The 71,334-nt window shown below is 45.9% G+C and overlaps 1 protein-coding gene, 1 long non-coding RNA gene and 1 pseudogene across 3 annotated transcripts; all 3 read left to right on the plus strand.

The window, feature by feature from the left end:
• Positions 1–26,831: 26,831 nt before the first annotated feature.
• Positions 26,832–42,371, plus strand: ANXA2R (annexin A2 receptor; the record flags this gene model as incomplete). Its single annotated transcript, XM_082723380.1, is given in 17 exon segments — positions 26,832–27,413; positions 27,509–27,719; positions 39,008–39,141; positions 39,143–39,163; positions 39,782–39,905; positions 39,908–40,048; positions 40,051–40,148; positions 40,150–40,162; positions 40,165–40,245; positions 40,248–40,333; positions 41,196–41,313; positions 41,316–41,468; positions 41,471–41,507; positions 41,509–41,623; positions 41,626–41,676; positions 41,680–41,782; positions 41,785–42,371. Coding segments are annotated over 17 exon segments (2,655 nt in total).
• Positions 42,372–45,675: 3,304 nt separating this feature from the next.
• On the plus strand, positions 45,676–49,283 carry LOC309861874. Its single transcript, XR_014310264.1, has 3 exons — positions 45,676–45,805; positions 47,608–47,685; positions 48,051–49,283. It is a non-coding gene; the product is annotated as an uncharacterized lncRNA (long non-coding RNA).
• A 4,676-nt stretch (positions 49,284–53,959) lies between these two features.
• Positions 53,960–54,356, plus strand: LOC309861367 (large ribosomal subunit protein eL39 pseudogene; annotated as a pseudogene). Its single transcript has one exon. The product of its transcript is annotated as a large ribosomal subunit protein eL39 pseudogene (transcript).
• Positions 54,357–71,334: the final 16,978 nt, after the last annotated feature.

The raw sequence follows: 71,334 nt of genomic DNA on the forward strand, positions 1-71,334 counted from the left end.
CTACTAAAATCCGTGTACTTTTCTGAGTGGTGGGGTGATAGGAATGTCTTACACAGAGCTCCTGAATCCCTTCGAACTTCCTAGGTGATAGGAGCTTCTTTTATTCTAAAAAGGCAACAATTCATGGGTTCCTGGATGGGAGTCTTGTTACCAGAAAGTTCAAGCCATGATTAGAACTTAGAGCCCCACCCCATATCCTCCAGGGAAGGGATAGAGTATGGGGGACTGATTTAATAATCAATCATGAATATGTGATGAAGTGTCCATGAAAATCCTTAAACCCAGGTATCAGTGAGCTTCTGGGTTGTAGAACCCAAGCACAGGTCCTGAGGTTGGCAACTCAGAACAGCTCTCTGCCCCTTCTCCATATCTTGCCCTATACATCCATTGCATTTGTTTGGTCCTGAGTTGTATTCCTTAAAATAAACCAGTATTTTAATAAAATGCTTTACTGAGTTATGTGAGCTGTTCTTGTAAATTATTGAACTCAAGGTTGGATGGTGAAAACCCTAAATTATAACTGGTCACTCAGAAGTATGGAAGATCAGGACTTGAGACTGACATTTAAAGTGAGGGTAGTTTAGGGGCACCTGGGTGGCTCAGTTGGTTAAGCACCTGCATTCGGCTCAGGTCATGATCCCAGAGTCCTGGAATCAAGCCCCATATCAGGCTTCCTGCTCGGTGGAGAGCCTGGTTTTCCTCTCCAGCTCTCCTGTGCTTGTGTTCCCTTTCTTGCTATCTCTTTCTCATAAACAAATAAAATCTTTAAAAAAAAAAAAAGTAGGGGCAGTTTAGTGAGACTGAGCCTTTAATTTGTGAGATCTGATGTCTACTGCAAGCATAGACTGTTAAAACTGAATTGAATTGTGTGACAGTGTCCTGAGAATTTGAGAATTGCTTGGTGTGGAAAACCCACACATCTGGTGTCAGAAGTGTTTTGAGTAGAATAAAACAAATAGATTTGTTTTTCTTTTATTTGTATGACTTGCTGCAATGAAAGAAGTTATTGTTTTTATTGTTCTAATGTTAGCAGGATTACCTGGGGAGGACTGATTTTCATCTTGGGAAATTTGCTTATTTACACAAAAATATAGACTCGTAGAAGACTGCATAAAACCGGATAGCTGGGCAGCTATTCAATCCTTGGCCTCATCTCTAGGAACAACAACATGGAAGTTGTGATGGGAGAAACAGATTCTCATTTGGAGCAGGTTTAGAATTCACCACCTCTTGAGATTGAACCCCAGCTGCCCTGTAGAGGACTCAATAGCAGAGCATGTGGGTCTGGGAGAGCCCGGGTGGCTCAGTGCCTTGAGTCCTGTTGCCAGAGTCCTGAGATCCCGGCTCCTTGCTCAGCAGGGAGCCTGCTTCTCCCCCTGCTTATGCTCTCTCTCCCTTTCTATCTCTCTTTGACAAGGAAATAAATAGAAATCTTAAAAGAAAGAAAAAAAGAACAAGCTGGCCTGACTTTTCCATTAGGCAAAATGCTTAGAGCCCCACAATACTTTCATGGGCCCACGAATGTTTTAATTTCTCTTATTCCTTTTTAAATTTAAAAAAGATTTTGTTTATTTATTTGAGAGTGTGGAAGCACAGGAGAGAGAGTGAAGCAGGTTCCCCACTGAGCAGGGAGCCTAATGTGGGGCTCCATCCCTGGACCCTGGGATCCAGATTTGAGCCAAAGGCTCTCCAACTGAGCTACCCAGTGGCCCGTGTTTTAATGTCTTTAAACCAGAAGAAAAAAAATTAAATTTTAGGTCAAAGAAAATGTATAATATTTAACATTAATATATTTTCTTAAAACCAACGCACACATACATGTTTTCTGTTTTATGGGTCAGGGCGCCCAGGAAGGTAAAAGTGTGCCTAGTGTTCACAAAGATCACAATACTGTCGCGGGAGGGGCGGGGACGCTGTTCCAACGACTGGGGCAGGAAACCGCTGCAACTCCTGATTGGGGGCACACTTGGGGCCGGAAGCTTTGGTGTGAGTCAGCCGGGGCGCCGACAGCCAGGGAGGCAACTGCCCCAGCACCTGAGCCCGCGCCTGGCCGAGCGCTTCCACGCCGCGTCTGCCTAGTGCTCCCCAACATTACTTCCCTGAATTCTTCTATCGAGGTTTATTTAACTCTCCAGTTTTAAGTCACTTTCATTTGTTCCATGACAATGTCCCAAGGTCATCTATAAAATTCAGTGGCTAGAAGTTGCATTGGTGTTGAGGCATTATTTCGTAATGGCATTTTACTGTACACCAAAGCTTTTCTCCTACGTTCTGCAGAGGTGGTTGATTCCGAGGTGGACAGCTGAGGCGAAAGGAGGGTCCCTCCGAGCGAGGGGTGGGTGTGAGGGCAGCAGCGCTGGCAGTTACCGCAGACTTGGGACCAGGGTGGGGGTGGCGCTCTCCGGATCTAGGCGACCCCAGAGCCGCCAGGTCAGCGGGGCGTGAAGGAGGGCTGCGCGCGGGTGGGGGCGCGGACCCAGTCGCGGGGCGAATGTCTGCATCCTCCCAACCAGTGTCTAGGCTCCTGCATTCTGTGGGGGTCTCCAGTCAGGCCCGTGGTCCACGCGGACTCGGGAGGCTGACCCCGAGGAGGAACCTGTGAGCGCCGGGCGGAGCAGTCACCAAGGGGCCAATTGCGGAGCAGCAGATTTGGGGAACAAGGAGAAAAGTCTGCCTTCCTTCAGGATGCGCAGCTTTCCTTCGTCGCAGTAGACAGCTCCAGAATTTCTGGGATGGGGCGGGAGCGGCATGATTCTCCTGGGAAACTTTTTTTTTTTTTAAGATTTTATTTATTTGACAGACAGAGATCAAAATAGGCAGAGAGGCAGGCAGAGGAGGAGGAGGAAGCAGGCTCCCTGCTGAGCGGAGAGCCAGACGCGGGTCTCGATCTTAGGAGCCTGAGATCTTGACCTGGGCGGATGGCAGAGGCCCAACCCACTGAGCCACCCAGGCGCCTCTCCTGGGAATCTTTTTTTTTTTTTTTTTAAGGTTTTATTTATTTATTTGACAGACAGAGATCACTAGCAGGCAGAGAGGCAGGCAGAGAGAGGGAAGCAGGCTCCCTGCTGAGCAGAGAGCCCGATGCGGGGCTCGATCCCAGTACCCTGAGATCACGACCTGAGCCAAAGGCAGAGGCTTAACACACTGAGCCACCCAGGCGCCCCTCCTGGGACTCTAGAACGTTCCACTGTATTTGGGTAACTCTTCACACTCAGGCTCACAAAACGTCAGGTCTATTAGGGAGAAAGAGAAGGAGATGGAGAGGGAGGGAGAGAGAGAGGAGGAAAGGAAAGGAAAGAAAGAATGGGACAGGCTTTGGGAGGAGGGTGGTAAGAGACTAAACTGGGAGCGCTCGGTGAGCGAGGAGGCGTGGCTGGGCAGTAAGCCCCGCCCCCACCCCGGTCCGCTGTTGGGGCTGGTTTCCTGCCCACTTCAAGGAGTGTGGCGGGCTCTCTCCTGCATTCCTTCTGAGAGTCACCCGTGTTTTTCATTGCTCCGCTCTTCTTCCTTTCTCACGTTAACTTCTGCTCACCCGAACATCGCCGGCGGTGTGACACCCCTGCACCCGGTAGGGATCCTCGTAAGGAGAAGGGAAGTCGAAAAATTGCTTCCGTTTTCATGCCATTGATTTGAGCCAAAAGCGGGAGAAAAGTCATTCAGCATCTTTTCCACAACAGTTTCTGAATGTGCCGGCGCCTGTGGGCGGCTTGGAGTGGGGCAGTGGGGCTAGTTAGGCCGGAATGCCTCGCACCTAAAGCCTTATTAGTTGCAGCGAAGGCTGCCCCCGTCCTCAATAATTTTCTCATCTTTCCTTCTATAGCATATTTTCCCGAGCTATGGTGATGGATCGAGTAAAATAAATAAGCATGGTTCACCTGAATGCTAATAGGAAAATAAGTCTTCTACTAATATATGTTAATACAGATGCATTAAAATGTTGTGTAAAAATGTGGATATATATTAGTATATATAAAGAAAAGATGTATTTTCAGGGCGCCTGGGTGGCTCGGTCGGTTAAACTTCTGAGTCTCGGTTTGGCTCAGGTTATGATCTCAGGGTGGAGAGATCCAGCCCCTGGTTGGATTCTTCTCAGTGCGGAGTTTCCTGGAGATTCTGCCTCCCTTCACCCCTCCCCCTGCTGTCTCTCTCCTCTCGCTCAAATAAATAAAATCTTAAAAAAAGAAAATATGTATTTTCAGATGAAATAGAGAAATCAAACTGTAAGGGTTGTCTTGAACATTATCTTTAAGTTTTTAAGAAATTTCTATGAAGTTTTGCACAAAATTTGCATTAATTTTAAAACCAAAATCTCACCAGATTCCTTGTTATTATTTGATCTAGGCTTCCATTTTTAAAAAAAAGATTTTATTTATTTATTTGAGAGAGAGAGAGAGCCGGGGGAGGGTGAGATGAACAAACAGACTCTCCTCTGGGGCTTGTTCCCAGGACTTTGAGATCGTGACCTGAGCTGGTCAGATTCTTTTTTTTTTTTTTTAAAGATTTTATTTATTTATTTGACAGAGAGAAATCTCAAGTAGATGGAGAGGCAGGCAGAGAGATTGAGAGAGAGGGAAGCAGGCTCTCCGCTGAGCAGAGAGCCCCAAGCGGGACTCGATCCCAGAACTCTGAGATCATGACCTGAGCCGAAGGCAGCGGCTCAACCCACTGAGCCACCCAGGCGCCCCAGTGGTCAGATTCTTAATGGACTGAGCCACCCAGATGCCCCAAGCTTGTAGTTTCTCCCCTTATGTACATGAGGGACCCATCTGCACCCATATAAATTTTTGATTCTTGTTCTGAGCTTCTTGATATAGTACCTTTAGAATTCATTTCCATACACGTTCCCTGCCAATACAAATTATCTACCTATTGCAATTGTTTTGGTATAGGAGCAATAAATCCAAATTTAGACTTTACAGTTGTCCCTTTGGGTCATTCTAGCATCTGCATCCAGTTATGGGTTTGGGATGTTTGTGGTTATAACTTGAGGGGGATGGACATTCTTCAAGCTAATTTTCACAGGTGAGATCTCAGTATCTTTAATTAAGAAAGGGCTAGCCTCCTCAAACAGAGGGGTTCTTTCTTTAAAGGAAGCTCAGAGAGGTGTAGAGATTCAAGGTTCTTGTATTTACAAAGATCCACTGGAATTAACCCATTTGAATCCATAGAGTTTTATTACTTGCTGATCAGCGCCGCCCCACTCCTTGCACATGAGAGGTGTGGTGAAGATGTGAGTTCACCTTATATTTTAATTCTGCCTCTAAAAGGATCAAAGTTGGGGTCTGATTTTTGGCTCTCACATCACTGTATTTGTAAGAAATAAGGCTTCTTTTAGGGGCATCACTGAAATTTTTGGTTCAAAAAATTTAAATCCGTGAGTCTTTCACTTTGTTTTTGTAAATCCTGCAATTCAGTGGAGGTAGCCATCACAGCCTACAGTGCCCATCAATATGGTCAGTAGAGGGCGCCTGGGTGGCTCAGTTGGTTGGACGACTGCCTCAGGTCATGATCCTGGAGTCCTGGGATGGAGTCCCACATCAGGCTCCCAGCTCCATGGGAAGTCTGCTTCTCCCTCTGACCTTCTCCTTGCTCATGTTCTCTCTCACTGTCTTTCTCTCAAATAAATAAATAAAATCTTTTAAAATTAAAAAAAAAAAAGGTCAGTAGAGACATTTAGATATCCCGTATTTTGACTTCAGTAGATTCTTCACTACAGACAATAAAAAGTTATTACCTGTCAACCGTGTTTCGGTACAAATGAAGCAATCATCGTGTTCAAGTTTAGCAAATTTATCAGCACTCATCATCTAGGGCTATGCTTATATTTAGTTCTGAAAACCAATTCTAAATTCTCATTTTTATTTTTTAAAGATTTTATTTATGTATTTGACAGAGAGAGAAATATTGAGAGGGGGAACACAAGCACAGGGAAGCTGGAGAGGGAGAAGCAGGCTCCCCCATCGAGCAGGGAGCCCTGGATGGGGCTCCACCCTAGGACGCTGGGATCATGACCTGAGCCAAAGGCAGATGCTTAATGGCTGAGCCACTCAGGCACCCTAAATTCTTGTGTGTGTGTGTGTGTGTGTGTGTGTGTAAAGATTTTTTAAAAGATTTTATTTATTTATTTGTCATAGAGCATAAGCAGGCAGATTGGCAGGCAGAAGCAGAGAAAGAAGCAGGCTCCCTGCTGGACAAGGAGCCTGATGCAGAACTTGATCCCAGGACCCTGGGATCATGATCTGAGCTGAAGGCAGCGGCTTCACCCAGGTGTCCCTAAATTCTTGTTTTTGAGTTGTTTTCTGAAACTGCTCCCGGTCACAGTTACTCTCCCAGTCAAGTTCAGTCAGGAAAGGAGGAAGTAGCTAATGGTGTGTGAGCCTCATTAACTGGGCTCCTCTTATACTGCCAAAGCCATAAGTGGCGTGACTTCTTTCTGCCTTGGCTCCAGGCAAGGGTGCCTTCCATTGACAAAGACTAACTGCAGCTTTATTGGCAAGGAAAATTTGGAAATGCCGTTTTCAGATGTCTTGACCTTACTATTCAAGGGAGAAGATGGGTTAATTGTGGCTGAGTACAGAAGTACCCAAGCCACACTGTATAACAAAAATCTGATGAGTCTTAAAAGATCACACTTAAGAAATGCAATGCATTATTACTGTAGTGAATACAGGATTACAGTATTTTAAACATCTTATTAGATGTTGCTAATCTAGAGGTGCTGATGTCCTCTGAGTGATCACAATTTAAAAGTTGGGACATTGGGGCACCTGGGTTGCTCAGTCGTTAAGCGCCTGCCTTTTGCCCAGGTTCTGAAAGGACAATCACTAATGACAGAATTGACATAATCACATAAAACAGGATAGGGGGTCTGAAAAAAAAAATCACTCGAAACTGTGGCATTGACTCAATGCTTTTACCCAATAGGTATGAAAAGCATCGCAAATTTGAAGTCTTCCTTTGATTCAAGTAATCTAATGTAGACAAAAATAGAAAAAATGCAATTTGAAGTAAGGCGTGGGACTTTCCTTTTCCCACCTCTACCTAATTACTTATTTACTCACCTACCTGATATGCATGCATGAAGACCTATCCTTTCCATTCAGCTCCAGCATAAGCCATGTTTGTCATCTCCTAAGCATCTAACGCTCAGCATCACCTGTCTAAACCAGGCAATCCTCTCTGATGCCCTAAAAATGTGGTTTGTCTACGTGTGCCTGACAAGCTGAGGGGTTTTCTTTCTTTCTTTTAAAAAATTTTTGAAAAGATTTTATTTATTTATTTAAGAGATAGAGGGAGAGAGAGTGAGAAAGCATGAGTGAGGAGAGGGACAGAGGAGGAGGGACAAGCAGACTCCCGAGTGGCCAGGGCAGGAGTGAGGGGGTGTTGGGGAACGGGGCGCGGGGGGGGGGGGGGGGGCGGGTTGGGTGCTCAATCCCAGGATCCCAGCACGACCTCAGCTGAAGGCAGACGCTTAACCCACTGAGCCACCCAGGAGCTTCTAAGGGTTTTCTACAGTGACTGTGAAGAGCCAGGAACTGGACCGCTTTCCAAAGACCTTCCTTTTTTTCCCCCTGCCCCTCCCTTAATCCAATCACCGAAAGAACTCAAATTTTCAACAGCTCCTCGTAGAATGGTGCGATTTTCCCCTAGTCGTATGATGAGATTTTCTCCTTAATCGTATCAGACTCTGAAGCAATTTGCAAGCAAATACGGCTCGACCTTACGTACTTCGGTCGTCTGTCCCCACCTCCCAGACCCCCCAGAGCAGTATAAAAGGCGCGCTCCGCGCCGACTCCATCATTTGCGTCTAATGCACTGGCCGCGCGTCCCGGCCTGCTCCGGAGACAGAGCGATGGAGCCAGCCCTGCCTGCGCCGGCCGAGCTGTCTTGCTGGTGGGCACCGCCGGAGCCCCACATGCCACCCGGCCTGAACCGAGAACAGGCCTGGGCCTGGGCGCTGGACAACTTCCCCGCGCTGAGCCGCCGCTCCTGCCACCACGCCCACTGCTGCTGGGACGAGAACGACTGGGGGTGCGGGTCGCTGCGCCACGCTTGCCCCGAGCACGGAGCTGGTCCCCCAGGCGAGAGGGGCCAGAAACGCCATCGAGACGCAGGTGACCAGGCTGAAACCGCGATGGAGCTACGGTCACCGCAACAGGAGGCAGATGCGACCGACGGCGCTGCCCGCTGGGGCCTGAACCAGCTCCGAGATGCCTGCGGAGATGCACCGACCCGCGGCCAGATCGCCCCCAGGAGCCCGGGCCGCCCTCGGAAGCTGCTGAAAACCGGAGCTTAAAACAGCGTGGAACCTGGCAGGAAAGGAATTCCAGCCGCCAGCACCCCTTCAGTCGATCCCCTGGAAGGAGCCAAGAGACACACCAACCCCCAGCACCCCTTCAGCCAATGCCCTGGAAGGAGCCTGCGACACCCTTTGGGGGCTTTCATTGTCTGTATGGACTTCTTCGACTAAGGCCGCCATCCACGTCCGCTCCCCCACCTCCCCACCCCGCGCTGGCCCCAACCGAGTTGAGCCTTGAGGTCTTTATGAGGAATTGGCACAATTCTCATTCTAATCTCACATGACACGATTAAAGCCTTTTTTCCTTATTCTCAGCCTGTGGATTTGATTTTGGGTGGGTGGTGTCAGGACGGGAGGGGTATTGGTGTGTTTGGGGCTGAAAGGCTTGCTGTGACCCAGGCCAAAGCTCATTAAAATCAAAGAAATGGCGACGCTTGAGTGGCTCAGTGGGTTAAAGCCTCTGCCTTCTGCTCAGGTCATGATCCCAGGGTCCTGGGATGGAGCCCCACATCTGGCTCCCTGCTCAAGTGGGGAGCCTGCTTCCTCTTCTCTCTCTGCCTGCCTCCTCCCTGCCTACTTGTGATCTCTGTCTGTCAAATTAAAAAAAAAAAAATGTAATGACTCTCAGATACCCATTTTGGACATGAATGTGAAATACTCTTTGGAAAGGCAATCTGGCAATATTATAGGAGACGTTCAATGCGAGCATTCTTTTGGCCCAGAATTTCTTTTCCTTACAAGCAAGAAATTCTCACTCAAAAACAAGTGTGCTTTTCAGTAAAAAAAAAGATTGGGGAAAAGAATCATGGTATATCTGTACAATCCCAAACTATGCGGCCCTTAGAAAACAAAATGGAAGGCATGATTTTGAAAAGCTGTCCTGGAGGCTGATTATGCTATATGGGAACTCTTGAACACTGGGAAGGCAGTGACCATGGCAATAGGGCTGAGAGGGTGTAGGTCCAACCAAGGTGGGGAGGGAAGCACTGAGGCAGTGACTTTCCAGACACTAGAGACCAGTAGAATGTTTTTTTTTTTGTTTTTTTGTTTTTTTTTTTTTAAAGATTTTATTTATTTATTTGACAGAGAGAAATCACAAGCAGACTGAGAGGCAGGCAGAGAGAGAGAGGGAAGCAGTCCCCCTGCTGAGCAGAGAGCCCGATGCGGGACTTGATCCCAGGACCCTGAGATCATGACCTGAGCCGAAGGCAGCGGCTTAATCCACTGAGCCACCCAGGCGCCCCGAGACCAGTAGAATGTTGATTGCAAGTAACATCGTGATTTTAGACAGCATAAATTGAAGATCCCCAAAGAAATCACCTTCTTTGTCAGCAGTTTCTATCTAGGGGAGTTAAAAGGAACTGGCGCCATGTTTTGTGCAGTTTCCAGGGACAGGCAGGTGATCTTGAGTGCTGCTCAGTGGGTCTTTGCCTGAGTAGTAGGCTTCCCGCTGGGAACCTCCACTCTTGTAAATTCTAGGCCCCCAGGCAATTCCTCTCTCTACAAGTATCCTCTCACTGTTTAGGCCGGGATGGGTTTGTCCCTGCTATCTGGCACAGCAAAGCTGTGGAATTTAAATAAATAAATTATTTTATTTTAAAATATGTAAAATATTTTAAATATTTACAAATTTTGAAAATATATTTTTTAAAGATTCCATTTATTCATTCATTTATTTGGCAGACAGAGACCACAAGCAGGCAGAGAGGCAGGCAGAGAGAGAGAGAGAGGAGCAGGAGGAAGCAGGCTCCCCGCAGAGCAGAGAGCCCTATGTGGGGCTCGATCCCAGCACCCTCTAACCATGACCCGAGACTAAGGCATAGGCCTTAACCCACTGAGCAACCCAGGCGCCCCCATATTTTGAATATTTTGAATATTTTAAATTAAAAGCTGAAGCCAGCTTTTGGGGGTCACTGCTGAAGTAGCTTCCATAATCACTTGCCAGTTGAGGCAGCTCCTGCTCTCAGCACCCACTACCTAGGGACCTGGAGTCCATTTGCAGAGATGCTTTATGTTTCTGTTTGCGAGAATTCCCATCCTGTTTTCTAAATAACACTCTACCTGGTCCTGTCCCGTGCTTTAATAAAACCACCTTTTTGGCCCCCCCAAAATTATGTATATATTTTATCTCATGTTTCTCTAGATTTGATGTTGCAGTAAAGAGTGCAGGCTCATCTCTCTGCATTTGTCACTGGATGAGGACTCCTTGGAAGCTACATTATTTTCCTGTTATAAGAAATGTCCATCATTTTAATCTTCCTTTCTTGAAAAATAAAAACGTTAAATAAATAGACTGCATGGGCACCCATTAGCTCACCCTCTGTGTGCCCGAACAGTCACCCTCATAGAAGATTGCTGTCGTGTGCTCATACCAACAAAAGGGTTCCTCTCTTTCAGGATGCTTTTCCTGGACTACCCCTTCTTTATTCCCACCGAGTGTGAGCATCATTACACGACATTGAAATCAAACAGCTGTGTCGGTTTTTACAAAAGGATTGCAGGAAATAACAATATAAATGGTAGAAAATTAAACTAAATATTTAAAAAAAAATCATTGCTGAAAGTACCCTATGATCCTCTAAAGAAAATGAACCCCTTTAGAAGTAGTCTACTGAAGGCACCTGGATGGCTCAGTGGGTTAAGCCTCTGCCTTCAGCTCAGGTCATGTTCTCAGGGTCCTGGGATCGAGTTCCGCATCAGGCTCTCTGCTTGGCAGGGAGCCTGATTCCTCCTCTCTCTCTCTCTCTCTCTCTGCCTGCCTCTCTGCCTACTTGTGATCTCTGTCTGTCAAATAAATAAATAAAATCTTAAAAAAAAAAAGTAGTCTTCTGATAGGGCACAAAAAGGGTTCAAATTAGAATCAGAACATTTACTGATTCTGTGCAATAACTAGTGCTAAGCAGATACCCCGCCACTCCCCCTTCTTCAGGAAGGTGGGCCCACCGCTGTCATCAACTTGCACACTGCACCATGTGTGAGAGACACTACTGTGGTTTTTTCCTTAAGGAGCCTGCGTTTTATCAGACTGGTTTCTCAAAAGCAAAAAGATTAGGAATAAGGAGACAATCAACACACAAGGCTACCTCATTCTAAGACTAGAACCCCAAACCCTAGAAAAAGGAACCCTCTTGCCCTACAGGACTCTCTCTCTCCCCAAGCAAGTCCAGTCCCTGCCTATACACATTCTTGTCATTAACCACTCTCACAAATCTGCATTCTTTCATGCTACCTTTTTTCCTTAACAATAGGTCAACACTTATTTTTGGTATAGATGGACAAGAAAAAGGGGCTTATTTTGTTCTAAAACCCACCTGCATTTATGGCACATCAATGTCAGTGATCATTTGTGAAGTCTATAAAACATTCCTTCTGCCTTCTCTTCTTGAAATCCCCTCATTCTTGTCTTGAGAAAATAACTACCTAGATAATTTTATTTATTTCCTTAACACAGAGAGAGAAGGAGGGGGGGGCACACAGAGGGAGAAGCAGGCTCCCTGCAGATCAAGGAGCCTGATGCAGACACCTAGAGCCCAAGGGAGAGGCTTAAGGCCTGGGACTCCCAGGCATCCCTGTCCCACTCTTATACTCAGCCCAGCGGAGCGTCTTAAACATCTTTATCCCATGCCCTGAGTTAGTTGCAAAGATCCCATATTAGTCCAATGAATCCCTTCATCTTAGCGCTGCTGGCTCCCCTGACCACAGCTTCCTACCCCGCTGCTTCTTCTGTTGTCCATACTTTGCTCTTCTTTCATTTTTCCTTATATCTCCCTACAACTGCCAACTCAAACTCTCTCCCGCTTTTTCTCTCTCCCCCTCTTTAGGTGTTGACTGTCCTCTTTTTATTTTCTCCTACTTATTTCCCATTTTACCTCTGCCATTGTCTTTTTTCCTCAGTTCATGTAAAAGGACAGGCCTGGGATGGGGGATTTATCTCAAACATTAGAAATTTTCTTTCCTAGCATGAAATCAACCACTATAGGGAATAAGGGTTAGCTGTATCCTCATGGTTTCTTTCCTGTGACTCTGTTCTCCCCCTAAAACGTGAGTTCTGCAAGAGCAGGAGCCCTTTCTTCAACTCTGCAGGTGCCTCACCAATACAGCACCTCATTCATGGCTGGTGAGCCAAAGATGCTTGTTAAGCTCTTTGAATTAAACTGACTTTGTTATACTGAAGATAAACTTTTGATCTAGGAAATGTAGGCATGGATGCACTGACACATATGCCAACAGAAGGGCTGGTTTTTTCCCAGCAGAAGGGCCATGAGAATCATTCGATGTAAAGTTACCTAAAAGTGTCAGGCATGTAGAATTTTTTAAATAAAAGAGTAACCTTCCAAATAGCTTGTCTTGACCTAGCCTCCTCTACTTAAAGTTTCTTTTAAACCCATCTTTAGGGGTACCTGGGTGGCTCAGTGGGTTAAAGCCTCTGCCTCTGGCTCAGGTCATGATCTCAGTGTCCTGGGATCCACCCGCATTGGGCTCTCTGCTCAGCAGGGAGCCTGCTTCCTCCTCTCTCTCTCTGCCTGCCTCTCTGCCTACTTGTGATTTCTGTCTGTCAAATAAATAAATAAAATCTTAAAAAAATAATAAACCCATCTTTAGGGGCACCTGGGTAGTAGCTCAGTCGCTTAAATCTCTGCCTTCAATTCAGGTCATGATCCCAGGGCCTGACATCTAGGCCCCCGTCAGGATCGCTGCTCCCCGGAAAGCCTGCTTCTCCCTCTTTCTGCCCCTCTCCCCGCTCATGCTCTCTCTCTCCCTCTAATAATAAATAAAATCTTAAACAAACAAACAAACAAACAAAAAAACCCAAACCCAGACTCTAATCTCATCCGTCAACAAAGTTCAACTTCAGCAGAAGCAGCAGCAGGGGATTTTGATTGACTTTTGCGTTAACTTCATCAGCCTCATCTTCAGAAGCCTACTTGCAAAAAGTCACCACCCAGCCTAATACCCTCTCAGTGGGCGGGGCCTGGGAGCCCCGGGGAGTACAAATAGGCGGACAGGGAATCCCTGAGACATTCCGTGGGCTCAGCGGTGGCGAAGCGATGGAGCAGAGCCCCGCGATGGAGCAGAGCCTCCCGCGCTGCGTGCGGCAGGCCTGGGATTCGGCGGAGCACATGCCGGGACCCCGCACGCTGCCAGCCTTGAGCCCGGAGGACTGCGGACCGTGGCCCCTGCCTCTCTACCCTAAGCTCGGACAACTCTCTGGGGACGACGAGGACTTCAACCAGGAGCTGCTTTGTAAACCCTGCGGGCTGCTCAGCCCACACTGCCCGAGACACCGACCCAGAAGCAGATCACTCGGTAGCAAGGAGCGGAACCTCCAGCCCCGATCTCAAAGCCCCACGACCCGCTCGCCCGAGGAGCCTGGAGGGAGAGCCCCGCGCCGGCCGCAGCCGTTTCCCTGGGCGCCGCCGGGGCTGCCAGAGGACTCTTCGGAGCGTCGCCTTCCTACAGTCCAGAGGAGCCGCCCTCGCCTTTCAAACGCTGCGTGGATTAAGTCCCACCCGCTGTGGCCTGGCCATCGCTGCCGCCGCCGCCCGCCCGGAGCACCAGGAGCCCCCGAGATTCCTCTGCGAGCATTCAGTCCGTTAGAACGGATCAGTGCGAATTTGGCCTTCATAAACGTCGGGAGATTTCCTCTTTGCTTTCATAATACAATTTCACGAAAATACTCAAATCCTTATTTCTGACTTTTGTTCCTGGTTGGCTGTTGGGGAAGGACCAGGCGCGGGAGCGGGAGAGGCCTGTGCTGGTCCCCCCGCGGGAACCCTCCGTCGCCTGGTTTGCCGTGCACGGGGCGGGTCCTGGGGTCTCCCGTGCGTACACGGATGCCCAGGCGACTGGGACGTGGCAGGCTGTCAGACTCCCTCGCTCGCTGGACTTCAATCATGAATATGTGATGAAGTGTCCAGGAAAATCCTTAAACCCAGGTATCAGTGAGCTTCTGGGTTGTAGAACCCAACCACATGTCCAGAGGTTGGCAACTCAGAACAGCTCTCTGCCCCTTCTCCATATCTTGCCCTATACATCCATTGCATTTGTTTGGTCCTGAGTTGTATTCCTTAAAATAAACCAGTATTTTAATAAAATGCTTTACTGAGTTATGTGAGCTGTTCTTGTAAATTATTGAACTCAAGGTTGGATGGTGAAAACCCTAAATTATAACTGGTCACTCAGAAGTATGGAAGATCAGGACTTGAGACTGACATTTAAAGTGAGGGTAGTTTAGGGGCACCTGGGTGGCTCAGTTGGTTAAGCACCTGCATTCGGCTCAGGTCATGATCCCAGAGTCCTGGAATCAAGCCCCATATCAGGCTTCCTGCTCGGTGGAGAGCCTGGTTTTCCTCTCCAGCTCTCCTGTGCTTGTGTTCCCTTTCTTGCTATCTCTTTCTCATAAACAAATAAAATATTAAAAAAAAAAAGTAGGGGCAGTTTAGTGAGACTGAGCCTTTAATTTGTGAGATCTGATGTCTACTGCAAGCATAGACTGTTAAAACTGAATTGAATTGTGTGACAGTGTCCTGAGAATTTGAGAATTGCTTGGTGTGGAAAACCCACACATCTGGTGTCAGAAGTGTTTTGAGTAGAATAAAACAAATAGATTTGTTTTTCTTTTATTTGTATGACTTGCTGCAATGAAAGAAGTTGTTGTTTTTATTGTTCTAATGTTAGCAGGATTACCTGGGGAGGACTGATTTTCATCTTGGGAAATTTGCTTATTTACACAAAAATATAGACTCGTAGAAGACTGCATAAAACCGGATAGCTGGGCAGCTATTCAATCCTTGGCCTCATCTCTAGGAACAACAACATGGAAGTTGTGATGGGAGAAACAGATTCTCATTTGGAGCAGGTTTAGAATTCACCACCTCTTGAGATTGAACCCCAGCTGCCCTGTAGAGGACTCAATAGCAGAGCATGTGGGTCTGGGAGAGCCCGGGTGGCTCAGTGCCTTGAGTCCTGTTGCCAGAGTCCTGAGATCCGGGCTCCTTGCTCAGCAGGGAGCCTGCTTCTCCCCCTGCTTATGCTCTCTCTCCCTTTCTATCTCTCTTTGACAAGGAAATAAATAGAAATCTTAAAAGAAAGAAAAAAAGAACAAGCTGGCCTGACTTTTCCATTAGGCAAAATGCTTAGAGCCCCACAATACTTTCATGGGCCCACGAATGTTTTAATTTCTCTTATTCCTTTTTAAATTTAAAAAAGATTTTATTTATTTATTTGAGAGTGTGGAAGCACAGGAGAGAGAGTGAAGCAGGTTCCCCACTGAGCAGGGAGCCTAATGTGGGGCTCCATCCCTGGACCCTGGGATCCAGATTTGAGCCAAAGGCTCACCAACTGAGCTACCCAGTGGCCCGTGTTTTAATGTCTTTAAACCAGAAGAAAAAAAAATTAAATTTTAGGTCAAAGAAAATGTATAATATTTAACATTAATATATTTTCTTAAAACCAACGCACACATACATGTTTTCTGTTTTATGGGTCAGGGCGCCCAGGAAGGTAAAAGTGTGCCTAGTGTTCACAAAGATCACAATACTGTCGCGGGAGGGGCGAAGACGCTGTTCCAACGACTGGGGCAGGAAACCGCTGCAACTCCTGATTGGGGGCACACTTGGGGCCGGAAGCTTTGGTGTGAGTCAGCCGGGGCGCCGACAGCCAGGGAGGCAACTGCCCCAGCACCTGAGCCCGCGCCTGGCGGAAAGCTTCCACGCCGCGTCTGCCTAGTGCTCCCCAACATTACTTCCCTGAATTCTTCTATCGAGGTTTATTTAACTCTCCAGTTTTAAGTCACTTTCATTTGTTCCATGACAATGTCCCAAGGTCATCTATAAAATTCAGTGGCTAGAAGTTGCATTGGTGTTGAGGCATTATTTCGTAATGGCATTTTACTGTAGACCAAAGCTTTTCTCCTACGTTCTGCAGAGGTGGTTGATTCCGAGTTGGACAGCTGAGGCGAAAGGAGGGTCCCTCCGAGCGAGGGGTGGGTGTGAGGGCAGCAGCGCTGGCAGTTACCGCAGACTTGGGACCAGGGTGGGGGTGGCGCTCTCCGGATCTAGGCGACCCCAGAGCCGCCAGGTCAGCGGTGCGTGAAGGAAGGCTGCGCGCGGGTGGGAGCGCGGACCCATTCGCGGGGCGAATGTCTGCATCCTCCCAACCAGTGTCTAGGCTCCTGCATTCTGTGGGGGTCTCCAGTCAGGCCCGTGGTCCACGCGGACTCGGGAGGCTGACCCCGAGGAGGAACCTGTGAGCGCCGGGCGGAGCGGTCACCAAGGGGCCAATTGCGGAGCAGCAGATTTGGGGGACAAGGAGAAAAGTCTGCCTTCCTTCAGGATGCGCAGCTTTCCTTCGTCGCAGTAGACAGCTCCAGAATTTCTGGGATGGGGCGGTGCCGGCATGATTCTCCTGGGAAACTTTTTTTTTTTTTTAAGATTTTATTTATTTGACAGACAGAGATCAAAATAAGCAGAGAGGCAGGCAGAGGGGGAGGAGGAAGCAGGCTCCCTGCTGAGCAGAGAGCCAGACGCGGGTCTCGATCTTAGGAGCCTGAGATCTTGAGCTGGGAGGATGGCAGAGGCCCAACCCACTGAGCCACCCAGGCGCCCCTCCTGGGAATCTTTTTTTTTCTTTAAAGGTTTATTTATTATTTGACAGACAGAGATCACAGGTAAGCAGAGAGGCAGGCAGAGAGAGAGGGGGAAGCAGGCTCCCTGCTGAGCAGAGAGCCCGATGCAGGGCTCGATCTCAGGACCCTGAGATCACGTCCTGAGCCGAAGGCAGAGGCTTAACCCACTGAGCCACCCAGGCACCCCTCCTGGGACTCTAGAATGTTCCACTGTATTTGGGTAACTCTTCACACTCAGGCTCACAAAACGTCAGGTCTATTAGGGAGAAAGAGAAGGAGATGGAGAGGGAGGGAGAGAGAGGAGGAAAGGAAAGGAAAGAAAGAATGGGACAGGCTTTGGGAGGAGGGTGGTAAGAGACTAAACTGGGAGCGCTCGGTGAGCGAGGAGGCGTGGCTGGGCAGTAAGCCCCGCCCCCACCCCGGTCCGCTGTTGGGGCTGGTTTCCTGCCCACTTCAAGGAGTGTGGCGGGCTCTCTCCTGCATTCCTTCTGAGAGTCACCCGTGTTTTTCATTGCTCCGCTCTTCTCCTTCCTTTCTCACGTTAACTTCTGCTCACCCGAACATCGCCGGCGGTGTGACACCCCTGCACCCGGTAGGGATCCTCGTAAGGAGAAGGGAAGTCGAAAAATTGCTTCCGTTTTCATGCCATTGATTTGAGCCAAAAGCGGGAGAAAAGTCATTCAGCATCTTTTCCACAACAGTTTCTGAATGTGCCGGCGCCTGTGGGCGGCTTGGAGTGGGGCAGTGGGGCTAGTTAGGCCGGAATGCCTCGCACCTAAAGCCTTATTAGTTGCAGCGAAGGCTGCCCCCGTCCTCAATAATTTTCTCATCTTTCCTTCTATAGCATATTTTCCCGAGCTATGGTGATGGATCGAGTAAAATAAATAAGCATGGTTCACCTGAATGCTAATAGGAAAATAAGTCTTCTACTAATATATGTTAATACAGATGCATTAAAATGTTGTGTAAAAATGTGGATATATATTAGTATATATAAAGAAAAGATGTATTTTCAGGGCGCCTGGGTGGCTCGGTCGGTTAAACTTCTGAGTCTCGGTTTGGCTCAGGTTATGATCTCAGGGTGGAGAGATCCAGCCCCAGGTTGGATTCTTCTCAGTGCGGAGTTTCCTGGAGATTCTGCCTCCCTTCGCCCCTCCCCCTGCTGTCTCTCTCCTCTCGCTCAAATAAATAAAATCTTAAAAAAAGAAAATATGTATTTTCAGATGAAATAGAGAAATCAAACTGTAAGGGTTGTCTTGAACATTATCTTTAAGTTTTTAAGAAATTTCTATGAAGTTTTGCACAAAATTTGCATTAATTTTAAAACCAAAATCTCACCAGATTCCTTGTTATTATTTGATCTAGGCTTCCATTTTTTAAAAAAAAGATTTTATTTATTTATTTGAGAGAGAGAGAGAGCCGGGGGAGGGTGAGATGAACAAACAGACTCTCCTCTGGGGCTTGTTCCCAGGACTTTGAGATCGTGACCTGAGCTGGTCAGATTCTTTTTTTTTTTTTTTTAAAGATTTTATTTATTTATTTGACAGAGAGAAATCTCAAGTAGATGGAGAGGCAGGCAGAGAGATTGAGAGAGAGGGAAGCAGGCTCTCCGCTGAGCAGAGAGCCCCAAGCGGGACTCGATCCCAGAACTCTGAGATCATGACCTGAGCCGAAGGCAGCGGCTCAACCCACTGAGCCACCCAGGCGCCCCAGTGGTCAGATTCTTAATGGACTGAGCCACCCAGATGCCCCAAGCTTGTAGTTTCTCCCCTTATGTACATGAGGGACCCATCTGCACCCATATAAATTTTTGATTCTTGTTCTGAGCTTCTTGATATAGTACCTTTAGAATTCATTTCCATACACGTTCCCTGCCAATACAAATTATCTACCTATTGCAATTGTTTTGGTATAGGAGCAATAAATCCAAATTTAGACTTTACAGTTGTCCCTTTGGGTCATTCTAGCATCTGCATCCAGTTATGGGTTTGGGATGTTTGTGGTTATAACTTGAGGGGGATGGACATTCTTCAAGCTAATTTTCACAGGTGAGATCTCAGTATCTTTAATCAAGAAAGGGCTAGCCTCCTCAAACAGAGGGGTTCTTTCTTTAAAGGAAGCTCAGAGAGGTGTAGAGATTCAAGGTTCTTGTATTTACAAAGATCCACTGGAATTAACCCATTTGAATCCATAGAGTTTTATTACTTGCTGATCAGCGCCGCCCCACTCCTTGCACATGAGAGGTGTGGTGAAGATGTGAGTTCACCTTATATTTTAATTTTGCCTCTAAAAGGATCAAAGTTGGGGTCTGATTTTTGGCTCTCACATCACTCTATTTGTAAGAAATAAGGCTTCTTTTAGGGGCATCACTGAAATTTTTGGTTCAAAAAATTTAAATCCGTGAGTCTTTCACTTTGTTTTTGTAAATCCTGCAATTCAGTGGAGGTAGGCATCACAGCCTACAGTGCCCATCAATATGGTCAGTAGAGGGCGCCTGGGTGGCTCAGTTGGTTGGACGACTGCCTCCTGGGATGGAGTCCCACATCAGGCTCCCAGCTCCATGGGAAGTCTGCTTCTCCCTCTGACCTTCTCCTTGCTCATGTTCTCTCTCACTGTCTCTCTCTCAAATAAATAAATAAAATCTTTTAAAATTAAAAAAAAAAAAAAAGGTCAGTAGAGACAATTAGATATCCCGTATTTTGACTTCAGTAGATTCTTCACTACAGACAATAAAAAGTTATTACCTGTCAACCGTGTTTCGGTACAAATGAAGCAATCATCGTGTTCAAGTTTAGCAAATTTATCAGCACTCATCATCTAGGGCTATGCTTATATTTAGTTCTGAAAACCAATTCTAAATTCTCATTTTTATTTTTTAAAGATTTTATTTATGTATTTGACAGAGAGAGAAATATTGAGAGGGGGAACACAAGCACAGGGAAGCTGGAGAGAGAGAAGCAGGCTCCCCCATCGAGCAGGGAGCCCTGTATGGGGCTCCACCCTAGGACGCTGGGATCATGACCTGAGCCAAAGGCAGACGCTTAATGGCTGAGCCACTCAGGCACCCTAAATTCTTGTGTGTGTGTGTGTGTGTGTGTGTGTGTGTGTGTGTAAAGATTTTTTAAAAGATTTTATTTATTTATTTGTCATAGAGCATAAGCAGGCAGATTGGCAGGCAGAAGCAGAGAAAGAAGCAGGCTCCCTGCTGGACAAGGAGCCTGATGCAGAACTTGATCCCAGGACCCTGGGATCATGATCTGAGCTGAAGGCAGCGGCTTCACCCAGGTGTCCCTAAATTCTTGTTTTTGAGTTGTTTTCTGAAACTGCTCCCGGTCACAGTTACTCTCCCAGTCAAGTTTGGTCAGGAAAGGAGGAAGTAGCTAATGGTGTGGGAGCCTCATTAACTGGGCTCCTCTTATACTGCCAAAGCCATAAGTGGCATGACTTCTTCCTGCCTTGGCTCCAGGCAAGGGTGCCTTCCATTGACAAAGACTAACTGCAGCTTTGTTGGCAAGGAAAATTTGGAAATGCCGTTTTCAGATGTCTTGACCTTACTATTCAAGGGAGAAGATGGGTTAATTGTGGCTGAGTACAGAAGTACCCAAGCCACAGTGTATAACAAAAATCTGATGAGTCTTAAAAGATCACACTTAAGAAATGCAATGCATTATTACTGTAGTGAATACAGGATTACAGTATTTTAAACATCTTATTAGATGTTGCTAATCTAGAGGTGCTGATGTCCTCTGAGTGATCACAATTTAAAAGTTGGGACATTGGGGCACCTGGGTTGCTCAGTCGTTAAGCGCCTGCCTTTTGCCCAGGTTCTGAAAGGACAGTCACTAATGACAGAATTGACATAATCACATAAAACAGGATAGGGGGTCTGAAAAAAAAAATCACTCGAAACTGTGGCATTGACTCAATGCTTTTACCCAATAGGTATGAAAAGCATCGCAAATTTGAAGTCTTCCTTTGATTCAAGTAATCTAATGTAGACAAAAATAGAAAAAATGCAATTTGAAGTAAGGCGTGGGACTTTCCTTTTCCCACCTCTACCTAATTACTTATTTACTCACCTACCTGATATGCATGCATGAAGACCTATCCTTTCCATTCAGCCTCAGCATAAGCCATGTTTGTCATCTCCTAAGCATCTAACGCTCAGCATCACCTGTCTAAACCAGGCAATCCTCTCTGATGCCCTAAAAATGTGGTTTGTCTGCGTGTGCCTGACAAGCTGAGGGGTTTTCTTTCTTTCTTTTAAAAATTTTTTTAAAAGATTTTATTTATTTAGTTATTTATTTAAGAGATAGAGGAAGAGAGAGTGAGAAAGCATGAGTGAGGAGAGGGACAGAGGAGGAGGGACAAGCAGACTCCCGAGTGGCCAGGGCAGGAGTGAGGGGGTGTTGGGGAACGGGGCGCGGGGGGGGGGGGGGGGGCGGGTTGGGTGCTCAATCCCAGGATCCCAGCACGACCTCAGCTGAAGGCAGAGGCTTAACCCACTGAGCCACCCAGGAGCTTCACTTTTCTACAGTGATTGTGAAGAGCCAGGAACTGGACCGCTTTCCAAAGACCTTCCTTTTTTTCCCCCTGCCCCTCCCTTAATCCAATCACCGAAACAACTCAAATTTTCAACAACTCCCGGTAGAATGGTGCGATTTTCCCCTAGTCCTATGATGAGATTTTCTCCTTAATCGTATCAGACTCTGAAGCAATTTGCAAGCAAATACGGCTCGACCTTACGTACTTCGGTCGTCTGTCCCCACCTCCCAGACCCCCCAGAGCAGTATAAAAGGCGCGCTCCGCGCCGACTCCATCATTTGCGTCTAATGCACTGGCCGCGCGTCCCGGCCTGCTCCGGAGACAGAGCGATGGAGCCAGCCCTCCCTGCGCCGGCCGAGCTGTCTTGCTGGTGGGCACCGCCGGAGCCCCACATGCCACCCGGCCTGAACCGAGAACAGGCCTGGGCCTGGGCGCTGGACAACTTCCCCGCGCTGAGCCGCCGCTCCTGCCACCACGCCCACTGCTGCTGGGACGAGAACGACTGGGGGTGCGGGTCGCTGCGCCACGCTTGCCCCGAGCACGGAGCTGGTCCCCCAGGCGAGAGGGGCCAGAAACGCCATCGAGACGCAGGTGTCCAGGCTGAAACCGCGATGGAGCTATGGTCACCGCAACAGGAGGCAGATGCGACAGACGGCGCTGCCCGCTGGGGCCTGAACCAGCTCCGAGATGCCTGCGGAGATGCACCGACCCGCGGCCAGATCGCCCCCAGGAGCCCGGGCTGCCCTCGGAAGCTGCTGAAAACCGGAGCTTAAAACAGCGTGGAACCCGGCAGGAAAGGAATTCCAGCCCCCAGCACCCCTTCAGTCGATCCCCTGGAAGGAGCCAAGAGACACACCAACCCCCAGCACCCCTTCAGCCAATGCCCTGGAAGGAGCCTGCGACACCCTTTGGGGGCTTTCATTGTCTGTATGGACTTCTCCGACTAAGGCCGCCATCCAAGTCCGCTCCCCCACCTCCCCACCCCGCGCTGGCCCCAACCGAGTTGAGCCTTGAGGTCTTTATGAGGAATTGGCACAATTCTCATTCTAATCTCACATGACACGATTAAAGCCTTTTTTCCTTATTCTCAGCCTGTGGATTTGATTTTGGGTGGGTGGTGTCAGGACGGGAGGGGTATTGGTGTGTTTGGGGCTGAAAGGCTTGCTGTGACCCAGGCCAAAGCTCATTAAAATCAAAGAAATGGCGACGCTTGAGTGGCTCAGTGGGTTAAAGCCTCTGCCTTCTGCTCAGGTCATGATCCCAGGGTCCTGGGATGGAGCCCCACATCTGGCTCCCTGCTCAAGTGGGGAGCCTGCTTCCTCTTCTCTCTCTGCCTGCCTCCTCCCTGCCTACTTGTGATCTCTGTCTGTCAAATTAAAAAAAAAAAATGTAATAACTCTCAGATACCCATTTTGGGCATGAATGTGAAATACTCTTTGGAAAGGCAATCTGTCAATATTATAGATGTTCAATGCGAGCATTCTTTTGGCCCAGAAATTCTTTTCCTTACAAGCAAGAAATTCTCACTCAAAAACAAGTGTGCTTTTCAGTAAAAAAAAAGATTGGGGAAAAGAATCATGGTATATCTGTACAATCCCAAACTATGCGGCCCTTAGAAAACAAAATGGAAGGCATGATTTTGAAAAGCTGTCCTGGAGGCTGATTATGCTATATGGGAACTCTTGAACACTGGGAAGGCAGTGACCATGGCAATAGGGCTGAGAGGGTGTAGGTCCAACCAAGGTGGGGAGGGAAGCACTGAGGCAGTGACTTTCCAGACACTAGAGACCAGTAGGATGTTGATTGCAAGTAACATTGTGATTTTAGACAGCATAAATTGAAGATCCCCAAAGAAATCACCTTCTTTGTCAGCAGTTACTATCTAGGGGAGTTAAAAGGAACTGGCGCCATGTTTTGTGCAGTTTGGAGGGACAGGCAGGTGATCTTGAGTGCTGCTCAGTGGGTCTTTGCCTGAGTAGTAGGCTTCCCGCTGGGAACCTCCACTCTTGTAAATTCTAGGCCCCCAGGCAATTCCTCTCTCTACAAGTATCCTCTCACTGTTTAGGCCGGGATGGGTTTGTCCCTGCTATCTGGCACAGCAAAGCTGTGAAATTTAAATAAATAAATTATTTTATTTTAAAATATGTAAAATATTTTAAATATTTACATATTTTGAATATTTTGAATATTTTAAATTAAAAGCTGAAGCCAGCTTTTGGGGGTCACTGCTGAAGTAGCCTCCATAATCACTTGCCAGTTGAGGCAACTCCTGCTCTCAGCACCCACTACCTAGGGACCTGGAGTCCATTTGCAGAGATGCTTTATGTTTCTGTTTGCGAGAATTCCCATCCTGTTTTCTAAATAACACTCTACCTGGTCCTGTCCCCGTGCTTTAATAAAACCACCTTTTTGGCCCCCCCAAAATTATGTATATATTTTATCTCATGTTTCTCTAGATTTGATGTTGCAGTAAAGAGTGCAGGCTCATCTCTCTGCATTTGTCACTGGATGAGGACTCCTTGGAAGCCACATTATTTTCCTGTTATAAGAAATGTCCATCATTTTAATCTTCCTTTCTTGAAAAATAAAAAAGTTAAATAAATAGACTGCATGGGCACCCATTAGCTCACCCTCTGTGTGCCCGAACAGTCACCCTCATAGAAGATTGCTGTCGTGTGCTCATACCAACAAAAGAGTTCCTCTCTTTCAGGATGCTTTTCCTGGACTACCCCTTCTTTATTCCCACCGAGTGTGAGCATCATTACACGACATTGAAATCAAACAGCTGTGTCGGTTTTTACAAAAGGATTGCAGGAAATAACAATATAAATGGTAGAAAATTAAACTAAATATTAAAAAAAATCATTGCTGAAAGTACCCTATGATCCTCTAAAGAAAATGAACCCCTTTAGAAGTAGTCTACTGAAGGCACCTGGATGGCTCAGTGGGTTAAGCCTCTGCCTTCAGCTCAGGTCATGTTCTCAGGGTCCTGGGATCGAGTTCCGCATCAGGCTCTCTGCTTGGCAGGGAGCCTGATTCCTCCTCTCTCTCTCTCTCTCTCTCTCTCTCCTGCCTCTCTGCCTACTTGTGATCTCTGTCTGTCAAATAAATAAATAAAATCTTAAAAAAAAAAAGTAGTCTTCTGATAGGGCACAAAAAGGGTTCAAATTAGAATCAGAACATTTACTGATTCTGTGCAATAACTAGTGCTAAGCAGATACCCCGCCACTCCCCCTTCTTCAGGAAGGTGGGCCCACCGCTGTCATCAACTTGCACACTGCACCATGTGTGAGAGACACTACTGTGGTTTTCTCCTTAAGGAGCCTGCGTTTTATCAGACTGGTTTCTCAAAAGCAAAAAGATTAGGAATAAGGAGACAATCAACACACAAGGCTACCTCATTCTAAGACTAGAACCCCAAACCCTAGAAAAAGGAACCCTCTTGCCCTACAGGAGAGACTCTCTCTCTGCCCAAGCAAGTCCAGTCCCTGCCTATACACATTCTTGTCATTAACCACTCTCACAAATCTGCATTCTTTCATGCTACCTTTTTTCCTTAACAATAGGTCAACACTTATTTTTGGTATAGATGGACAAGAAAAAGGGGCTTATTTTGTTCTAAAACCCACCTGCATTTATGGCACATCAATGTCAGTGATCATTTGTGAAGTCTATAAAACATTCCTTCTGCCTTCTCTTCTTGAAATCCCCTCATTCTTGTCTTGAGAAAATAACTACCTAGATAATTTTATTTATTTCCGTAACACAGAGAGAGAAGGAGGGGGGGCACACAGAGGGAGAAGCAGGCTCCCTGCAGATCAAGGAGCCTGATGCAGACACCTAGAGCCCAAGGGAGAGGCTTAAGGACTGGGACTCCCAGGCATCCCTGTCCCACTCTTATACTCAGCCCAGCGGAGCGTCTTAAACATCTTTATCCCATGCCCTGAGTTAGTTGCAAAGATCCCATATTAGTCCAATGAATCCCTTCATCTTAGCGCTGCTGGCTCCCCTGACCACAGCTTCCAACCCCGCTGCTTCTTCTGTTGTCCATACTTTGCTCTTCTTTCATTTTTCCTTATATCTCCCTACAACTGCCAACTCAATCTCTCTCCCGCTTTTTCTCTCTCCCCCTCTTTAGGTGTTGACTGTCCTCTTTTTATTATCTCCTACTTATTTCCCATTTTACCTCTGCCATTGTCTTTTTTCCTCAGTTCATGTAAAAGGACAGGCCTGGGATGGGGGATTTATCTCAAACATTAGAAATTTTCTTTCCTAGCATGAAATCAACCACTATAGGGAATAAGGGTTAGCTGTATCCTCATGGTTTCTTTCCTGTGACTCTGTTCTCCCCCTAAAACGTGAGTTCTGCAAGACCAGGAGCCCTTTCTTCAACTCTGCAGGTGCCTCACCAATCACAGCACCTCACTCGTGGCTGGTGAGCCAAAGATGCTTGTTAAGCTCTTTGAATTAAACTGACTTTGTTATACTGAAGATAAACTTTTGATCTAGGAAATGTAGGCATGGATGCACTGACACATATGCCAACAGAAGGGCTGTTTTTTTCCCAGCAGAAGGGCCATGAGAATCATTCGATGTAAAGTTACCTAAAAGTGTCAGGCATGTAGAATTTTTTAAATAAAAGAGTAACCTTCCAAATAGCTTGTCTTGACCTAGCCTCCTCTACTTAAAGTTTCTTTTAAACCCATCTTTAGGGGCACCTGGGTGGCTCAGTGGGTTAAAGCCTCTGCCTCTGGCTCAGGTCATGATCTCAGTGTCCTGGGATCCACCCGCATTGGGCTCTCTGCTCAGCAGGGAGCCTGCTTCCTCCTCTCTCTCTCTCTCTGCCTGCCTCTCTGCCTACTTGTGATTTCTGTCTGTCAAATAAATAAATAAAATCTTAAAAAAATAATAAACCCATCTTTAGGGGCACCTGGGTAGTAGCTCAGTCGCTTAAATCTCTGCCTTCAATTCAGGTCATGATCCCAGGGCCTGACATCTTGGCCCCCGTCAGGATCGCTGCTCCCCGGGGAGCCTGCTTCTCCCTCTTTCTGCCCCTCTCCCCGCTCATGCTCTCTCTCTCCCTCTAATAATAAATAAAATCTTAAACAAACAAACAAAAAAACCAAACCCAGACTCTAATCTCATCCGTCAACAAAGTTCAACTTCAGCAGAAGCAGCAGCAGGGGATTTTGATTGACTTTTGCGTTAACTTCATCAGCCTCATCTTCAGAAGCCTACTTGCAAAAAGTCACCACCCAGCCTAATACCCTCTCAGTGGGCGGGGCCTGGGAGCCCCGGGGAGTACAAATAGGCGGACAGGGAATCCCTGAGACATTCCGTGGGCTCAGCGGTGGCGAAGCGATGGAGCAGAGCCCCGCGATGGAGCAGAGCCTCCCGCGCTGCGTGCGGCAGGCCTGGGATTCGGCGGAGCACATGCCGGGACCCCGCACGCTGCCAGCCTTGAGCCCGGAGGACTGCGGACCGTGGCCCCTGCCTCTCTACCCTAAGCTCGGACAACTCTCTGGGGACGACGAGGACTTCAACCAGGAGCTGCTTTGTAAACCCTGCGGGCTGCTCAGCCCACACTGCCCGAGACACCGACCCAGAAGCAGATCACTCGGTAGCAAGGAGCGGAACCTCCAGCCCCGATCTCAAAGCCCCACGACCCGCTCGCCCGAGGAGCCTGGAGGGAGAGCCCCGCGCCGGCCGCAGCCGTTTCCCTGGGCGCCGCCGGGGCTGCCAGAGGACTCTTCGGAGCGTCGCCTTCCTACAGTCCAGAGGAGCCGCCCTCGCCTTTCAAACGCTGCGTGGATTAAGTCCCACCCGCTGTGGCCTGGCCATCGCTGCCGCCGCCGCCCGCCCGGAGCACCAGGAGCCCCCGAGATTCCTCTGCGAGCATTCAGTCCGTTAGAACGGATCAGTGCGAATTTGGCCTTCATAAACGTCGGGAGATTTCCTCTTTGCTTTCATAATACAATTTCACGAAAATACTCAAATCCTTATTTCTGACTTTTGTTCCTGGTTGGCTGTTGGGGAAGGACCAGGCGCGGGAGCGGGAGAGGCCTGTGCTGGTCCCCCCGCGGGAACCCTCCGTCGCCTGGTTTGCCGTGCACGGGGCGGGTCCTGGGGTCTCCCGTGCGTACACGGATGCCCAGGCGACTGGGACGTGGCAGGCTGTCAGACTCCCTCGCTCGCTGGACTTCAATCATGAATATGTGATGAAGTGTCCAGGAAAATCCTTAAACCCAGGTATCAGTGAGCTTCTGGGTTGTAGAACCCAACCACATGTCCAGAGGTTGGCAACTCAGAACAGCTCTCTGCCCCTTCTCCATATCTTGCCCTATACATCCATTGCATTTGTTTGGTCCTGAGTTGTATTCCTTAAAATAAACCAGTATTTTAATAAAATGCTTTACTGAGTTATGTGAGCTGTTCTTGTAAATTATTGAACTCAAGGTTGGATGGTGAAAACCCTAAATTATAACTGGTCACTCAGAAGTATGGAAGATCAGGACTTGAGACTGACATTTAAAGTGAGGGTAGTTTAGGGGCACCTGGGTGGCTCAGTTGGTTAAGCACCTGCATTCGGCTCAGGTCATGATCCCAGAGTCCTGGAATCAAGCCCCATATCAGGCTTCCTGCTCGGTGGAGAGCCTGGTTTTCCTCTCCAGCTCTCCTGTGCTTGTGTTCCCTTTCTAGCTATCTCTTTTTCATAAACAAATAAAATATTTAAAAAAAAAAAAAGTAGGGGCAGTTTAGTGAGACTGAGCCTTTAATTTGTGAGATCTGATGTCTACTGCAAGCATAGACTGTTAAAACTGAATTGAATTGTGTGACAGTGTCCTGAATTTGAGAATTGCTTGGTGTGGAAAACCCACACATCTGGTGTCAGAAGTGTTTTGAGTAGAATAAAACAAATAGATTTGTTTTTCTTTTATTTGTATGACTTGCTGCAAAGAAAGAAGTTATTGTTTTTATTGTTCTAATGTTAGCAGGATTACCTGGGGAGGACTGATTTTCATCTTGGGAAATTTGCTTATTTACACAAAAATATAGACTCGTAGAAGACTGCATAAAACCGTATAGCTGGGCAGCTATTCAATCCTTGGCCTCATCTCTAGGAACAACAACATGGAAGTTGTGATGGGAGAAACAGATTCTCATTTGGAGCAGGTTTAGAATTCACCACCTCTTGAGATTGAACCCCAGCTGCCCTGTAGAGGACTCAATAGCAGAGCATGTGGGTCTGGGAGAGCCCGGGTGGCTCAGTGCCTTGAGTCCTGTTGCCAGAGTCCTGAGATCCCGGCTCCTTGCTCAGCAGGGAGCCTGCTTCTCCCCCTGCTTATGCGCTCTCTCCCTTTCTATCTCTCTTTGACAAGTAAATAAATAGAAATCTTAAAAGAAAGAAAAAAAGAACAAGCTGGCCTGACTTTTCCATTAGGCAAAATGCTTAGAGCCCCACAATACTTTCATGGGCCCACGAATGTTTTAATTTCTCTTATTCCTTTTTAAATTTAAAAAAGATTTTATTTATTTATTTGAGAGTGTGGAAGCACAGGAGAGAGAGTGAAGCAGGTTCCCCACTGAGCAGGGAGCCTAATGTGGGGCTCCATCCCTGGACCCTGGGATCCAGATTTGAGCCAAAGGCTCACCAACTGAGCTACCCAGTGGCCCGTGTTTTAATGTCTTTAAACCAGAAGAAAAAAAAATTAAATTTTAGGTCAAAGAAAATGTATAATATTTAACATTAATATATTTTCTTAAAACCAACGCACACATACATGTTTTCTGTTTTATGGGTCAGGGCGCCCAGGAAGGTAAAAGTGTGCCTAGTGTTCACAAAGATCACAATACTGTCGCGGGAGGGGCGGGGACGCTGTTCCAACGACTGGGGCAGGAAACCGCTGCAACTCCTGATTGGGGGCACACTTGGGGCCGGAAGCTTTGGTGTGAGTCAGCCGGGGCGCCGACAGCCAGGGAGGCAACTGCCCCAGCACCTGAGCCCGCGCCTGGCGGAGCGCTTCCACGCCGCGTCTGCCTAGTGCTCCCCAACATTACTTCCCTGAATTCTTCTATCGAGGTTTATTTAACTCTCCAGTTTTAAGTCACTTTCATTTGTTCCATGACAATGTCCCAAGGTCATCTATAAAATTCAGTGGCTAGAAGTTGCATTGGTGTTGAGGCATTATTTCGTAATGGCATTTTACTGTACACCAAAGCTTTTCTCCTACGTTCTGCAGAGGTGGTTGATTCCGAGTTGGACAGCTGAGGCGAAAGGAGGGTCCCTCCGAGCGAGGGGTGGGTGTGAGGGCAGCAGCGCTGGCAGTTACCGCGGACTTGGGACCAGGGTGGGGGTGGCGCTCTCCGGATCTAGGCGACCCCAGAGCCGCCAGGTCAGCGGGGCGTGAAGGAGGGCTGCGCGCGGGTGGGGGCGCGGACCCAGTCGCGGGGCGAATGTCTGCATCCTCCCAACCAGTGTCTAGGCTCCTGCATTCTGTGGGGGTCTCCAGTCAGGCCCGTGGTCCACGCGGACTCGGGAGGCTGACCCCGAGGAGGAACCTGTGAGCGCCGGGCGGAGCGGTCACCAAGGGGCCAATTGCGGAGCAGCAGATTTGGGGGACAAGGAGAAAAGTCTGCCTTCCTTCAGGATGCGCAGCTTTCCTTCGTCGCAGTAGACAGCTCCAGAATTTCTGGGATGGGGCGGTGCCGGCATGATTCTCCTGGGAAACTTTTTTTTTTTTTAAGATTTTTTTTATTTGACAGACAGAGATCAGAGAGGCAGGCAGAGGGGGAGGAGGAAGCAGGCTCCCTGCTGAGCAGAGAGCCAGACGCGGGTCTCGATCTTAGGAGCCTGAGATCTTGAGCTGGGAGGATGGCAGAGGCCCAACCCACTGAGCCACCCAGGCGCCCCTCCTGGGAATCTTTTTTTTTCTTTAAAGGTTTATTTATTATTTGACAGACAGAGATCACAGGTAAGCAGAGAGGCAGGCAGAGAGAGAGGGGGAAGCAGGCTCCCTGCTGAGCAGAGAGCCCGATGCAGGGCTCGATCTCAGGACCCTGAGATCACGTCCTGAGCCGAAGGCAGAGGCTTAACCCACTGAGCCACCCAGGCACCCCTCCTGGGACTCTAGAACGTTCCACTGTATTTGGGTAACTCTTCACACTCAGGCTCACAAAACGTCAGGTCTATTAGGGAGAAAGAGAAGGAGATGGAGAGGGAGGGAGAGAGAGGAGGAAAGGAAAGGAAAGAAAGAATGGGACAGGCTTTGGGAGGAGGGTGGTAAGAGACTAAACTGGGAGCGCTCGGTGAGCGAGGAGGCGTGGCTGGGCAGTAAGCCCCGCCCCCACCCCGGTCCGCTGTTGGGGCTGGTTTCCTGCCCACTTCAAGGAGTGTGGAGGGCTCTCTCCTGCATTCCTTCTGAGAGTCACCCGTGTTTTTCATTGCTCCGCTCTTCTCCTTCCTTTCTCACGTTAACTTCTGCTCACCCGAACATCGCCGGCGGTGTGACACCCCTGCACCCGGTAGGGATCCTCGTAAGGAGAAGGGAAGTCGAAAAATTGCTTCCGTTTTCATGCCATTGATTTGAGCCAAAAGCGGGAGAAAAGTCATTCAGCATCTTTTCCACAACAGTTTCTGAATGTGCCGGCGCCTGTGGGCGGCTTGGAGTGGGGCAGTGGGGCTAGTTAGGCCGGAATGCCTCGCACCTAAAGCCTTATTAGTTGCAGCGAAGGCTGCCCCCGTCCTCAATAATTTTCTCATCTTTCCTTCTATAGCATATTTTCCCGAGCTATGGTGATGGATCGAGTAAAATAAATAAGCATGGTTCACCTGAATGCTAATAGGAAAATAAGTCTTCTACTAATATATGTTAATACAGATGCATTAAAATGTTGTGTAAAAATGTGGATATATATTAGTATATATAAAGAAAAGATGTATTTTCAGGGCGCCTGGGTGGCTCGGTCGGTTAAACTTCTGAGTCTCGGTTTGGCTCAGGTTATGATCTCAGGGTGGAGAGATCCAGCCCCTGGTTGGATTCTTCTCAGTGCGGAGTTTCCTGGAGATTCTGCCTCCCTTCGCCCCTCCCCCTGCTGTCTCTCTCCTCTCGCTCAAATAAATAAAATCTTAAAAAAAGAAAATATGTATTTTCAGATGAAATAGAGAAATCAAACTGTAAGGGTTGTCTTGAACATTATCTTTAAGTTTTTAAGAAATTTCTATGAAGTTTTGCACAAAATTTGCATTAATTTTAAAACCAAAATCTCACCAGATTCCTTGTTATTATTTGATCTAGGCTTCCATTTAAAAAAAAAAAAAGATTTTATTTATTTATTTGAGAGAGAGAGAGAGCCGGGGGAGGGTGAGATGAACAAACAGACTCTCCTCTGGGGCTTGTTCCCAGGACTTTGAGATCGTGACCTGAGCTGGTCAGATTCTTTTTTTTTTTTTTTAAAGATTTTATTTATTTATTTGACAGAGAGAAATCTCAAGTAGATGGAGAGGCAGGCAGAGAGATTGAGAGAGAGGGAAGCAGGCTCTCCGCTGAGCAGAGAGCCCCAAGCGGGACTCGATCCCAGGACTCTGAGATCATGACCTGAGCGGAAGGCAGCGGCTCAACCCACTGAGCCACCCAGGCGCCCCAGTGGTCAGATTCTTAATGGACTGAGCCACCCAGATGCCCCAAGCTTGTAGTTTCTCCCCTTATGTACATGAGGGTCCCATCTGCACCCATATAAATTTTTGATTCTTGTTCTGAGCTTCTTGATATAGTACCTTTAGAATTCATTTCCATACACGTTCCCTGCCAATACAAATTATCTACCTATTGCAATTGTTTTGGTATAGGAGCAATAAATCCAAATTTAGACTTTACAGTTGTCCCTTTGGGTCATTCTAGCATCTGCATCCAGTTATGGGTTTGGGATGTTTGTGGTTATAACTTGAGGGGAATGGACATTCTTCAAGCTAATTTTCACAGGTGAGATCTCAGTATCTTTAATCAAGAAAGGGCTAGCCTCCTCAAACAGAGGGGTTCTTTCTTTAAAGGAAGCTCAGAGAGGTGTAGAGATTCAAGGTTCTTGTATTTACAAAGATCCACTGGAATTAACCCATTTGAATCCATAGAGTTTTATTACTTGCTGATCAGCGCCGCCCCACTCCTTGCACATGAGAGGTGTGGTGAAGATGTGAGTTCACCTTATATTTTAATTCCGCCTCTAAAAGGATCAAAGTTGGGGTCTGATTTTTGGCTCTCACATCACTGTATTTGTAAGAAATAAGGCTTCTTTTAGGGGCATCACTGAAATTTTTGGTTCAAAAAATTTAAATCCGTGAGTCTTTCACTTTGTTTTTGTAAATCCTGCAATTCAGTGGAGGTAGGCATCACAGCCTACAGTGCCCATCAATGTGGTCAGTAGAGGGCGCCTGGGTGGCTCAGTTGGTTGGACGACTGCCTCAGGTCATGATCCTGGAGTCCTGGGATGGAGTCCCACATCAGGCTCCCAGCTCCATGGGAAGTCTGCTTCTCCCTCTGACCTTCTCCTTGCTCATGTTCTCTCTCACTGTCTCTCTCTCAAATAAATAAATAAAATCTTTTAAAGTTAAAAAAAAAAAAAAGGTCAGTAGAGACAATTAGATATCCCGTATTTTGACTTCAGTAGATTCTTCACTACAGACGATAAAAAGTTATTACCTGTCAACCGTGTTTCGGTACAAATGAAGCAATCATCGTGTTCAAGTTTAGCAAATTTATCAGCACTCATCATCTAGGGCTATGCTTATATTTAGTTCTGAAAACCAATTCTAAATTCTCATTTTTATTTTTTAAAGATTTTATTTATGTATTTGACAGAGAGAGAAATATTGAGAGGGGGAACACAAGCACAGGGAAGCTGGAGAGAGAGAAGCAGGCTCCCCCATCGAGCAGGGAGCCCTGTATGGGGCTCCACCCTAGGACGCTGGGATCATGACCTGAGCCAAAGGCAGACGCTTAATGGCTGAGCCACTCAGGCACCCTAAATTCTTGTGTGTGTGTGTGTGTGTGTGTGTGTGTGTAAAGATTTTTTAAAAGATTTTATTTATTTATTTGTCATAGAGCATAAGCAGGCAGATTGGCAGGCAGAAGCAGAGAAAGAAGCAGGCTCCCTGCTGGACAAGGAGCCTGATGCAGAACTTGATCCCAGGACCCTGGGATCATGATCTGAGCTGAAGGCAGCGGTTTCACCCAGGTGTCCCTAAATTCTTGTTTTTGAGTTGTTTTCTGAAACTGCTCCCGGTCACAGTTACTCTCCCAGTCAAGTTTGGTCAGGAAAGGAGGAAGTAGCTAATGGTGTGGGAGCCTCATTAACTGGGCTCCTCTTATACTGCCAAAGCCATAAGTGGCATGACTTCTTCCTGCCTTGGCTCCAGGCAAGGGTGCCTTCCATTGACAAAGACTAACTGCAGCTTTGTTGGCAAGGAAAATTTGGAAATGCCGTTTTCAGATGTCTTGACCTTACTATTCAAGGGAGAAGATGGGTTAATTGTGGCTGAGTACAGAAGTACCCAAGCCACAGTGTATAACAAAAATCTGATGAGTCTTAAAAGATCACACTTAAGAAATGCAATGCATTATTACTGTAGTGAATACAGGATTACAGTATTTTAAACATCTTATTAGATGTTGCTAATCTAGAGGTGCTGATGTCCTCTGAGTGATCACAATTTAAAAGTTGGGACATTGGGGCACCTGGGTTGCTCAGTCGTTAAGCGCCTGCCTTTTGCCCAGGTTCTGATCCCAGGGTCCTGGGATCAAGCCCTTCATCAGCTCCCTGCTTGATGGGGAGCCTGCTTCTCCCTCTCCCACTCCCCTTGCTTGTGTTCCCTCTCTCACTGTGTCTATCTCTGTCTAATAAGTAAATAAAATCTTAAACAAAAGAAAAAGCTGGGACATGACTATTTTCATTCCTGTCCATGAAAAATGGTACAACGTCAGTTCAAGTTTAATGTGTAAATCTGAGGATCCTTATGAGCCAGAGAATTGACCCCTCTGCTGGCATCCCCCCTCTCTCTCGACCCCAAGCCCACCCATCTGATTAGCTTTGAACTTAGTCCTCTGAGTGGGCTCTTGGAACCAGGAGCCTGTTTCAAGAGACATTTCAGTTAATCTTTGTTGAGATTTTTGAAAAAAATGTATTTTTCCAAAAGTGGTTATCAGAGGATAGCATAACACTTGTAATTAGAGGAAAGCTATCTGATATTCAGATATCAGGGACTCCTAACTAAAACTCTACTCTATTAAGTTTTTAAAAAAAACTTGACTCAGCATTCTAGTTTCTACCTCTAACCCTACATGGTTATTTTCCCGCCAACTGTTTTCCTTAGTATGATTTCTTTGCAAACATGTATGATATTAAGCTTAATCTAGGTTTCTGTACTGTATTAAGTATTTAGAACATTTAGTATTTAGTACAATACTAAGCTAAGTATTTTTCTTGTTCATATTTAGTACAATTCAGAAACCTAGGAGAAATTTTATCTTTTTATCCCTTTTCCCTCCCTTCATCCTTAACAATAATCCTAACCTCAGAGGAGTGATTACTTAGTGTCTTATTACTTGTCACCTTCCTGATAAACTCTCCCCTTTCCCAGGAGAAGTTCTATCTTTCTTTTCTCTTTCCTGAGCAGATGTTCCAGGTAAGTCCATCCAGAATGGTTCTCTTGGTGTTTCCTACATTTTGCGGAAAACAGAATCTTCTCACAAGTTCTTCTGGGGTTCCAGTTAACATCAGGACATTCATGGATTTGGATTACACTGTGAAATCCGAACTCTGCTTTCACAAGACCAGGCTCAGACTGTCCCCAAGTAACATTGCTTTTCTCCCACAGGGACACATGCAGTTTTCAGCCAGGAGTTTATTAGGAGTTAAAATTGGTTTCCCAGGTTGTCAAACCCTTATAGATAGCCCAACTGTCTTTGCAGAGGATAAGAAGCCAAAGTTCATATGGATTTATATCATTCAGGCAGCCCTCAATTCAGTCCATAGGCTGTTTTTTTTACACACACCCCCCCCCCACCCCGAACAAGTCTCAAACCACATAGTATTAGTCCGGGGTTGGAGTGCTACTGCAGTCCAGTGACTAGGATTTTCTCTACCAGAGCTATCTATATACCAAACATCTTTAGGAATAGGGTATGTGCCTTCCTTTACTTGGGGGGAGGGGGACTCTCCATAAGAGGCTGGGAGGGATATTAAAGGTTTCATATTCTATGGACCCAAACATAGCATGTAATTCATCTCCCAATGGACTAGTGGAAAGAACACTCTGTTGTTGTAAGTAGGTATCATAGAGGCTTGTGCTATGACAGGTGCCGGTCTTGCAAACATCCCATCCATCCACCCCTTTATAGGCAAACCAGGCCAGACATTTACCAGAAGAGCAGCCATTAAGTGCTCCACTTACTAAAGGGTCTTATTGACTCAACATTTGTTCAGTAGGAGAATATCAGATCTCTGCTTCCTGCCAGTGTTGTGACTAAAAGCCCAATGGAGTTAACTTACCATGCTGTTTCTGCCATAATGGCCAATTCATCGAATCTTGTGTAACACACCTAGGGTCCAACGATACGAGGTCAAGGACCATTCCATGACCAGAAGCCTGTGCTTGAGCAACTAATATCTTAGCTTGGTCAAAGGTAGCTTGATGTTCCTCTACCCAATGCCAATGCACTCCATTTTTAACCAGATGGTGTAGGGAGTGCAGGCATGCTAAATGTAGTCCTAAGGGTTGGGGATTATGTGCTGGGGGACCACCCAGGAGGAAATATTTGAAAATCACAGTTTTATCTCCAGAACAGATCAAGGATGTTATACCCCAAGACTGTACTTAAGTGTGTGATTAAACAGAAAGAAAAAATGGGGAGGGTGCTACACTCAAGAAGTCTTCAGATCATGTTATGGTCATCATACTGGATTTGTCCAAGATAGTGTTAGCCTAGTGCACACATTGGGTAAGTACAGTTATTATCAGAGAAAGGGAAAACAAGGCACTGGTTGTTCTGAACATAAAAGTTGAAGTTAGTAGAAGACTTCTATGGGTAACTGATTGTGTTTTGCAATGACATTAGGAAAAGAAGAGAAATTGGTCACAGGGAGGATGAGAGGATGGATCTCCAGCTTCATGGATAGATCAGAATCTTTGATGATAAATCCAACAATCTAAAAGGTTATCCCCTCTTAGCAATGGCCTGGGTGAGATGAATGAGGGTGGTCTTTCCAGGCCAATGACAAAGTAAAGGAAAAGAAAAGTGGGAGAAAGTATTTCATGTTTATAGTATGAAGTCTTTTTTTTTTTTTTAAAGATTTTATTTATTTATTTGACAGAGATCACAAGTTGGCAGAGAGGCAGGCAGAGCGAGGGGGGAAGCAGGCTCTGCGCTGAGCAGAGAGCCCTATGCGGGGCTTGATTCCAGGACCCTGGGATCATGACCTGAGCTGAAGGCAGAGACTCAACCCACTGAGCCACCCAGGCGTCCCTATAGTATGAAGTCTTGATCCCCTGTCTTGGGAAGAAGGTATTTCTCTTCCTTGCAATTTATTTCAGAGGTCTCCAGGGTCTACACAGGACCAGATAGCAGGTGGAGCCTTCTTCAGTTGTCAGATGTGTACCCAAGGCTCAATGCCTTCTAATATTGCAGCAGTGTCCATGGTCAGGGACACCTGGCAAAGTCCCTTCCAACAAGGCTCAAGGGCTGTTTTTGTCTAATAATATTTCCAGAGTACCCAATCACCAGCCTCCACATTGTGACCAGCAAGATCCTTTAAATTGGAATTTGGGGAGGCTTCTTTAATTTATTGTTGACGGGCTTAAGCATAAGACATTAAAGACTAACTCAGCCAGTTATATTAGCATGAAATAATAAAGGATCAGCAGAAAGCTGTATTCCAATAGACACTGGTATGTTGGTAGCTATCTAATGTGGAATGAGTTTGTTTCCCAAAAGGATATCATTAGCAGTCAGCAAAATCAAAAGCATATCTCAGGTTAGGGAAGTCCAGTTGTTTTGGCAAGTTAAGAGGTTTTAAGTTTAAGGATTCCATTAGTTCTCTCAACCTTCCTGAAGACTGAGGCTGATAGGGACAATGATAATTCCAAGAAGTCGCAAGGTTTTCATTAAAGTTCATATGATTGGCTTGGTGAAGGTGGGTTCTTCCATCACTGGAGACTAGGAAAGGTATACCAAGTGCAAAACACATTTTTTAAAAAAAGATTTTATTTATTTATTCGACAGACAGAGATCACAAGTAGGCTCTGGCAGGCAGAGAGAGGAGGGAGCAGGCTCCCTGAGGAGCAGAGAGCCTGACCTGGGATCATGACCTGAGCTGAAAGCAGAGGCTTTAACCCACTGAGCCACCCAGGCACCCCAAAACACATTTTTTAACAGTTTCTTTGCTACCAAGAGGACATCAGCTTTGCAGCAGGGGAAACCTTCAGCCCCTCTGGAAAACCACATACAATAAAAAGGACATATTCATAATCCATAATAAGGGGCAGCTGAATGAAGTCCAGCTGCAGGTGTTCAAAAGGTCCAGAAGGAGGGCTGGGAACGAAACCAGTTTTATAGGACTGTGGATTATGTTCCAAGATTATTGCTGGTAAACTATTTTTGCAAAATTATGGAAATTTTCCCATCAATGTCTCTTCATAATTTGAGTCATCTTAAATGTCCTAGGGTGGGTGAAGAAATGCAAAAACCAAAAAATGGGGTTTGCCAGAGAGCTGGGAAGAACCAAGCCGGTGTCTTGGGTTTCCCACAGCCCTGACTGTTCATTTAATTTACAACCATTGTTCACCCATCTTAATTTCTCTGATTCAGGAGGAGAGTGTTGTCATGTTACAAAGACATCAAGATGACAAAAGCCTGGCTATGAGGGGACATTTCTTGCATAGGGAGAACGGACTTCACCCACATGTGACACAATCTAAAAATACAATATAAAGAAGGCTTAGTATTACTTATTTGACAATAGTTCTCATGAAATTTACATGTCAAATAAGCCTAATTTAACAAATACTTTACACTTATTTACAATTCAAATAAGCCTAGTTCAACAAATACTTTGAAATCTTGCATGTCAAAAAGACTTGATTTACAATTTGACTTTGGGGAGTTTTTAAATAATATTTTAGAAAAGGTTTTAAAGTGCTTGTCTAAATAGGACCACAGATTTTTTTAAAAAAGATTTTATTTATTTATTTGACAGATAGAGATCACAAGTAGGCAGAGAGAGAGAGAGGAGGAAGCAGGCTCCCTGCTGAGCAGAGAGCCCAATGTGGGGCTCGATCCCAGGACCCTGGGATCATGACCTGAGCTGAAGGCACAGGCTTTAACCCACTGAGCCAACCAGGGCCCCAGGGCCACAGATTATTATGAAACTTAATACTTAAAAGATAAAAACACTTGGAAGGGAGGGAGGCAGTGGTGGTGCGAGAGGTCTGGTATTTGATGGTGGTATAGGCCCAGAAGCCTCTCTAATGCTCCCTCTGTCCCTCAAAGGAGTCACAGTAATATCCCTTCAAGAAGTCCCCTTGCAGACTTCCAACTTTGACCATGTCATCTCTCAAAATGTGGCCAAGAGCTATCTTCTGAATGCACACCTGGAATGTCATTATACCTTAACTCCATATATCTGATGGGTCCATAATCAAAGGAGTGAGACTGATACAAAGCAAAGGTCAAGCAAAGCTTTATTTCACTCCAAGCATCGAGAATCAAACCCACTGGTCCATTCACCTCTTACAGAGAGGGCGACTCCTCCCTGCCTTACAGACTAACTTTTAAAGGGCAAAGGTCATGTGGTTGAGCCTGGCCACACATGGGTGACCAATGAGATTGTAACACACAGAGAAAGCTGCACAGTCATGCTAGGTCACACATGGGTGGCCAATTGAATTGCAATTTACCCTATAGTAGATAATTGAACTAGCCCATCACCTTGGTCAGAATTGGCCCCCAAAAGGTGCCCAAAAGGCGGGGCCCAAACTCCTTGGAAGCTAGGGAGACAGTATGCCCCCTCCACTATTGGATGTCTCCACCTGGCCTGACCTGCCCTTGTGTTTGGGCTCTGTTACCTGGGACTGGTCGATCATATTTTATTAGGTTCTCAGACTTGCTTTTTAAGTAAGTTCCCAGGTTGGGGGGTGCTGGGGGGTGGGGAGAAGAAGGGTCAGTTTAAGTTTTACTGCATAAACAACAAAATCACTGTTTAACTGGATGGAATCGCTCTGGCTAAATAGGCCCTTACATATCCATCCACATCCAAAAGATTAGATTGGTATATTCAAGGTTGGAGGGGGTACTGCTTGTGATTATTACACAATTTTATGGTCTCTCAAGCCTGAAGGATTAACAGTTAATTGTGTATTAGCATTTCAAGGATATTACCTTCCAAATGATATAGAGAATTTCATCAGTTCTGTTATATTACCTATAAGGGTGAAATTCATGGAAGAAGTACAACTTTCCAGTTTCCAGCTTCTCCAGTTGAAGAGTTACTTGCTATGGAAGATGAAGGAAATTCCGACATATTGGTGGTAACCAAAAAGCTGGCCTTCCTGAGTTGAAAACTGAAAAAACTGTGAAAGAAAAAGAACTATTAAAGTTAATTGTTGTTCTGGAAAAAGAAACACCACAACTTTGAGAATAAGTTGGAAGCATGGAAAGAGAACTTAACCATCAGAAAGAAAGACATGACCAACTGCAAGCACAGCAAAAAGGTCTCATGGAAGAATCACAGAATTAAAAATGGAAAATGAAGAATTTAAGAAGAGATACAATGATGCTACATCCAAAGCTCTCCAGCTTGAGGAAGATACTGTGTCAGTGAACTGAAAAAGAAACTAAATTGGACAGATTTTTTTAAAAAGATTTTATTTATTTATTTGACAGAGAGATCACAAGTGGGCAGAGAGGCAGACAGAGAGAGAGGGAAGCAGGCTCCCCATGCGGGGCTCGATCCCAGGACCCTGAGATCAAGACCAGAGGCTCAACCAACTGAGCCACACAGGCACCCCATGAATTGGACAGTTTAAAGGACAACCTCAGGAAGGCACAATATGAAAGAGAAAAACTGATGTCAGTTACAGATGGAAAAGAATGAAAAGGAACTTTATAAGATACATTTGAAGAATACCGAAATCAGAAAATACCAAGCTAGTGTCAACGGTCCAGACTTTAAAGAATTTAGATGGGAACAAAGACAGCATGATTACTCAGGGGCACCTGCCTGGCTCAGTAGAGGAAGTGTTTGCTCTTCATCTTGGGGTTGGGAGTTCAAGCCTCATGCTGAGTATAGAGATTCCCTCAATAAATAAACTTAAAAAAAAAAAAAGGCAAGCATGATTACTCATTTCAAAGAAGAGATTGGCAGGCTGTAGTTCTGTTTGGCTGAAAAGGAAATCTGCAAAGGACTTTCTTTCTTTACACTCTCAAGCAAGGAAGATACTTTTTTTTCCTCTTTTTCTTTATTTATTTCCTCTTTTTTTAAAATTTTATTTATTTATTTGACAGAGAGAAATTACAAGTACACTGAGAGACAGGCAGAGAGAGAGAGAAGGAAGCAGGCTCCTGCTGAGCAGAGAGCCCAATGCGGGACTCCATCCCAGGACCCTGAGATCATGACCTGAGCCGAAGGCAGCGGCTTAACCCACTGAGCCACCCAGGCGCCCCCCCCCTTTTTTTTAAGGAGCAAGTTCAAAAGCAGAGGAACAGTTTCAGGCAAGAAGTTACCTTTCTGGCCAAAGAACTTAGTGATGCTGTAGTTGTGCAAGATAAAACAATGGCAGATCTCCACATTGCACACTTGGGAAAAAAGCGGATGTAATGGCAGAACTTAAACTGAATGCTGTGGAGGGAAAAAGGTGGGTGGCAGGAAAGACTGGTGAACTGAGAAGAGAAGTTGATGATTTGAAACTTTGTCTTCAAATGGTAACAGATCATTACAAAGGAAAAATAAATAAATCGAGGAATGCCAGAGGCTCCAAAATCAAGTAAATAAACCAATCAACCAAGAGCAACAGTGTCTTCTCAAGGAAAACTGGGAATCAACAAATCGGGAATGATGCCTCCATAAACACAGACCCACCTTGTGCTGGCTCTACTCAAGATGAGATAGAAAGCCGCCACAGTCCGCAGCCAAGACAGATCCTGACAATGTAACAGAGGGGTAAGTCTGTGAAGTGACCAAAGAAACTGCTGACAAAACAGAAAAGTATAATAGAGGTAAAGGCCTCTTGCAGGATGAGAAAACAAAATTCAAGAGATGTGCGGAAGAACTGCAAACACTGAGCTGAAACAGAAGGACCAAGTGAAGACTGCTGGAAATGTAATACCGGTGCTAGCTGAAGTGGAAACTTACAAGACAAAGATACATGGTCTAACTGCACATTTGAAAAACTTCTCCGTGGAGAAGGAGCTTAGGAGTCTAGCAAATCAAGCAGAAAGGAAAATGGAAGGTCAGAATTCCCAGAGTCCTCAGATCTCACAGCCCTGCTCTGAGCAAAATGGTCATGTGGCCGCAGTGCCCAACACACAGCCGGTCCTGCAGTCTGATGATGCTCCTGCGACACAGGAAACCAGAGATGGAGCCGAGAAAATCCAAAGGCCACCTGTGAGAGTACCTTCTTGGGGACTGGAAGATCGTGTTACCTGCTGCCAGCCTGCTGGAAGCCTTAGTGGGCTTGATGGTTTAGAAGACCCTGAGGATAGTAAAGAAGTTGACAATATGCCCACTGCTCCCCATCCTCCAAGTCAGCATTTATATGGGTACAGACCAGACATGTGCTGTGATCCCTGCTCTGACATTCACAAGAAGTGTCCCCTCTGTGAGTTAATGTTCCCTCTCAACTATGATTTTGGCTAGTTACTTTTTCTTATGAGTTAGCAATATAGTGCAGCAATTTAAAGAAATCACCTCAAATAGACCGCTATGGATACCACAAAGTATTACTTCTATGCACCCTCTGCCACACTTCTCTGAACAAGAGCTACTTTTGATTTTTGTATTCCTAGGGTCAGGGTCAATCATTGGTTTATTACTAAATAGAATTGTAATCTCTGTTAATCTCATCAGTTTAAAAAAAGTTTTTCTGGGGCGCCTGGGTGGCTCAGTTGGTTAAGCAACTGCTTTCTGCTCAGGTCGTGATCCTGGAGTCTTGGGATCAAGTCCCAGTCCCACATCGGACTCACAGCTCCAGAGGGAGCCTTCTTCTCCCTCTGACCTTCTCTACTCTCATGTTTTTCTCTCTCTCTCTCTCTCTCTCAAATAAATAAATAAAATCTTAAAAAAAAGTTTTTCTGTGTTTGTATCCTTATTTAATCTTTAGTTTGCAAAACTATGTGACTAAAGAAAATGGATTATTTCAATGTTACCACATTGAAAATATATGTATATAGAGTGTGCTGTTTAGCAGAATATTTACAACTTTCTGTTGACCTTCTTGATTGAGTTTGACTAAATATTATGCAATAGAAATAGTTTATTATAAAAAGTAAAGAAACTTTATACAATCTGTTATCAAAAACATACCAAAAATCCAAGAAAACTGTCCTTTTAACAGAGAAAAAGCAGAAAGTTAAGGAATTTTAATCTTAGCCATTGGACAACACATTAAAATTCCTTTTCAATCTTTCCTTTTCTATAACCCTTCCACAACTTTCTTTTCTACATTCCAATTTTGTTTTGTTTTTCTTCTTTAAACAATCAGCTTCACTTTAAGACAAAATTACTTTCTTTTCCCTTAAGAAAACACCCCCCCCCCATTCTTCACACTTTGTCTTACTGAAAACAACTCCTATGAAGATGCGGAATTCCTTTATTTTCAATAGCTTTAATTATATCTATTATTTACAATTCTTAACACTTAGAAATCTTAATTTCTAGGGAAAACTAAGAAGTAAGTATTGTGAACTGAGGATTATACTCTCACTCTTTAAATTTGCAAATTTATAAATACATTCCATAATTTCGTTGTTTTTTCTTATTGCTTATTTGACAGAGAGAGAGAGAGAGATCACAAGTAGGCAGAGAGGCCAGCAGAGAGAGGTGGGGAAGCAGGCTCCCTGCTGAGCAGAGAGCCCAATATGGGGCGATCCCAAGACCCTGAGATTATGACCTGAGCCGAAGGCAGAGGCTTAACCCACTGAGCCACCCAGGCGCCCCCATAATTTCTTTTTTTTTTACCTTTTTCTTTTTTAAAAGAGAGGCAGGGAGAGGCAGAGGGAGAAGGAGAATCTTAAGCAAGCTCCATCCCCAGCAGAGTCCAAAGTGGGGCTCTATCTCACGCCCCTGAGATCATGACCTGAGCAGAGATCAAAAGTCAGAGGCTTAACTGACTGAGCCACAAAGGCAACTCTATTTTTGATAATTTCTAAAAGCATAAGCATTTTTCAATTTTCTCACATAGGGTCAACATAGCCAGTATCGTTTAGTTTTTGTGCAATGACAGGATTAGATGATGCCTAGGAACTTGACAGATAAAACTGGGGCTGTGTAAATGTGGGGTATAAATGTAATTGTGAGAGTGACAATCTGCCTGTACTGCCTCCTCAGGGAGAATAATGTCATAATGTCCCTCAGCCTAACGGGAACTCTCTTCCTTAAGGGAAATTTGTTCCAGGGAGACCCTCGTGGCTTTGCCTCTAAAAACAAAAACAAAAACAAAAACAAAAACAAAATAAAGGTTTCCTTGTACGGACCGGCTTGACTGGACAACGGAAAGTGGGAGCACTAGTGCCTGCATAACGTTCAGGTCGTTCGTGGGCGGCAGCAACGCCTGGTTCGGAATTAAGGTCTTCGCACCGACCACGCAACTCCTGGGTGAGGGCTGGTGGTTACTCCGCCAGCGCGAGATGATCTGGGAGAGGCGATGTCGGTTTTGGCCACACCGCAGGCATTCGCTGGGCGGGCGCTGGTGGTGCCCCAGCCGTGCCACTCCTTCCAGGGAGCCGCGGGAACCTCGGGGAGCTCCACGCGGGATCCAAGCACGTTTTCTCTGCATCACTAACGTTGGGGTGCACCCAGCCCAGCGGCGGGTTGGGGGCAGCACAGCTCCCTCCCCCCATGCCGGACCCCACCTGGGCTGGCGCCGCTCTGCTGGGGTCCTCCTTCCTCCCAGCTCTGTTCGGTGTCCCCCGTGCGCTCCAGGACGTGCGCAATCCCATCTTCTGGCAAGCACAGCCTGCCTGGCTCTCTCCCGGTGGCGGTGGCCCTGGAGGCACGGGGCTGGCATCGCCCCTCTTTTCGCCCAGCTGGGGAGAGGGGGGGGGATTCGTTTGAGGTCCCAGTGGAACGGGGAAACAGGGCATCTGGGGACGGGGCCAGCACGTGGGCTGGCGCCGAGCCAGGCGGTCCTTGGCCGCGGCACCGCTCCTGTCCCCAGCCACCTGCTTCTTGCAACCGCTTTTCCTTTTCTTATTTTTTTTTCTTTAAGATTTTTATTTATTTATTTGACAGAGAGATCACAAGTAGACAGAGTGGCAGGCAAAGCGGGGCGGGAGGGGTGGGCGGAGCAGGCTCCCTGCCTAGCAGAGAGCCCAATGTGGGGCTCGATCCCAGAACCCCGGGATTATGACCTGAGCCGAAGGCAGAGGCTTTAACCCACTGAGCCACCCAGGGGTCCCTCGTCACTGCTTTCACCAGCAGCGCCCACCAGACGGTGGGATCCGGCGCCACTGACTACCCCAGAGCCAAGTTCGGGGTCGCGGGGTGCCTCTCCTGCTCTCTGTCCCTGGACGGCCAGCGCCGGCCTTTCTGCGGGTCGCGCTTCCCGGCCTTCCCCTTAGCACGGTGGCCAGTAGCTCCGAGCCGCGGGCGTGTCTGTCACCGCGCGGATCCATGCCCACGTAGGCCGCAGCGCCGCCCACTGGTCACAGCGGGACTGTTTCGCGGGACAGCACCGTTGACTTCGCCGCGCGGCTGTTCGTCCGGGCCGCACCGCCCCGTCTGCATTTCTCTGCTCTCCCCACCCGGCCGGCCGTTTCGAAGGTGCAGTGTCCCTCCTTGCTCCGACCTTAAGGTGTCTTGGTGGTGGCGCGGCGAGAGGGTGCAGCCCGCGGCTTCCCTCCGTCCCTTCGCTGGTCGGGCCCGGCACGCTCTCCCAGCGGGGACACGAGGGCAGTCGCCTCGCTCCGCCCGGAGAACCGTTACTGACCGCGCCGCTGGGCAGTCCCAGAAGCTCAGACGTCGTGGCCATCAGCACGTCCTGCATTTTAGCGGATCTTGACTAGCGGGGCGCGGCATTTCTTGGCGGTAGCAAGTCTGGAGCGGTCGAGGCCGCGCTTTCTGAGCTTGCGGAGGTTCGCGGACCCGGCTTGGGCGGATCCTGGGTTTAGCCGTGTTCAGACTTTTGTGCAAAAGGAAGCGCACGACGACTCCCGGCGAATCAGTATTTAACCCGGCCGTGGGGAGGTTTTAGTCCGACCACGTCCGGGTTCCGCGATTTCTTAGGACAGTGTGAGGCGCTTTAGTCGAGCCAAAGTTTTCGGTTCAGTAAGTCCAAAAAACGCACGCCTGGGATAGCTAGGTAATCCGGGGAATTCAGATCAAGACCAAATATGTCCAGATTTTCCAGGAAACTGTACCGGTTTATCAGGCCTGCCACTTCTCAAGGGTACCAAGTTGTGGTTTGGAAACAAATATGCTGGTTATCAGGTCCGATAGAAGTCGTAGTCTCTTGGTAAAACGGATTTTTTTTTTTTGTCGTATTTAATTTTGCTCTGCTTTGTTTTAGTTTTGTTTAGTTTTTAGTATGTTTAGTTTTGCTTTGCTCTGTTTTGTTGGCAATACGAAGTCTACCTTAGCTTTTTTTTTTTAATGGTATCAGATTTTTTACTTTTTTTTAAAATTTTATTTATTTATCAGAGAGAGAGAGGGGGAGAGAGCGAGCACAGGCAGACAGAATGGCAGGCAGAGGCAGAGGGAGAAGCAGGCTCTCCGCCCAGGAGCCCGACGTGGGACTCGATCCCAGGACGCTGGGATCATGACCCGAGCCGAAGGCAGCTGCTTAACCAACTGAGCCACCCAGGCGTCCCTAATGGTATCAGATTTTTTAAAAGATTTATTTATTCATCTGACAGACAGAGGTCACAAGTAGGCAGAGAAACTGGCAGAGAGAGAGGAGGAAGCAGGCTTTCCGCTGAGCAGAGAGCCCGATGTGGGGCTCAATTCTAGGACTCTGGGATCATGACCTGAACTGAAGGCAGAGGCTTTCACCCACTGAGCCACCCAGGCGCCCCTACCTTAGCTTTTATTACTAAGTCCAGGAGAAGTCCACTGCAGCGGACTACAAAAATTTCTTGTTCATGGGAACTTTTTGGAAATTCAGACTTAAGTGCTTTTGACTGTCAGCCTCACAGAAGTCGGTGTATATTTTCTAAAGCCATTTCTGATTTGGAGTAAGCTCTGGGGTGTTCTGCCTGAGCTATGGTTGCGTCAGTAAGACCTTAGAAGTCGATATGTGCTAGCAAAAGCGATTTTTCAATCATACCAATGCTGGATTCACTTCTTCAATGTTGGTATAAATGGGAAAAGAATAATTTCTTCATCTTAGCAACTTCTTTAAATCTAGATCTAGCGGCATTTCTGTTTACTATGCCAACAAAGTCGATGTATATAGGCAAAAGCGATTTCTTAAATCATAGTAAGTTAGGAGTTGGAAACACAAGGTCAGCCAATCATCTGTTTATAAGAAAGTCTGTAAAATCAGTATATACTGCGGAAAACAATTTCTTCACTGTGGAAAGTTTTTGTTCTGCAAGAGACAGTTGGCTTACTTGGTCATTCCTAGTAGTACCATTGACAATAGGAAGTTCCAAACCAATCATACTTCTTATTACAGAGTCAGTAGAAGTAGAAATCAGTGTCCATTAGCTGGAAAGATTTCTTGTGCTCAGCAAGTTCCAGGCAATCCTGATTTAGCTATGTTTTTGTTTAATGACACAGTAGAAGTGGAATTCTTAACCATGGCAATGCTGTGTTCACAAGCAAAGGCAGGGACTGTTGAGTCCCTGCCCCCCGGGGCTGATGAGATTTTTTTTAGGTGTGAAAAATACCAGCTTAGTCATTTCTTAGTCCTCCTTCCTCTCGGTTTGTGTGTAAGGAACACCGGATTCTGCTGGCAGGAATACCATAACCACAGGACAGCACCGGTTAGCATGTCTGCAATTTCTTTCCTTGGGTGAGTTCTTTGGAAGTATTTGCTCCGTTAAATTTCCCTGAAGTGTATTTTCCTTTGAAATCCAAGCGTGCTGATTTTCTTTGGTGTTGACAAGGGTTACCACCACCGTCTTTTGATTTCTCCATACATTCTGGCAGTTTTTTGAATGCTTATTTGTTATTTACTGGATTTCACTCTATTGTGTATTCTACTTATTTCCTTGAGCTTTTCACCGCTCAGCTGCCTGCCAGTTTGCATTCACCTATAAGCCAGAGGCCAAAGCTCCATCTCAGCCGGGCGGGTGCTGGGTCTCTGGGCTTCTTGTAGGCTGCACCAGGGCTTCTGCCAGACTTAAGGAGCACTTGTGTCTGCTTTATGGCTTGTAGCTTCACTCTGACCAGTCTTGGTTTGGGCACCAGTCCTAGTGCCTGCTAAACAGTTTCTCCGGCTCAGGACCCCAGCGTTCTCTGTGACATCTCTTTCTCAGTCCCAGCACAGCTGCTCTTCCTGAGCTGGCCTGCCCATCGTTGAGTGACCACAGGTGAGGCCAGCGGGTTTGGAACTTCCTCTTCTTGTCTTTAATATCATATATTTTCTTTGTTGGGTTAGTTTCTGTACATTGCGCTTATTTTTCCATTTCATTTTGGTTTGTTTTCTTTCTGCTTTGTTTTGGTAATGGGAAGAGGACCTCCGGCTTGGGTTCTGGGTGTCCTCTACAATGGTATCCTGTTTCATTTTTGTCTACTGACTTGTTACTATGGGGTGCCATGACTTCTACCTTGCCTCCATCAACAAGCCCAGGAGAACACTAATACCCAGGCTGTGGCACTGCTGCAGGCTTTGCCAGCCTCATCTGTGCAACCTCATCTTCCCTGTCAGAGGCCTCTTCCACGATGGAGCAGCATGTTCTTGGCCATGTGAAAGGGGCTGAGGTGCCACTGGAGCCCCAGCCTCCGTCTGTGCTGTGCTCAGAAGATTCTGGGCTTCACCTGCTCCCTTTCTATTCTGTGCTGGGATAGAGTCCCAGGCCGCGGTGATGGTTTGGATTTGGGACTGCTTTCCAGTCTTGCTGGTGGCTTCAAGGGGGTCTACCGGCAAAATGAAGTCTGTCTGGAGTCCAGAGCAACTTGGAACCAAAGCCTGTTCTGCCCACTGCGAGCCTCTGGTCCAGGACACAGATGAACCCAGAGGCATTTGCAGGAGAGATGGACCCTGGAGAGGCACCCAAGCCACTCACCCACCAGCAGCTTCCCTCCACCAGGATGCCCCTCCTGGCCACACACCGCTGGATGGGGACACCTGACAGTGGGGCATCCTCCGGAACAGGAGCACCACGGACCTCCCCTCCCTGCCTGCGGGAGGCACATCCAGGTGTTCTCAGGCTGCCTGGAGGGTGCCCCTTACACCCCGCACAGCCTGTATTACAGCTGCTGCCCCTGCATCTTTGGGTCTAAGGAGTCCTGAGATTGGGGCAGGAGCCTTTTTCTATCTTCCCTCAGGAAGAGATTGTCATCTGTGACTCGTGAATAAAAACGGATTAAGATGTGACTTCAGAGTTCAATGTCCAGTGCTGCTTCTCGGGTGAAGTTTCTCCTTTTTCTTACTGGTTGCTGACTACACTCAGGTTTTTTATATAGTCCACATTAAGAAGTATGACTTAGGGGCGCCTGGGTGGCTCAGTGGTTTAGCCTCTGCCTTAGGTTTGGGTCATGATCCCAGGGTCCTGGGATGGAGCCCCACATCGGGCTCCCTGCTCAGCACGGAACCTGCTTCCTTCTCTGTCTGCCTGCCTCTCTGCCTAATTGTGATCTCTATCTGTCAAGTAAATAAAATCTTAAAAAAAAAAAAGTATGACTTAGCTTTCTTCCTGTTTCTTCACTTCCAAAGTAGGTGTACACAGAAGCAAGTTGATTTCTTTCTCCTAGTCAGTCCTGGGAAATCAAGATTTAGTTTTGTTTATATTGGCCACCTCAGTGGAAGTCATTGTATACTGGTGAACACGGTATCTTCTTGCTAGCAATACTATAAAAATTACCACATGAACTTGTTTATTTTCCTTCACATTTAAGAAGTCGGTGTATGGTGGGGGAGCAAAGATTTCTTTCTCCTCAAGTTCTGGGATATCACGATTTTGTTTGTATTTGCCACCTCAATGGAAGTCATTGTACACTGGTGAACAGGATAACTTTCTGCTAACAATCTCATAGAAATTACCACATGGACTTGTTTATTTTTCTTCACATTCAAGAAGTTGGTGTACAGTGGGGGAAAATGATTGATTACTTTCTCCTTACAAGTTCTGGGATGTCACGATTTAACTTTGTTTATTTTTGCCACTGCAGTGTAAGTCGTTGTATACTGGTGAACACGATATCTTTCTGCTAGCAATTTGCTTCACATTGAACAAGTTGGCACACAGTGGGGGGAAACGATTTCTTTCTCACAAGTTCTGGGGTATCACAATTTAACTCTGTATTTGCCATCTCTGGAGAAGTCATTGTGTACTGGTGAACACAGTATCTTTCTGCTAGCAATGTCATAAAAATTACCAAATGGACTTGTTTACTTTTCCTCACATTTAGAAGTCAGTGTAGAGTGGGGAGAAAGCAATTTATTTCTTCTCAGAAGTTCTGGTATTGCTGGAGGGAGGGGGGTTGGGAGAAAGAGGGTGGGGTTATGGACATTGGGGAGGGTATGTGCTTTGGTGAGTGCTGTGAACTGTGTAAACCTGGCGATTCACAGACCTGTACCCCTGGGGATAAAAATATATGTTTATAAAAAATTAATACCTACATACCTTTCTTTTAGCAATATCATGAAAAATACCACATGGACTTGTTTATATTTCTTAACATTCAAGAAATTGGTGTACAGTGGGAAACAATTTTTTTTTCTCACAAGTGCTGGGAGATCACGATTTAACTCTTTATTTTTGCCACCTCTGTGGAAGTCATTCTATACTAGTGAACACAATATTGATAGCAATATCATAAATTGATAGCAATATCATATTTTGCCCAATATTGATAGCAATATCATAAAAACTACCACATGGACATGTTTATTTTTCCTCACATTCAAGAAGTTGGTGTACAGTGGGGAAAATGATTCTGGCACATCACGATTTAATTTTGTTTATATTTGCCACCTCAGTGGAAGTTGTTGTGATGAAGTTTAGAATATAAGTAAGGGGGGGAAAAGAATATAAGTGAGTTTTAGTGGGGTGAGGTCTGGAGCTGATGACCAAAAAAGAATTCTTGAGACATCTTTGGTGCAAAATGGTGGTTTATTAAAGCACAGGGACAGGACCCGTGGGCAGAAAGAGTTGCTGCCCCAGGGTTGTGAGGAGTGGTCCATTATATACTTGTAAGCTGGGATGGATGGGGTCAGGACTAGCATAAGTAAAGAATTTTGGAAGCAGGGTTTCCAGGATCTTGAAGGGCTAGCTCTTGTTGGGAAAAGGTCATTTATTACCATCTAGTAAAACCTTAGTCATGAGACCCTTCAGATATATATCGGTGGGCCATATGCTTGGGGATGATTGCCAGCATGTATCTTGGATGGTTTAGAGATAAAGGAAGTCTCCAAAGGAATTTTTTTAAATGTATTTTTAAAAGATTTTATTTATTTATTTGACAGAGAGAGGTCACAAGTAGGTGGAGAGGCAGGCAGAGAGAGAGAGGGAAGCAGGCTCCCTGCTGAGCAGAGAGCCCAACACGGGACTCGATCCCAGGACCCTGAGATCATGACCTGAGCCGAAGGCAGTGGCTTAACCCACTGAGCCACCCAGGTACCCTCCAAAGGAATTTTCATATGTTAAAGTAGACATATAGGATCCAGGTTGGGGGTGGGGGATGGTCAGGCTAGGATTGTCTTTTGCCCTTAGCGAAGTATTGAGGTGGAGGCAGTTGAGTCTCTAGAGGAATGTTACTCTGTTTCAAGGACTTGTCAGTGGGCTTTAGATAGTAAGGAAATTAATGACTTTTTTCTATTTTTTAAAAATTTTATTTATTTATTTGACAGATCACAAGTAGGCAGAGAGGCAGGCAGAGAGAGAGAGAGAGAGGAGGAGGAAGCAGGCTCCCCGCTGAGCAGAGAGCCCGATGCGGGACTCGATCCCAGGACCCTGAGCCAAAGGCAGCGGCTTAACCCACTGAGCCACCAACGCGCCCCAACTTTTTTCTATTTTAATAACTGTTTCCCACATCAGTTGTATACTGGTAAACACCATACCTTCCTACTAGCAGTATGTTTAAAAGTAGAATCTTGAGGGCCAGTGGGCAGCTCGTTCTAAGCATTAGACTCTTAGGTCTCTCTCTCTCAGTGTTGTTAGTTCAAGGCCCACACTGGGCTCATGTTGGGTGTGGTGCCTACTTAAATTAAAAAAAAAATCAACTTTGAGTTTTTCCTTTTTCCTGACTATTTAGAAGTTAGTGTGCAGTGGAGGAAAATAGTTATTTCTCTTCACAAGTTCTGGGAGATCACAATTTAATTTTTTTGCATTTGCCATCTGAGTGGAAGTCATCGTGCACTGGTGAACATATCTTCCTGCTAGTAATATCTTAAAAAGTCCGACTTAGCTTTGTTCCTTTATCTCCATCCCTTAGAAGTCAAAATACGTGGGTAAAGTGATTTCTTTCTTCTGCCAGTTGTAGGAAATCAGGATTAAACTTTGTACTGTGTCTTCACTTCCTCTGTAGAATTCACTGTACATGGTAAAAAGGATTTCTTGGTCCTACCAATCTCTGAAAACCAGAATTGATCTTTGTTTGCTTGCTAACCCTAGGGATTCTTTGTATACGGGTGAAAACAGGATCTTCCTCCTTGCTGTATCTAAAAACACAGGACTTTGCTTGGTGTTTCTTGTCTTCCTAAAAGTTGGTTTAATTTACACTGGGTGTCACCTTGGAGAGGTGGGGATCCTGGTGACTGGAGCTGAAATGATGGGGGACTACCGACTGATGATCAGTAGACATCTTTATTTCTTACAATCACTTCTTTTATACCTTCCACAAGATATGATTACAAACAGGATATAGATTTATGTGCAGGGCTGCAGGGCGTGGGCTACGTGTGAGAGAGGTGATACCCGAAGGCAATCAAGTGAGATAAGTGACAACGATTATCTCTTAGCTTTAACTGACAATATTTCTTAGCTTTAAATGACAAGAGCAAGTTAAGGATTCTACACACATACAAGATCTATCTAAAGGAAGACATGAAAACACTCCTGGGATCTTCCCATGTTTATTCCAGGCGTTGGCCCAGGAAGACTCTTGCCCTCCATTTCTTGGAGTTTTCTCACAGGATTCAACTGGACCCCAGTCACATTGGCGAGGATCTGTGTTGTGTTCCAGCACTGGGAAAGCTCTTCCTTCAAGCTGTCCTTTGCATTAGGACTTGGGTTTGTTCAACTTCTGGGGAAGTCTTCAGATATACTGGGATAGTGGTTTCTTGTTTGAATGCATATTTGTTCCATTTATGATTTTCACCTCTTATTTCACTTTTTGGTGGGTGTGAGCCTTTGAATCTCAACTGTGTGGGCTCCAGACTGAGTTGACTATGGACCAGGGGTGCCCTGGGGGATCCACAGTTTCATCCCACTGGTTCTCCCTTACCCACCTGGGATTTCTGTAGCACCTTGGCCAGCAGTGCGGGGATGGCTTCCTCCTTTTGGGAGGCACTACTTTCAAATTCAGAGGTTGACAGATGCTCCCTAGGGTTGTATTCTTGGTCCTAGTGTGCCTTGAGGTTGGGTCTGGCTGATTCGTAAGCACAACACCACATTCACACTGTGCAGGGACAAATAAGTCAGAGAAAGACAAATACCGTACGATCTCACAAAATTGTGGAATCTGAAACAAAACTAAACAGCTACAACTCATAGATACAACAGGCTGGTCATTGCCAGAGGCAGGGGTGGAAGGGGGGCAGAATGGGCAAAGATGGGCTCGAGGTACAAGCTTGCCGTGATAAAATAGATAAGTCATGGGATGTAATGTAGAACATGTTGATTATAGTGGATAAAGGGTACTTTGTATCTGAAAATTACTAAGAAAGTAAATTATAAAAGTTCCTATCAGAAGAAAAAATATTGTACTATGTGTGGTAATGGTTAATGAGACTTATTGTGGTGATCATTTCCTAATATTTACAAGGATCAAAGCACATTGTACACATGAAACTAATGTCATGTTGTTTATCAGTTTTATCTCTACTGAAACAAAAAGAGTCAAGTTGCACAGAAGAGAATCCCAATGAGACCACTGGCAGAGTTCTGAATAGAAAACTCTTCATGGCCGCCATCCTGCTGTGTGCTGCACGCTGTTAATTGACCATGTCTTCTCACAAGACTTTCAGGATCAAGCGATTCCTGGCCAAGAAACAAAAGCAGAATCGTCCCATTCCCCAGTGGATTCAGATGAAAACTGGTAATAAAATCAGGTACAACTCCAAGAGGAGGCACTGGAGGAGAACCAAGCTGGGTCTCTAAGGCGTCCCACATCACGCGATGACACACCTAATTGGCACCACGTATTTAATTAAGCTACTTGAGGATCATGTGTTCTATTCCATCACCCTGTAAACACCTTTCTGCCTGGCCAATAGATACCATTTATCAGCGAAAGATTTTTCTGTTACTATAGCTCTGCACCAGTGGGTTGGTTTGGTAATAAACGTGAGGCCTTTGAGCTGTAAAAAAAAAAAAAAAGAAAAGAAAAGAAAAAAAAAGAAAACTCTTCATGCCAGGAGAAAATGGGATGATATATTTAAAATATTGAAATTAAAAACTGTCAACCAAGAATTCTATACCTGGAAAAGCTGTCATTCAGAAATGAAGGTGAGATAAAGACTTTCCCAAATAAATAAAAGCTGAGGTGATTCCCTACCACTAGACTTGTTTCCCAAGTAATGGTATAGAGAGTTCTTTGAGTAGAATTAAAAGGATACTAATTAACATCGTAAAAGCATAGGCAGTAATATAAAACTCACTGGTAATGATAATAAGGTTAAATCTGTAATATGGTATTGGTGGTTCTTACATTATTACAACTGTAGTTTATAAGTTTAAAAGCAGGAGCTTCTGGGTGGCTCAGTCAGTTGTGCATCCACCTTTGGCTCTGGAGTGATCCCAGAATCCTGGGGTTGAGACCTCATCAGGCCTCCCGCTCAGTGGGGAGCCTGCCTCTCCCTTCCTTCTCCCCCCTACTCAGGCTCTCTCTTTCTCTCAGATAAATAAATAAAATCACTTTTTAAAAAGTTTTAAAACAAATGTATTAAACCCATGACTATAATAATCTGTTATTGGATATGCAATAGAAAATATATAAAATATAATTATCAATAACTTAAAATGTGAGGGAAAGTAAAAGTGTAAAGTTTGGGAATGCTATTAAAGTTAACTTGTTATCAGTTCAAAATAGGATGTTATCAGTTTCAAGTGGGTTAAGATATTTTATGTAAGAGTCATGGTAACCACAGGGGAAAAATTTATAGTTAATATACTAAAGATTATGACTATAATAATGTAATATAGTCTTTGATTCATTTTGAGTTAATTTTTGTGAGTGGTATAAGGTAGGGGTCGAATTTCATTGTTCTGCACATGATCATCCAGTTTTTTCCAAAACCATTTATAGAAGAGACTATCCTTTCCCAATTGGGTGCTCTTGGCTCCCTTATCTAATATTAGTTTGAGCTCTCTATTCTGTTCTATTGATCTATGTGTCGACATTTATACTAGCACCATGTTATTTTTATTAGCTTATTAATTTTTAATTTTTCGTATCTTTTGAGTATAGTTAAAATCAGGAAGTAGGATGCCTCCAGCTTTGTTCTTTCCCCTCAGAATTGCTTTGGATATTTGGGGTTCTCTGTGGTTCATATAAATTCAAGTGGAGACTAGGCTTGAAGCCCACCCCCCGCCAGCAGATAGAACCATTTCAGTCACATGAGCAAAACTCAATCTAGCCTGTTTCATGAACATAAGCAAAACTTAACTTAGGTTATTTCTTTAAATGCTTCAATCATAAATGAAATTTGTCATCTTCCCAAAATAAAATAATATAATCACTTGCACCCAATTCCCTGCCATCTGGAACTCCCCTCCCCTTTATAATAACAAATCACTGTAAAGGTTAAACAACTTTTCCATTGCACTTTATAAGCCATCCTATAATGTCATGCCTCTGAACTTCAGATTACTTACAGGTCCATCCATCATCTCCAGAGTTCTCAGGTGAATACATCAGGTAATCCATGGCTGTCTCCCCCAGTAGCTATTCTGAGGTGAGTCTGCCCATTTCTGTTAAACAGGGAACATTTTTGTGGTTAGGGTAATATGATTACAAAGTAGTTTTATTTTTGTACTGATCCATCGTTGGCAGTGAGTGGACTTCTCTGATGTTAGTGTTCTGTGAAACTTTATATGAAAGAACACCAATGCTTACCTGTGGGCTCCAGGCCATCTCCTGACAACACAAAGGTATAGAACTTAGCACCACCCAATTCTTTGATTTTTTTAAAAATTTATTTATTTATTTGACAGACAGAGATCACAAGTGGGGGGGGGGAGGTGTTGAGGCAGGCTCCCTGCTGAGCAGAGAGCCCAATGCAAGGCTCCATCCCAGGCCCTAGGATCATGACCTGAGCCAAAAGCAGAGGCTTTAATCCACTGAGCCACCCAGGTGCCCTGCAGTTCTTTGATTTTTGAGGTTGTTTTTCCCTTTCTCAGGTAGTATTTTCTCAGCCATATCTTTCATAAGCTAAGACTACGTGCAGATATGAGGAAGAATTCCCTTTGATCTGAAATAGCAAAACTGCTATTTCATAGTGGTCAGACTTTGGAATAAAGTAACACCTTGTCAGTCTACCTGGAACAGATGGGGTCTTTAACCCTAAGAAAAGGCTAGGGGATATCAAGTGGGGTCTTTCCGCAGGTTAAGGTCTCTCCACCACTTGCATTCTACTGGATCTACTCAGATGTTAAGGGTCACTTTTTTTTTTTTTTTTTTTGGAAGCCTACAGTGTGGCAGCAACTTTTGTTAATGGTTATGCTCACCCCTAAACCTGCCCCTCTTTAGGGAACATTCAAAAGCCAGGGGAGGGGGCAACTGGGGCGCTTAGTGGGTTAAGCACCAAGTTCTTGGTTTGGCTCAGGTCCTGATCTCAGGGTCCTGAGATCCAGCCGTGCATTTGCTCAATGGTTAGCAAGGAGTCAGCTTGAGATTCCTTCACTCTCTCTGCCTCTTCCTCCGCCTCTAGAGTAAAATAAAATCTTTCATATAAAAGAAAAGCCAGGGAACACACTTCTTAAAGCTTAGTCAGTCTAGGCCCTCAGGTGTTAGGGGAGCCTTGCTTTCTCCTTACACATTCCACACTTCCACCCACAGCCACGACCCTGGTACTTACAGCTAAAGCAAAAACAAACAAAACCCCCCAAACAAACACTACCCCCCCAAACACTCCTCCCCGCCTTTGATAATTCTAATTATACTGAAAAAGACAAGGAGGTGCATTTTGCAAAGAGACATGAAGGTAAACTTTTTTTTTCCCGTCAGGAAACGGAGAATTTTTATTGTAAATGATATTCATTTTAAAGAGGAAGATACAGCAGAAGCCACGAGCAGAAACGTCAAGGCTCCTAGACCGGGAAAACCGCTGGCAACGCGGCGGCGCGCCCTGGGGGCCAGGTGGGGGGAATAAGCCCGGGTCAGCGACCGCGGACTGCGAGGGGCGCGGCCGCCGAAGGTCCTACCTGCCATGCCAGGCTCTCTCTGGGCACTGGTCTGCACTTTTTGCGACGGAGCGGACCAGGGGATGCAGCCTGGGTGAGCAGAGGTCCTGCCGCTCCAAGACCCACGAACAGCGCGATGGCTCCGCTAGCGGTGCTGGGACCCAGAAAGGCCGGTTCACTCTTCCCTCCGCCCGTGAGAGTGCTCTAGTGCTCACGCCACCTCCCAGCGTGTGGCTAGCAAGAGCCACTCGGCTTGGAGGAACGACAGAGCTGCGACCAAGAAACAGCCCATCCCAGGAATTAGCACCGCGGGCACCCAGAAACTTTTGGCTTGAAGGAGTAGTGGTGCCAAGAAAAGGCCGACTTGGTGCAAATGCGCTCAGTGACACAAAAACAGGGACGCCGTGCTCCTGGCAAAAGTGCTAACAAAATGCCTGCGTGGGGCAAATGCGGGGCGGCGAGAGCGCGACAACCAGCTGCCGCAGCCCAGAGCGCGACAACCAGCTGCCGCAGCCCAGACTGCCCGAGGACCCACCCCACCCCACGAAGGGAGCACCTACCACCCACGCGAACTGGACACCAAGTGCTCCTGGCCTGGAGCGGTGCTGCACAAGAGAAGGAAGCTCTGCTGAGCGGCCGGCGAAAGCGCTGCGGGAAACCCGAGTGGGGACTGGAAGGAACCGCCGGGACTGCAGGGGAGCGGAGGGGAGGGGAGGAGGGATGGAGGGGAGGGGAGGGGCGGGGCCCCGCCAGGAAACGCCCCGCCTCCAAGCCCACCCGGTTAGCTCGAGGGGCTGGGACCGGAGAGGCCCACGCCTTCCAGAGAGGGGAACTAGGAAGAGGTGACGTAATAAAAAAACAAAACAAAACATCATTTTTGTTCCATGTAAGGTTTTTAAAATTTATTTTATTTGACAGAGATCACAAGTAGGCAGAGAGGCAGGCAGAGAGAGAGAGGAGGAAGCAGGCTCCCTGCTGAGCAGAGAGCCTGAAGCGGGGCTCGATCCCAGGATTCTGGGATCATGACCCGAGCCAGAAGGCAGAGGCTTTAACCGACTGAGCCATCCAGGCGCCGCAACAAAACCGTTTTAAACAAGGAAGGATTTCCCCAGTGCCCCTGAGGACGTCCTCGGGGTTAGCTAACAGGAACAAAACCGAGTCCTAACGCACAGAACTGGCTCGGAGGAAAAGCTTCTCTAGCGCGCACCGACTTCCAGGAAGGCAAGAATCACGAAGCCAAGTCCTACGTTTTCACCACCTGGAGGAGGAGGACACGTCTTCCCCAGTATGCAAGGAGGACGCTTGCTAACCCTGGGTTAGCAGCAATTTGAGGCCTGTCTTTCAACCGTGTGCTGGGACCAAGAAATGGTTTTCACCAGTTTATATCGACTAATAGAGAAAAGGTGAAGTTATAGGGATAGAGTTTAGTCGTGATTTCTGAGAACTTACCAGGAGAAAGGGATTTTTTGCCCCACTGTACCTCTAGATAAGTGGAGAAAAAGGAACAAAGCTAAGTCGCACTTTTTAAGTTATTGCTAGCAAAAGATACCGTGTTTACCAGTGTACAATGATGTCCATTGCTGTGGCAAATACAAAGTTAAATTGTGACTTCCCAGAACTTTCGAGGAAAAAGAAATCGTTTTCGACCACTGTACACCAACTTCTGGGACGTGAAGAGGAACGAAGTAAGACATACTTTTTAAGATATTATGAGCATCGTGTACACCAGTGTAAAATGATTTGTTGCACCGAGGTGGCAAATGTGAAAAAGGGTTAAATTCTGATTTCCCAGAACTTGGGAAGAGAGGAGAAAGAAATTGCTTTTTCCTCACTGCAAACCGAATTCCACCAAGTGATTAAACAGGAAGGAAAATAAGTCCCCCCCCCCCCCAGGTACTGCTAGCCATAAGGCACTGTGCTCCTTAGGTTTACAAAGACATCCACTTAGATGGCGAGTACAAAGTTAAATTTTGATTTCCAGAACTTCTGAGGAAAAAGAAATCATTTTGCCCATTGTACACCAACTTCTATGAAGTGAAGAAAAGGAACAACGCTAAGTCTCACTTTTTATGCTATTGCTAGCAGAAAGAAATGGTGTTCACCAGTATACAACAACTTCTGCGAGGTGGTAAGTACAAAGTTAAATCACAATTTACCAGAATTTTGGAAGAGGAAGAAATCGTTGCTCCTTGCTGTACAGCAACTTCTAAATGTGAGGAAAAATAAACAAGTCCATGTGGTAATTTTTATGATTTTGCTAACAAGAAGATATTGTGTTCACCTATATAATGACTGCCACTGAGGTAGCAAATACAAAGTTAAATTGTGATATCCCAGAAATTGTGAAAAGAAAGAAATAATTTTCCTTCACCGTACGGTGACTTCTTGAATGTGAAGAAAAATAAACAAGTCCATGTGGTAATTTCTATGATATTGTTAGCAGAAAGATATCCTGTTCACCAACATACACCTCCATTGAGGTGGAAAATAAACAGTTAAATCGTGATATCCCAGAACTTGTGAGGAGAAAGAAATCATTTTCCCAATGTACAATGACTTCTTGAATGTGAGAAAAAATAAACAAGTCCATGTGGTAATTTTTATTATATTGTTGGCAGAAAAATATTGTGTTCACCAGAATATATTTTACTGTGGAATATATAAGGAACCTGAGTGTAGTCAGTGACTACTGGTCACGAAGGTCAAGAACCCAAACACTTCCAACCATTTTTTCTCATACATGTTCTCACATAAACATTCTGTTTTCCACTTCAGTATGGTATTCAATAAATTACATGAGATAGCCAACACTTTATTATAAAATAGACTTTGTGTTAGATGATTTTGCCCAACTGTAGGCTAATGGAGTGTTCTGAGCACAGGTAAGGTAGGCTAGCCTAAACTTGATGTTCGGTAGGTTAGGCATATTAAATGCACTTTCAACTTACAGTGTTTTCAACTTATTATGGGTTTTTTGGGACATAACCCCGTCGTAGTCAAGGATGATTTAGTACAAATAGGGTGACTGAATTCATGCCAGCACCTAGTTTCTGGATCTGGATTTCTAATATCTGAGGGGACAGAAACCTTGAAAAGCCTAAAGTGTCCTTACTACAAGCTTTTTAATTTCTCCTAGCCCAGCCATTTCCACGCAGTGTGCAGGCTGCGTGTCTGAAGGTGTAGAACTCTTTCTCCTGGACACCAGCCGGAAGGGGTAACTCTCAGATGCTGCGGGCCCTGAGAGGGGCAGAGACTCAGGGCACAGCCTCACTGCACCCAAGGGCTGCCTGTATGAGCTTCACTTTCACTGGATCTTGAAGGAGGGTCTGCGTGGTTTCGGGTACAGGGCAGATCCCAAGAGAAAGCGGGAGAGGCAGATTCTGTAGCCGCCAGAATTTTCGGACCTGGGGCTGATGCCCTGCAACCCCAGGGCTGTCAACTGAGATAGCGCAAGGATTGAGATCTGTATCTTGTCCTGCCTAAACTTTACCTGCACCTTCCCCCTTGCTAATACATCCCTTAGAAATTCAAGAACACCGACGCCTGCTCTCTGCACTCAGCGGGAGGGTCACACTCCGCTTGGAGAGAAACACCCCCCCCCACCCCGTCCCCACCAGCCAGGGGGTTCACCCCCCCCACCCCCAACACTTCCGAAAGAGCATTCTAGTTCGCCTCCAGCTCTTCCTGCCCTAAGGCCACCCCTTCCCAATCTAATGCCGCCCTCTGAGGGGGTAAGATCACACTGGACAATAGGAAAAGGGAGTATAATTGTTGAAAATTCAAAAAGAGAACCATGACAATTACAAGTAGATCTAAAAGTTCCTTAGTATATTATAGATTACATTAAGAGCGTAAAAGAGGGGATGCAGTCTGAGAACTTCTACTGGTGTGTCTCTTGGCTCCTTCCAGGGCATCGGCTGAAGGGGTCTTGGCGGCTGGAATTCCTTTCCTGGCCGGGTTCCACGCTGTTTTAAGCTCCGATTTTCAGCAGCTTCCGAGGGCGGCCCGGGCTCCTGGGGGCGATCTGGCCGCGGGTCGGTGCCTCTCCGCAGGCATCTCGGAGCTGGTTCAGGCCCCAGCGGGCAGCGCCGTCGGTCGCATCTGCCTCCTGTTGCGGTGACCGTAGCTCCATCGCGGTTTCAGCCTGGTCACCTGCGTCTCGATGGCGTTTCTGGCCCCTCTCGCCTGGGGGACCAGCTCCGTGCTCGGGGCAAGCGTGGCGCAGCGACCCGCACCCCCAGTCGTTCTCGTCCCAGCAGCAGTGGGCGTGGTGGCAGGAGCGGCGGCTCAGCGCGGGGAAGTTGTCCAGCGCCCAGGCCCAGGCCTGTTCTCGGTTCAGGCCGGGTGGCATGTGGGGCTCCGGCGGTGCCCACCAGCAAGACAGCTCGGCCGGCGCAGGCAGGGCTGGCTCCATCGCTCTGTCTCCGGAGCAGGCCGGGACGCGCGGCCAGTGCATTAGACGCAAATGATGGAGTCGGCGCGGAGCGCGCCTTTTATACTGCTCTGGGGGGTCTGGGAGGTGGGGACAGACGACCTAAGTACGTAAGGTCGAGCCGTATTTGCTTGCAAATTGCTTCAGAGTCTGATACGATTAAGGAGAAAAGCGCATTCTGGCAGGCGCTGTTGAAATTCGGAGGGTTTTGATGATTGAATCCGGCAGAGGAAGGATTGAGGGTGGCGAGAAGGCTCGCGTTACCGACGGCTTCCGCTGAGTAAAGAAAGACTTGTTTCCGACAAGCCTAGACAAGTCACACTTTATCCAATTCTCTTCCCTCGTATCAGAGAGACATTGTCTGGTAGAGGAGATGAGACTGTGGTGAAGTTGGATCATAACCCAAGATCACGAAACTAGTTCATTCTAGAGCGGGACTGGCAACCTAGCTCTTTAAGCATGTGTCTCAGGTAAGGGAATGAGGAGGTTGGGTAGGGAGGAGGAAGTCTCATGCCTACTTAGAATTGTAATTTTTCTATTTTTGTGTACACTAAATTACCTGAAAGGGACACTCAAAATTGCTATGATTTTCATATGCAATGGGTTGACTTAAAGCCACATTTTTCTTTTCTTTTCAAAAGATTATTTATTTATTTATTTATTTGACAGACAGAGATCACAAGTAGGCAGAGAGGCAGGCAGAGAGAGAGAGGAGGAAGCAGGCTCCCTGCTGAGCAGAGAGGCTGATGTGGGGCTCGATCCCAGGACCCTGAGATCATGACCTGAGCCAAGGCAGAGGCTTAACCCACTGAGCCACCCAGGAGCCCTTAAGGTCACATTTTTCAATACTGTTTTTCTTTTTCTTTTCTTTTCTTTTTTCTTTTTTTTTTTTTTTTAAGATTTTATTTATTGGGACGCTTGGGTGGCTCAGTTGGTTAAGCAGCTGCATGCGGCTCAGGTCATGATCCCAGCGTCCTGGGATCGAGTTCCACATTGGGCTCCTTGTTCAGCAGGGAGCCTGCTTCTTCCTCTGCTTCTGCCTACCACTCTGTCCTAACAAATAAATAAATAAAATCTTAAAAAAAGATTTTATTTATTTATTTGACAGAGATCACAAGTAGGCACAGAGACACTCAGGCGCCCCTTCAATGGTGTTTTTGCTGAAAGCTAACCTTCCTGAATGCACTTAGGTGCATTCTTAGCTGTTTTCCTTATTTGCTTTCCTTTTTTCCACTGCATACTAATACTATTTTACTTTAAATGTGTATTTTCCTAGCAACCAGTCTTGTAATATGTGATTTAATTGTGTTTTGATTTTCAATTCATGTAAAAACTCTTAGATTGTATGTTATTTGTTGCTTTGCACTCATTTGCAAATTTCTAAGATCTTCACATGGATATATTTGAGCTGTTGCATCCAAGTCTGGCATATTTGCCTCTAAGGAGTCTCTGCCCTCTCTTTACCTGTCTGCTGTCCCCAGTGACTACTTAGATGGCCATACAGTCACTGTCACCATTACAGACCTATGAGAGAATTTCTCTAGGCTATAAGCCCATGAGCAGAATTGTGTCATAGAAAATATATAAGCCTAGGCGCGCCTGGGTGGCTCAGAGAGTTAAAGCCTCTGCCTTCAGCTCAGGTCATGATCCCAGGGACCGTCATGATCCCAGCAGGGAGCCTCCTCTCCCCTCTCTCTGCCTGCCTCCTCTGCCTACTTGTGATCTCTGTCAAATAAATAAATAAAATCTTTGGGAAAAAAAGAGAAAATATATAAGCTTAATTTTACTGAGTTCTGCCAGATTGTCCTGGAGCATGAATGCAGTATTTACCTTCCAACAGTGCATGAGGATTATTCCATGCATACAACCCTCACAAGCCCTTGGAAAGACCCAGCACTGGAACATTACCAGGGGTGGAGTTGTTCTGAAGAGATTAGCTGTGGTAGTGGCTGCCTGATTGATTGTGTTCTGATTTCTGCCAGTGTCTCTCTTGGCATATGTGCTTTTTAAAATTTTTAAAAAAGATTTTATTTGACAGACAGAGACACAGTGAGAGAGGGAACACAAGCAGGGGGAGTGGGAGAGGGCTTCCTGCCCAGGAGGGAGCCTGATGTCAGACTGGATCCCAGCACCCTGGGATCTCCACCAGAGTCCTGAAGGCAGATGCATAACAACTGAGCCACCCAGGCACCCCAGTGCTTTTGAGAGCTGTTCTTTGATGTTCAGTCTAAAATCTGTGGTCACCTATCTGTTGAATTTGAAGTTATATTTATCTGCGCAAACCCTTTATTGCTTAAACTATTAAGTGTTTTTGTTAAAAAAAAAAAAGGAAATGATAGTGACCTCTTGTTCAGCTTAATGCTTTTTCAAATTTTTAAATTTATTTTTAAGATTTTATTTGTCAGAATAATTTATTTGTCAGAGAGCACAAGCAGCTGAACGTTAGGGAGAGGGAGAAGCAGTTTCCCCGCTGAGCAAGGAGCTTAATGCAGGACTCCATCCCAGGACTCTGAGATCATGACCTGGGCCAAAGGAAGATGCTTAATGGCTGAGCCACCCGGGCATCCCAACTTCATGCTTTAGCTTTTTGCAGTCTCTTTTCAACAACATCGATACAATGTATCTAGATTTCCCACATAAAATAGTTATGTATTTGAAGTATTTTTTTCTCTTTTCAGGGTATTTCAAGATTTTTTTTTTTTTTAGATTTTATTTTTAAGTAATTTCTACACCCAACATGGGGCTTGAGCTTACAACCACGAGATCAGGAGTCACGTGTTCTACTGGCTGAGCCAGCCAGGCACCCCTACTTCAATGTTTGCAATGGTCTAGTATTTTTAGATGAGAAAAAAGTAAATATAAAAGAAAAAACAAATTCCCTTCATTATCACACCTTGAAATTTTACATTTTCCCTTTCCTATTAGTCCTTCCATCAAGAGTTAAATAAGTTATTTAAATAAAGGCATTTGGTCCTTTCTGGATGTGTTAATTTCTTTAACACAGGGACCTTGGGGCAGGAGCAAGGAGGGCTGCCTCCCAGGACCGCCTATGATCGTGGCGGGGAGGCTGCTGATCCAGATCATACACTTGAGGCGGACTCTGTGGCTGGAGGGTAGAGAAGGCAGAGAAAATGAAGACGTAGGAACTGTTCCTTGGCTAAACTCAGAAGAATTGTTCAAGCAGAAATATATTCTACTCAAGCAAATTCCCAGATTCTTGCCTCATTGCATATCCATGCCCTGACTTGCCCAGATTTGAAGGCTGACTTTGTGAGACTAAAATTGGCCCTCCTTTGCCACTGGCCATGTTGAACACTTTTTACCCCCTGCCCAGGACCAAAGGAGAGGAGACCTCTAAATGCCAACCACCAGTAGGTGCCAAGGATAGCTCTGGACCAGCTCTCTTCCCCTCTTATAGTTATGTCTACTCTTGAGAAAGAACAACAAAACATTTATGAAAGCCTATAAAAACAACATTTATTGTATTATTAGTGACTAAACAAAGAGGCTTTTATAACTGAAAAGCCTCTCTAGAAGAGGATGAGCAAAATACAAGTTCCCTGGCTGACCCCTTAGTTTCCTAAGGCCATATGGTCATGGTTCTTAGTTCAGAAGTAGTATGTTTCTGGGGAGGGGGAGGACTGCATCACTCTGGAAGCCCTTGTTGCCATAGATCTCAGTCTCCAGGGGTGTGTCCAGAGTTGGATGGATCTGGCTAAGAGCCAGCCATGGCAGGTAGCTGTCCCAGTGTTCTGCAGTGCCCTGTTCTCCGGGGGCTGACCAACTCTTGAGTGATGACTCCTAGGCAGACAAGTCTAAGACTGGCTCCAAAGTGTTCTGGGCTCTAGACGAGTGTCTGTGTTGAGGGCAGGCACGGCTCAGTGGTCCACACAGACTGGAAAGCAGTTCCCAGTTGAAATACAGACTGTCCCACCAGGGCTCCCCCAGCTTCGGGTAGAAAGGGAGTGGCCATGGCCCCAAATCTTTTGAGCTCAGAGATAAAGGCATCTGGGGTTCCAGCACCACCTCCACTGAATCCCAAGCCTGCTTCACACAGTGGCAAAAGGGCTGGTCCATGATCTCTGCCTCTAGATCTGGAGAAATGGCGTGTCTGGACAGAGAGAGGAGGCAAAGAATGGAGCTTAGCGTGAGAATTTATACTGTTTGTCTCTTGTGCAGTCCCAGATCACAGTGCATTAGGTAAGGGCAGTGACACTACTTTTTGAGACAAACTACTTCAGAAGGCTGAGTTGATGTTAAGTCAAAAGGGTAATTGTATGGATCGCAATTTTATGAAATTGAACGGGTATCAGCGACTAATTGGATTAAGGTTAAAAACAAAGACCATAAACAGGGTTACTGATTCTGAAAAACCAGATACATTGTGTCCTTTATACATGTGATGCCAGATGTTCTCATCACCTGAAATCAAAGCACAGGCCGCTCTAGAGCGGAGATGGAAACCAGGGTCTCGAGAGAGAGATTTCTGTAGAGAGACGACGGTTTGGAGAGGCGGTAATTGACGGAGAGGCCGTAATTGATGGATCCAGTAACTGATCGATTCTCCAGTCTTGGACTCTCAGCTTCCTGCTTTGGTCCTCTACTTTTGAACTCCTTAATTACAGCTAAGAGGAAAGACACAAAGGAGGTTTAATATCAGAAAGTTAGATATTTTGGGTTCCAATTCTTATTTCAATTATTACTATTAATATATGTAATTCTTACTTTAACTCTCTAAGCCAGTTGTTTTTTTTTAATCCATGAAGGGAAGACCAAAAAAAAAAAAAAAAAACAAAACAAAAAAACAAAAAAAAAAACAAAAAACCCCACTAATTTCAAAAAACAGCTGTGAGGATTTAATAAAATAATATAGGTAAGAAACAAAACAGAGGATCATGAGGAAGAGAGGAAAAGATAAAACAAGATGGAATCAGGGAAACAAACCTAAGAGACTCTTAATCACAGGAAACAAACTAAGGATTGCTGGGGGTTGGATATTAAGGAGGGCATGTGATATAATGAGCCCTGGGTATTATAGAAGACTGATGAATTACAGACCTGTACTCCTGAAGCCTATAATATATTATGTTAATTAATTGACTTAATAGTTAAAGATAATATAGGTAAAGAGACAGTTCCTGATGCACAATAATTCATAACCTTTGTAAAGTTATAATCATTATTTTTTTTTAAGAATTTATTTACTTGACAGAGAGTGAAAGAGGAAGAGAGCACACATGCAGGGGGAGCAGCAGAGGGAGAGGGGAAGCAGGCTCCACGGTCAGCAGGGAGCCTGATGCGGGACTCGATCCCACGACCCTGAGAACATGACCTGAGCTGAAGGCAGAGGCTCAACCCACTGGGCCACGCAGGCGCCCCTATAATCATTATTATTTGATCAATGCTATTATAGTAGAAGTCCATTGTTCTTTTTTTTTTTTTTTTTTTTTTTAGATTTATTTATTAGAGAGAGACAGCACACATGAGCAAGCACAGGGAGGGGGAGAGGGAGAGAAGTAGACTCCCATGCGTGCTGAGTTCAGGCGGGGATCCATTGCCAGGACCCTGAAATCATGACCTGGGCTGAAATCAAGTCCCTCGCTTATCGACTGAGCCACCCAGGTGCCCCCGATTCCCTATTATGGTTCTTCACCCATGAAGAACAAATAGAAAACGTGGCTTTTCAGAAATACCGCTCATATAAGTAGATTTTTACACTCTTGTATTGGATTATAGTAAAATTATAGCCAGTATACCTGTTCTCTGTTCAGCATTTTGCATGATTCAGTTTCCCTTCAGTGTCATCGACATTGCATAATCATTCAATCAACAGGCATGTATCGAGGGGCACCTGGGTGGCTCAGTGAGTTAAAGCCTCTGCCTTCGGCTCAGGTCATGATCCCAGGGTCCTGGGATCGAGCCCCACATTGGGCTCTCTGCTTGACGGGGAGCCTGCTTCCCCCGCCCCCCCTGCCTGCCTCTGCCTACTTGTGATCTCTGTCTGTCAAATAAATAAATAAAATCTTTAAAAAACAAAAACAAGCATGTATCGAGAGCCCTCCCTTTGCTAGGTATTGTGGAAGGAGATACATACACAGAGACAATGAAGGCCCATTTTGGCTCTTCTGCCTGAAGCAGGTGCAGGACTTTGTGGCACTAGAACTTCAGCCTGAAAGCAATCTGCTCACCTGGGTAACTGCTCTCTGAAAAGCATGGAGCAGGCAGGAACCCCAGCCAGCCTCCCTATGGACTGCTTGGCCCCACTGGTAAAGACACTGCCAAGGTCTGGCCACGGAGCCTGATCTCTGCCAGATTCTTTGGGACCCAAGACCTGGTTCTGAGCCCGAGAGCCAGAGGCAGCAAAAAACCTCAAATAAACGGAATAATGCAAGCCCGTTGCACCCGCCTTTTGTCTTCCAGGTTAAGCCCTGACACGTTTTTGAAATCATTAGCATGCATTTCAAATCTAAATTTGTTTAAAATAAAACTAGTGGCTCAAGGACAGAGTATCATTAGCTAATGAAAAGAAACAAAAAACACAGTAAGAACTAGCAGGCAGCTACGAGGTTTTAAAGAACAAAGTTTAAGATTTTTTAAAAAATTTGATAGACAGATTACAAGTAGGCAGAGAGAGGAAGGGAAAGCAGGCTCCCCGCGGAGCAGAGAGCCCAATGCTGAAGTGGGGCTCCATCCCCGGACCCCAGGATCATGACCTGAGGCAAAGGCAGAGGCTTTAACCCACTGAGCCACCTAGGCGCCCCTAAAGAACAAAGTTTAAACCTAACACAAGAATGGGGAGCACAGAGTGGATCCTAAGTGTTTCCAGCACATACATGCACATGCAGGCAATGAAATGAAGTGATGGTGATGTTAATTAACTTGATTACGGTAATACAGTATACTAAATCATTATGTTGTACATCTCAAAAAACTTAAAGAAAAAAATGAATGGGGGCACATAGAAAAGTTTGAACCAGAGAGAGAAGCTTCCTCCAGATGAAACAAATTTCTTACTCTGTTCTCTCTCCTTCTGTTACCCAGTACTTTCCAGCAACACAATTATATCTGTTATCTCGCAATATACTCTCAGCTATATAAGAACAACAATTCTGAAACCAGGATTGCGGTTACCAAAAATAAATATTTGGGGGCACCTAAAAGGCTGGTCTGTCTCACTAGAAACAAATTAAGTTACTGTTTTTTAAAGTCACTTAAAAGAGTTCCTCCTGCCATGGTTAGGACACATATTTGTTACACATTTAAGACTTTTGTTGTTCATTTTGGTTTCAATTCTTAAGCATTGTTTTATATAGGGGTGACTGGTTGACCTGTTGGTTAAGGGTCTGCCTTCCATGCAGGTCAGGATCCTGGGGTTCTGGGATCGAGTCCCACGTTGGGGTTCCTGCTCTGTGGGGACTCTGCTTCTTCCACTGCCTCCCCTGGCTTGTGCTAGCTCTCAAATAAATAAATAAAAACTCTAAAACATTATTTTATGTAATCACGAAATAATTTTTTTATAATATTAAAAATTTTCCCAAACCAAATCTATATAATCAGAGGTGTTTAGCTTTTATTCAAGCATCCTCCACTCATATATGGAGAGAGAAAGAGACAGCGATGATATTAATTTCTTGCTTTTCTTCACTTTTTCCTCACCAGCTTCTCCCTTAGCTGCAATCTTTCCCCTACCTTTCAGGATTCTGTAAGGGAGTTCTCACTACATTTTCTTGTTGGCAAAGAACATAATGTGTGAGGGAATATTGTGATTTCTCCCTCCCCACCTGTATTACTGATTTAGGATGAGAAAATTAGAGGGGTGAGGGCAGAGGGGGAAACAGGAGAAAAGGGATTCCCGTTCAAGAATGAAGGAACTTAATTTTGATTAATAATTAAAAGCATTTGGAGTCTCCTTTCCTGGTTTCCTACCATGTGATATGAAGAGATAAAGACTCTTTTGATCTCTCATTGCTTATTGTTTTGAGGTTTGTGAAAAGAGGTTTTAGGAAATAGGGAAAAATATTTAAAACCTGGCTAGACTGGAAAGTAGTGTTGATTTGTAAAGTGCATTTATAATCAATCACTCTACAGATGACTGGACCTAAAATGTCTTTACTGAGATTTTAAAATAGTTTTCACAGCCTAAAAAAAAAAAAAAAGAAAAACTCCTTATTCTCCAACACCCTTAAAACCTTGGCGTGCATTCAGAAATTTCGGACTGCAGTCTGACAGCTGTCGCTGCACTGTTGTCCTGAAGGCAAGGGTTTCAACCAATTCTCAGGAGCCACCCTGTAAGAGTTTTGTTCCTACTTAGATTCTATCCCCCTCCCCATGCCCAACCGCCAGGCTCCCGATTCTCATACCTCCCCTGGCAAAGACCTTGCCTTATTCTTCTCTGCGCTGGCTAGTCGGTGTTGCGGTCATCGCCCACTGGAGGGTTTGAACTGTTCATGGAAGCAGAAAAGACTCTCTCCCCCCTTCCCACCCTTCCCTCCCAGAGGGGCTGGAGGTCAGCTAGGATTTATAGTCTAACTTGCTACCGAACGTGTGGTCAGCAGACAGCACAAGCATCACCTGGGAGCTCGTAGAAATGCAATATCCCAGGCTCGCCCGTCAGACCTCCTGAACCTGGATCTCATCAGTGGCAGGTGATTTGTGTTCACATTGGACTCTGAGATCAGGTTCTGGGAGTCTGGGAACCAGCTCCTTGTAAGAGGCGTAAATGTGGTCATCAGATCCTTGGTCACAGGCTTTGGAACACAGATGGCACACCGGCTGCTCAGCCCAGAACCACTGTTCCTGGGAGAGGTCAGGCTGCTGCCAGACAGGCCCTGGGATTCAAAGCTAGATGAAGCTGGAGTCGCCTCTTCGTAAATCCCTAGGAGGCAAACTCCAGGCGGCTGTGGCCTGAAGAACCAGTGTCTCTCTCCTCAACCCCCTCCTCCCTCTAAATGTGAGGACAGTTACCTTTGTGTTATTGGGAGTTATTGTGGGTGGGATTGCTAGTCCATGGTACTTTGTACATAAATTAAAATTGCTTGATTCTTATTGGGCAGATTGAACTAGAGGTTGAATCAAGAGGCAAATGGCAAAATCTTTGTAAGTGGCTGAAAAAAAAATTTTTTTTTTAGTATGAATGAATATTGAATTTTCATCAAATGATTTTTCTCTATCTGTTGAGAGGGTCCTAAGATTTTTTCTTTTATTCTTTTAATGCATGGAGTGCATTCATCAATCTATCCCTTGGATACACCCAATTTGGTCTCAATATATTTCTTAAAAAAAAAAACACACACATATTGCTGGTTTCCATTTTCTAGAGGGAAGGGGAAGCTGAAGGGACTCTATAAAAATCTGCTCTTTGCCCCTTCCTGCTGGTGTTCTTGCTAGGACGGGCACCCCCACTTTACACATGCCTTATCATACAAATAGTGTATGCCCTCCTTGTAAGGAGGAGAGTTAATGATTTCTTTAGAGCTTTCCAGCACAATAGAGAGTATCCAAG

Source organism: Mustela nivalis (genome assembly GCF_964662115.1).
Source record: "Mustela nivalis genome assembly, chromosome: 3".
In the NCBI taxonomy this organism is placed as follows: domain Eukaryota; kingdom Metazoa; phylum Chordata; class Mammalia; order Carnivora; family Mustelidae; genus Mustela; species Mustela nivalis.